At 40.0% G+C, this 72,089-nt stretch overlaps 1 protein-coding gene across 4 annotated transcripts; it reads right to left on the bottom strand.

Annotated features, from left to right (window-relative positions):
• Positions 1-10,890: 10,890 nt before the first annotated feature.
• trim44 (tripartite motif containing 44) lies at positions 10,891-56,740 on the bottom strand. Of its 4 annotated transcripts, none has more exons than XM_085357277.1 (6): positions 56,686-56,740; positions 55,284-55,933; positions 53,970-54,047; positions 47,241-47,537; positions 40,286-40,308; positions 10,891-12,199 (listed from the first exon to the last, which is right to left on the bottom strand). In XM_085357277.1, the coding sequence occupies exons 2-6, from the start codon at positions 55,926-55,928 to the stop codon at positions 12,115-12,117; spliced, it is 1,128 nt and encodes a 375-aa protein (XP_085213403.1). In that variant the 5' UTR covers positions 55,929-55,933; positions 56,686-56,740; the 3' UTR covers positions 10,891-12,114. The 4 variants fall into 4 exon arrangements, with proteins under 4 accessions (XP_085213403.1, XP_085213401.1, XP_085213402.1 ...); XM_085357275.1 differs by having other exon boundaries at positions 55,284-55,965; XM_085357276.1 differs by lacking the exon at positions 56,686-56,740 and adding an exon at positions 56,433-56,623 and having other exon boundaries at positions 55,284-55,965.
• Between the last annotated feature and the right edge of the window lie 15,349 nt (positions 56,741-72,089).

Below are 72,089 nucleotides of genomic sequence, written 5' to 3' on the forward strand. Positions count from 1 at the left end.
CGCTGCAGAAGAGAAGATTGTAGACCCAAGTAGAGTGAGTTACAATAGTCCAGTCTTGACATAATGAAAGCATGAATGAGTTTCTCCATATCTTTGTGTGGTATGTAGGGTTTAGCCTTAGAGATTAGGCGTAGTTGATGAAAGCTAGTTTTTACCACAGTAGAGACCTGTTTGTCAAGTTTGGTGATATAACGCCCTGAAGTGCATGTTCGAGGCCAACTGATCTCACAGGATACCAAAAAGCAGGAGCAGTAGAAAAGCTTGACACACGGTGGCTGACTCCAAGCAGGTTTTTCTGAAGAAATGAAAGACCATTACGAGTTGCATACCGGGCAGGAGCTTGGTGGATGGAAAAGTATGTAAATTTCAATGTACTATTCCACTCCAGAGCACAGCAGACTTTAAACCCAACAGCAGACTGTGAAATAGAGCAGATTGCTTCGTTCCTACCTGAAAATGGTTAGGATACTGAGTGATATGCTTGAACTTTGCTTTTACATTTTTCATTTCTGAGACACATGCTGGGCTTACATGATAAAAACACAATAGATTTATTACACTACAGCTTCCAAATATTCATTTTTTTAATGACATTGTTTAAAACCACTTTTAAAACTGCCAAAAAGAAAATGATTATTCTTGGCACCAGTTCATGCAACCTGTATGCCAAACTCAAGCAAAAGCCCATCATGTTATACTTCATTAATCACTATGATGAAATTTGTCTTCTGTGCTTTACTTTATCCACTGACCCAGCTGCTGTTTTTAATGGCACAGAACAGTTTTGCTGCTGAGTAATATAAGTCCAGGCAGACAGAAAGGCTTTCACATCTATTGATTCTCATTATTTAAAATTGTACAAATTGTTCAAGCATCAAGAGTTTTTTTTTTTTTTTTTTTTAAATTTTGTTGCAGATGGGTAATATTGTGGCCCAACTTGACAGCAACCCCAAAACCAAAATGAGGCCATCAGCTTCTATTTCAGTACATTTCAGGAATCTATAAATATTTTACAGCACCAAGCTCCCTTTTCTTGAAAAAAAAAATCATACTGCTTTCTTTAGATTAATTCATGAATAAATAGCCGACAGATTTGACATTATTCCCTCTGAATAGTCCTTTTTAGTTATTTAGGACACGATTTAGGCAGAATCATGAGTTTTTTTTCTCTTTTCTATGAACACTTGATAAATGGAGGCCACCAACACTAGCTAACAATCTGGCGAGGAAGCTATTTGTGCCAACAGGATGCATTTAATTCTGCCGCTCTCGTGCATGTGGCTCTACACATTATGCAAAGCGGTGGCATTTGATCTCAGTGTTTTAGAGGGAAGAGAAACAAATAAATTGAATGAGTAACACATTGCCACTACCGTAATCTAAAGGCCAACATGAAAGCTTTTCAAGCCTTTCTTTGGTCCAGCATGCAAAAAGAGTGTTTTTTTTGTTATTTTGTTCATGTTCAGTTTACTGGAGTATTGTACATTCTTACTTAAACCCTTACATTGGAAAATATTGTTTAATGTAACTATGTTATCATAACATAGTTACTAGTTATTAGACCAGGGATTTCAAACTCATTTTGAATAGTGGGCCACATACAGCCCACTTTGATCTTAAGTGGGCCGAACTACCCTCCAGGGTCAAATTGTAAGAAATAAATATGTAAAATTACAGAAAAAGTTATGTTAGCTCATTGCATATACTTTCCTGTAATTATGAAATGCGAAAATGCTGTTAACTGACAGAATTTGTCCTTTTTTTTGTGAAATTACTGTAAATAAAAAAAAAAAAGCATTTCTACAGCATATAGTAAAAAAACAAGCACTTTCTGTGATTTATTTGTTCTATTTCTTATTTACTTGTAGCTAATGGCAATGGGGGAGGTTGTAATAAATCACAGACGCTGTAAAAGTTATGAAAAAAAACCAAATCCAAATATTTATGCAATCCTTCCACATTTTGTAAAGTTGTGCAGTGAGCCAGATTGGAGTCTCTGGCAGGCAAATTATGGCCCCCGGGCCTTATGTTTGACCCCTGTGAGATCTTAAGTTAGAAGCATTATTTAAACTTTATTTAGGCCATCTCTCAGCAATGCAATTAAAATTAATGAGGAAATAAAAACAACATTAAACGAGCGACTTAGCCAAATCAGAGCGCATTTACATTCCTATTTAGAAATTCTGTAGCCAGGATCACATGTGACCCAGCTGCTGCGTGACCTTTTTAAATTCCCTGACAGTCATCGGTTGGCTGACATTCAAACAACCAGTCACAGCAGAACAGAAAAATGTTCAGGCTGATCCAGTCTTGCATTAACTAAATGAAAACGTATCACATGGTGAAAATGCCTTCCTTTTTTTGGGTTGTTTTGTACCCGGAGCAGCTGGAAAATGGACAACAAGCGCCCAGCCCAGTAAAACAGGAACAATCCGAATCCATTTTATTACTCTGGCCATTAAAAAAGGGAAAAGGCTTACCTGATTTAATGATTCTCAACAAAGTTCTCCTTTTGAACGTCTTCTGCACCACTTCCAGGGATGCTGCTCTTCTTCAGATCACACCTTGTTGCATGCAGCCAAATGTGGTGAGTCACAATTCTCTGCAAGTGCCCAACGAACCCCGGAATTGTGATTTGTGGCTGCATTTGCGGCTCAGAGGCCCAAAAATAGACATCCTTGCTTTATGTGAATCACAAAAACGTATACATACTTGATAAGCAACTAACATTCCTCAGTTAAAGCAAAACAGGTGCTGTCGAACGAATTAATTAATTGCAGAAAAGCTTCATTTTGTATGTAATTATAATAGAATGGAATAAAATAGCTCGAAACCTGAGACTGCAGTTTAGGGAAGGACTCAATGAGGAGTGGAGGTGGCTCCCAGGCCAGGCAGTTTCCTATGTACTAATAAGAGAGGAGAAAACTGAACAAAAGGGTTGGAAAGAGTACAAAAATTTGAATAAACAGTCCATAGTGGAGTGAGGCATATATAGTTTAGAACCAGAAAGGGTGTGTGTGAGGTGTAGTTCCACTCCTGAAATTCAGATAAATGATCTCCAGTTAAGCATATTTCAATATAAAGATGATTAGCTCTTGTACTTTGTCATTAAATAAAGCTTAGAGAATTCAAAGTGGCATTTCATGATCGGAATATAACAATCCCAAAACCACAGTAGAGGTCTAATGGACTCAAATTCTTGTATTGTCTTATACATACAGTAACTTCTGTTTGATAAAAAATGGTCAGATTTGATCTACAAAGTCTAATGTAATTAATTTCCAGTAATATAAGATTTGAACATTATTTCCCCTCTACTGCTGGGATATTAAAGGGTGCTGATGACTTTAAATCATTGATCAGTTTTTGCGAACCATCTGTTGACGCGTTAGCGCATCACTTCAGCTGCTCCAGCATACTCCATTCTGTATCGTCCAACAAACCCACAGGAGGACAGCGGTTCAGGTTTTATGGTAGACACTGTCCCTGATAAAACTGCTAACACCATCCATCTCATCAAACATGGAGGCGTGTATCTAATCTCCTAGCCTCAAGGCAGACCTGGAGGCCAGATGGCCGCACCCTTCCTTCCCCTCAGGCCAGGCTGGAGCAATTACTACTGCTGCTTCACACACAGACCTGTGTCACCAACGCAATTAACAAGCTCCGGAGGAGTCTGGGCAACCAGAGAGGGACAGACTGTGTACACAGCATGAATGATGAGAGGAACGAGAAAGGACGCATCAGGTTTGGTTGCCAGGTTTTAGTGAACATTTAATATGGGTTAGACTAGACTTGTAGCTGCTGCAAAGGTTTTTGTAATTTCTAGAAGTCTTGCATATGTAGATATGCTTGTTCTATGTTTTCATATTACAGCGTGTATACAGGGAGTGCAGAATTATTAGGCAAATGAGTATTTTGTCCACATCATCCTCTTCATGCATGTTGTCTTACTCCAAGCTGTATAGGCTCGAAAGCCTACTACCAATTAAGCATATTAGGTGATGTGCATCCCTGTAATGAGAAGGGGTGTGGTCTAATGACATCAACACCCTATGTCAGGTGTGCATAATTATTGGGCAACGTCCTTTCCTTTGGCAAAATGGGTCAAAAGAAGGACTTGACAGGCTCAGAAAAGTCAAGAATAGTGAGATATCTTGCAGAGGGATGCAGCAGTCTCAAAATTGCAAAGCTTCTGAAGCGTGATCATCGAACAATCAAGCGTTTCATTCAAAATAGTCAACAGGGTCGCAAGAAGCGTGTGGAAAAACCAAGGCGCAAAATAACTGCCCATGAACTGAGAAAAGTCAAGCGTGCAGCTGCCAAGATGCCACTTGCCACCAGTTTGGCCATATTTCAGAGCTGCAACATCACTGGAGTGCCCAAAAGCACAAGGTGTGCAATACTCAGAGACATGGCCAAGGTAAGAAAGGCTGAAAGACGACCACCACTGAACAAGACACACAAGCTGAAACGTCATGTCACGGTTCTGGGTCCGTCGGACCCAGTAGTTTGAGTTTTATTATGTTTTGGTTTTAGTTTGCATCAGGGATTGTTTTCTTGTTCTCTTGTAGTGTTGATTATGATGATGTTTATTATTTGAGTTTCATGTTTCTGTGGTGTTTAGGATTTGTTCTTCAGTTGTGTCTGCTTAGTATTTGTCTAGCTCCATGTGCCATTTTCTGTCTGTCTCTCTATGTCGAGTTTGTGTCTTAGTGTGATGGTTGCTTGTTCCTGTTTTATTGTGATGGTCTGCGTCTCATGTGAGTGTGTTCAGTTTTACCTTTGTCTCGTCTTGTTGATTATTCCCAGCTGTGTCCACCACCTGTGTGTAATTCCCCTGTGATTCTGTGTATTTAAGTCATGTCTGCCGTCATTGTAGTTGCTGGTCCGTCTGTGTATTCCACCCTGCGTCATCTGTGTGTTTCCCTGCTGTCAACCGCCAAGTGTTTCTGCTCATGTTCAGGTTCGTGTTCTGTAGTTAGTTTGTTCCCAGTCTAGTTAGTCATAGCTCCCTTTGCCGTTTGTATTTACTTTCATGCTCAATAAACCACCTTCACACCTTCACGACTGCCTGCGTTTGGATCCTCCATTGCCTCCACACGGCTCACCTCACTCGCCGTGACACGTCAAGACTGGGCTAAGAAAGACTGATTTTTCTAAGGTTTTATGGACTGATGAAATGAGAGTGAGTCTTGATGGGCCAGATGGATGAGCCCGTGGCTGGATTGGTAAAGGGCAGAGAGCTCCAGTCCGACTCAGACGCCAGCAAGGTGGAGGTGGAGTACTGGTTTGGGCTGGTATCATCAAAGATGAGCTTGTGGGGCCTTTTCGGGTTGAGGATGGAGTCAAGCTCAACTCCCAGTCCTACTGCCAGTTTCTGGAAGACACCTTCTTCAAGCAGTGGTACAGGAAGAAGTCTGCATCCTTCAAGAAAAACATGATTTTCATGCAGGACAATGCTCCATCACACGCGTCCAAGTACTCCACAGCGTGGCTGGCAAGAAAGGGTATAAAAGAAGAAAAACTAATGACATGGCCTCCTTGTTCACCTGATCTGAACCCCATTGAGAACCTGTGGTCCATCATCAAATGTGAGATTTACAAGGAGGGAAAACAGTACACCTCTCTGAACAGTGTCTGGGAGGCTGTGGTTGCTGCTGCACGCAATGTTGATGGTGAACAGATCAAAACACTGACAGAATCCATGGATGGCAGGCTTTTGAGTGTCCTTGCAAAGAAAGGTGGCTATATTGGTCGCTGATTTGTTTTTGTTTTTGAATGTCAGAAATGTATATTTGTGAATGTGGAGATGTTATATTGGTTTCACTGGTGAAAATAAATAATTGAAATGGGTATATATTTGTTTTTTGTTAAGTTGCCTAATAATTATGCACAGTAATAGTCACCTGCACAAATAGCTAAAACTAAAAACAAACTAAAAACTACTTCCAAAAACATTCAGCTTTGATATTAATGAGTTTTTTGGGTTCATTGAGAACATGGTTGTTGTTCAATAATAAAATTATTCCTCAAAAATACAACTTGCCTAATAATTCTGCACTCCCTGTATGTATTGTTTTCGCTTTTATGTAACTTCAGGGAGAGGCTTTGTGGAGTGAGCCTGCAAAAATGTAATATTACGCTTCTATCTCCTTTGCATTCTGCATTCATGCTTGTTGTGAAAATGATTCATCACAGCTGTGGCAGAGAGACTAAAATGTGTTACAGCCCCCAGAAGGAAAGGCAGTAGGTGTTATCTAGGTGAAATGTCATTTTATTCATGGGCACATTCCTTTATCCGCCAGAGGAAACCAGCCCATCACAATCATCATTTCTGTTACCTTGCAAGCCACCAGTTTTATGACTCCTAATTGCCTTCCTAATTTGAAACTTTCATTCCTTATTACATACCTGGGTATAAACCTTTTCTACTCTTTCATTCATTTACTCTTCCAGGTAGGAAACTTTGACAGGAAAATATTGCATAAAGGTGGGAGACTGAGGGCCCTAAAGGTGTCTTAGCTGAATCTGGGATGAAAGAGTGATGGAGACCGTCGAAAGGAGAGATGGATTCTCTGGCCTGTCTCGTCTCCACCCAGTCATTGTTCATGAGCTAGGTTTTCCAGACAGCTGTCTGTACCTGCCACCTGTGACAGATGCCTGCTGTCAGTCAGTCTGGGATGGTCCACGATCTGCATCACCTTCTCGCTCCAGTTGGATCTCATATGAGCCCCAAAAACCCCCAATGAATGTGAAAAGATTGATTAATTCCCTGTTACTATTTCCCAGAGGCACTTTATATGAAGCAGAGACAAGTTAGAGGTATTAGGTGCAGGTTGTGACATAAAATACTAACAACCAATGCAGACAAAGGTCATAAATAACCTTTAAAGCTGTTTTAAACTGTTTTTTTTAATCGATTCATTCCCACCACAATAAAAAAGATCATTTGTGTAAACCAGTGATTTGCAAACATTTTCTGGCATGACTCCACCACACAATTTTATCAAACACTAAAATCATTTACAAAATTCATAGAAGGTCAACACTATAGCATTTCAATATTAATTTGCCTTAGTTACTCTTAATGATTTTCGCCTGGTTGTTTGCACCAATTTGCACTTGCTCTGTGCCCCAGAGTCTGAAAAGCAATGGTGCAAAACGAGGAGGCCAAAATGTGTTTTATCAGAAAGACAATAGACTCTAGAAGTGTGTTCCTCATCTTCTACTTTCCTCACAGTCTTAGTTTTGTCCAGTGCTCTCAATGACACCAAATATATCAGAAAATTATTAAATGTATATATTTCAGAATCTGATTTAAAGAGGACATAATGTCTACTTTGTAAACAGATCATTCATAAAATGCTATGTGAAGGAACCATACTTTTACTGCAACAGACACACTATTGAAGTCAATTCTGTAAATGAAAGTAAAAATAAAAACTCACACAGCAATGCAAACAACAAAAATTGTGGAGTGTCTATGTCTATGCAATCTATCCATCTAGAGATGTAGTGTGGAAACCAAGGCGCAACTTTTACAGCTGAAAAGTGTTAAAGAGGCAAGAGGCAAAAACTGTAGTTCCTCTAGGTACCAACTGAGGATGGCTCCAAACAGGCGTCTGTCCCCACAAAGTCCTGCTTTATAGCATATTTACCTCCATGGATAGTTTCCCCTTTATAACGACTCTGACTGAGAGGTTTTTTAATAACTCACCAGCCTAGATAAACAGCACGTTTAGGTCTGTTAGGCCTCATCCACCACTTTGACCCAAACATACTTTTTGTGTGTGTTTGCAGTCAGTGCCCTTTGGAGCATTTTTAATTGATTATCTGACAAAAAATTGGTCTTGCTTTGTAGCACAGACCATCTGAGACATATGTGCTTCAATTTTGGTGAGTGTAATGCTGTAATTTTTATTAGCATTGATTAACCTGCCCATGTGTTGTACTGATACAGTTTATGAATAGTTAGCTTTCTACCCAAGCTAACTATTGTAGCATTAGCTGATAAAGTAGAGATTAGATTAGATTAGATGAAACTTTATTAATCCCTCAGGGGTGTTCCTCCGGGAAATTCAGTTTCCAGTAGCAAAGCACCGTAGTACTCTTATAGTACTCTTGAGAGCAACTGTCTGAACTCGGATGATAAAACATGCTTAGGATGGTTAGGATAAAGGAGGCAAAATACATCCTTAACATTCCTGACCACGTTTTGCCATCTGAGTTCAGGAAGTTGCTCTCAGGTTGCTGCTAACTTGAACCCCAGTGTAGAACAAATATAATAGGTTGTTTGGGTAAGCTGCAAACAAATAGTCCTTCTGTGGGATTAGTAAAGATATCTTAATGTGAAAGTCCACTCTTTAATTCATATTGAGATTGTAGAATACTATGTGTAGATACCACAGTAGCAAACCGGTGTTTGGAATCAGTACACATCCTTATCTGTCTGGCCACTGATTCTCATCGACTTAACCATTAGCTGCACTCTTCTGCATCTTCTGCTCTGTTGTGGTTCTCTTGCTGCATTGCCACACATCCTTTGCCTCTTTTATGGATGGTGAAACAGGCTCCTCCATGGTAACAAAGTACATTTAAGTCTTATAAATATGTTCACACAACTTTTATGATGTGCGCTTGCGAGTTTTGTGGATTTTCACACCTAAATTGGCTTTTATATGTGTGAATATGAGCATACTTTGGTGATATAAAAAATCTATTCAACAAAGAAGAAATATAGTTTAATCAAAGACAGAAATAATAGGCTAATTACTCAGATTGTAGACAATTATGCTTACCCATTTGCCTAAATGTGCAAAACAATTTGCAATTTTGCTACAGAATTAAAAATGTCCTGAAAACTTCAACTGTCAAAGTGGAAAAAAAAATAACCCTAATAACCTAATCAAATTTTTCCACTGCTCTTCATCTCCCTCTCTGTAGGGTGCAGATTGAAAACCCTTATAAGTCGACACAGGTGATGAAAATATTGGCTTTCAAGGTGACACTAGCTTTGATTTTCACCACCACGTCAGGTGTTATAGCAGTCATATCTGGTTGTAGCGAGAGTGCTTAAACCGAAAGCCAACTGATGAAAATGTAAAATAAAAAAATCTCAACTAGCAACCTCAGACCGATGCCTGTTTGCTTGTTTGTATTTGTGCAGGTGCGCATGTGTGTGCATGTGTGTGTCTGAAGAGACCAGAGGAAAAGATGAATAAGAGAGTGCATTTACTGTGAGAGAAGCAATACATTCTACTCAAAGATACATGCCAACTGGGCGAGGGTGGAGGTGTGGGTCTCTGCAAACGCACATCCTAACAAATACTTAAAAAAGCACACACATAAATAAACACACAGTGTGCACGTGCAAGATACATTTCAGCGCAGTGTGGAGCCTGTTATTAGAGAAATTTCCTATTTCTCTTGCCGCTATTGCACGCTAATAAACAGAATCATTAGGGCATGTTTTGGTGGGTTGGTGAGTGGCGGAGTTGCTCCATTACTGGGAAACCCACAGACTCTGACTGCCTTTTAAAATGACGGCAGAGAAACAGGCTCCATTAATGGCGGCAATCAAAGCTTCATCCCCACCACTAGCAAGCCTGTCACGTAGCTAATTCAATCTCACAACCCATGAAGCAATTAATTCATGTCAATACAAATACACAAACAGCTTTTTTTCTTCTTGCCCCATAAGAAAAGTGGAGGTCTTAAGACTGAGCTTCTGTTTATTTGCACACCTTTGTGACGGTGTGTGATCATGCTCGGTGAAGTGTACGAGGAAGAGCAGGTGTAATTGGGTGTGGAAAAAAAGAAACCTCGTGGTCTCCCAGCTAAATGAGATCCGACAATCGTTTCCTCTGCATTTTCTCCCCTGACAACGGGCACATTGTCCCCCTCCCCTCCCTTCTCAGGTTTGTCATTATTGCTCCATGACATAAGCAACGCACATGAAGGGATAATAAAACCAGCCTCCATTTGATAACACAGGAGCTTGTATCTGACTATGCCCACGCCTAACTAACTTAAATCAATTTAGCCGCAGACACTAAAACGCTCACAACAAAAGAGAATCTCTAAAGGGGTTTAAGTGCTCTGGGGCTTTGACAGGAGGCAGTGGCTTAGTAAATGTTGGAAGATCAAAAGTTAAACCAATTAGAGAATACCAAACTAGATGTTATCATCTAGATAGCAACCAGAGGCTAAATGAGTTTGTCAGAGTCAATGTCTCAGTGTTTTGTTTGAGTCAATATTTCAATTATGCTCTAAGAAAGCATTCTTGGCTTGATGAAGCAGCTCAGGGAGAAACTGGGTGTGAAGTGAAATGCGTCACACGGTGTGTCTGAAAAGTAATGTGAGAAAGGAACACGAGTGACGGAGAGACAAAGCCTTTCAGATTCAGGTTAGGAGTTGATCAAAGTGGGTTCTAGCTCATCTGAGACTATAGGCATGAAGCTAGTGTGCATTTAAATGCATTTGTGGAGAAGCAGAGACCCTAAAGAGCTCTCCTGCTCCATCACCCCCTCTTGTTTCCAAACCTCCCATTCCCAGCACTTTCTGAATGTGTTGCTTCTTTGAATTTTAATGGAAAAAGATTCTCCACTTCCTGATTTCCCTCTTTAGGGCATTTCATCTTGTTTCCTGTCTCTATCTATCAGAAAAAGGAAAAGTCTCACATGCCTGTAAGGTTTTCTGATAATGGTGACTTGGTTGACTGATGATCTTCATATGTTTCTAGAGTTTTGCAAGAGATAAAAACAATTGCTCTTAAAGTGGAGATATGAATGTCATTATCTGCATCCAATCTAAGAAACAAGCAGTTTATTTATAGATTTAAGACAAAAATAGACAAATAAAAACAAGTGAAAACATCAGATAGCCAGACTCCTGTGTGCTGTTATACTAGGAAAAAGAAAAAAAAGCGCTTTCAGTTTTTTAAATAGACTGTTGACAAACCAACATTTCCCTTGGGAAGGTATACGCTCAGTGCATCTTAGTGTAGTGCTACAGTGGTGAAGTCATGTTGTTGTCAAACTTGTCCCACATATTATGGGTGACACAGCTTTCAATTGTGGATTTAAGGCAACAGAATCAATCACATTAAAAACAAACTGCTGATACAGACAGACGCATGGCAGTACATCATAAATGAAAGGTATGGATGAGCAGGTCAAGGTAGGAGGTGCATACACTTGTCTGGAATGTAATCTGTCACTCGGTGCAGATTGGCCAGGAGTAATGAGCCTTTACATTACAGTACATAAAAGGTGATAACTCCTGGAGAGCTGTTTTGCGCAAAATGTGGTTCAATTTTCACCTAACAAAGAGTCAGCAACATTCACCGATCGATAGATGTCAAAATGTCCCCCCACCTTTGATAATAAATCTGACAAGCACATGAGGAAGTGGCACAAATCTACAAGCCTTCTGAGACAGGGTAGGGCAGAGGATGTGGGGAAAAGAGAAGGTGAAAGCAACAGGATGATATAAAGCACATATGACAGTTTCCTTTCCCCCCCCCTTTTATACAATCAACATAAAACACCCAGAACAATAAATTCTCTTGACAATCTAAGGCATTGTGGCATCTGAGAAATGCTCCCTTTTTATATCCGAGAGTGTCCAGAGGGTTTGTCAAGACAGCAGAGCCAAAATGATACTGCAAATAAATGAAGAGTGAAGTGCACCGTGTCAAAGAATTTCCTATTGCTGACATCAGTTTGGGCTTAACATATGCTTTGCTCGGCTGCCTACCCAGGCTACCGTCTAAGTCAGCCAGGCTCACCAGTAAGCCAAGGATCTGACTGGCTGTGAAAATTGAGCCTGATGGTAATTGATTGCACATAACTTGCGTGCTTCAATTAAAGAAAGTTAGTAGCTAGTGAGGAATTAGAAAAGTTTGAGTAGAAAAGATGTGGCTATCCATATTTGTCACAGTAGCTTTCTTCAAGGTCACTTTACTGCCAGCAGGCACTGAAAGGGGAGGGCGAGGTCCCAGGGAGATGGCTGACAGAGAGAGGGCCAGCCTGACAGCTCAAGCGAGCTGATGGCTGGCTGAAGCAGACAGTGAAGGACAGGTGGACGTAATAAGAGTCTGATCTTCTTGTATCAGGGGGCGTGGTCCATTGATGGTCCAGAATCATTGTCTTCAAAGTCCCGTGGGTTCATGGGCTCTGCTCGTGGCTCAGGCAGCCTAGATGACAGAAAAACACACATGTTATATCATATCCAGTCTTCCAGCTTTTCCTCTCTTTTATCTTTTTCCGCAAACATCTGAAAGCTGTCACACAAACAGCACCGTGCCACCCACACAGTTCAACACTCACGCATGTTATGGAAATATAATAAACCTTTTGTGAAATGTAATCAGCTTCAATCAAGCTACGCCTTAAGTAGAAATCATCCATTCTGTCGGTTTTATATCAGCAGCTCTGAGCTGACAGAGACAAAGTGATAGCTAAATTGCAGGGACCTGTTGTAATTTGAGCCTGGCTGATAGATTCAATTTCACTGGAGACAGTCTACACTAATCATATGCTCTAATTGGACAATGTCGAAAGGGTGACGGAGCACTGGTGATGCCAGATAAGCAACTCTCCTGTAACTTCTCTCCCACCCGATCTTTCTCATTATGATTTTCCATCTAAATCTACAGGCCAACATCCATTTTTAAAAGACTACATGTCAGCATCTTTTTCTAAACACACACACATACACACATTTATTCACAGTATGTGGAAGCTATTTAATTCACAGAGATTCAGTGCACTTTAGGGCTATGCCATTTAATCTCGCCGTTCAAATACATCAATTCAAAGCAATCGCTTTCTATGACCTTGGGCAGGTAGTTTGCATTTATATATGTGAATTTACACTCATCTATCAAAGCATGAATACGCAAAGAAGAGCTTAGTTCAAATAAACCTCTGACTTTCTACTTTGCAGGCCACAAACTACAGTAGAAGGACAAATAAACTATTATGGAGGTTTGATTGCCTGCATACTTAAAGATGTACATGAATGCCAGGCTTTTAATGCCTTTTCTTTATCACTCTCAATAGTATGTTGTATTGGTACAGTGCTGCTTTTTTCATATCTTTCAGTTTTTACATTTGGAGGTTTAATGACGAGCAAACAGCAACAGGTACATTTTAATCAATAATCTCTTCCACGCAAATGGTTACAAATGATAGTTAATAAAACAAATGAATATATTCCCAGACAAGCACTCGGTGCAGGAACTAATAATTGGAAAGCTTCTGCACATAGTATCAAAACAGTTATAATGCGAGTAACAGTTGTTTGTAGAACATATTAGTGTGATGTGGGTGCAACACAAGTCATTTTATAAAACATTCTCTCTGATGTCTTGAAATGTATGTAAGTTGATGTATAGGAGATGTGATGGAAAGATTTGTTATAATCAGACTGTTCAACAGTCTTGAGCTATTCTTTGTTATTCTTTATTCAATCATTAGACAATGAAAATGACTGAAAAAGTAGCCAATCTAGTGCTTATACCTGAATATTTTCAGTGGAAATCCTTTTATCTATGCACTAAACTCAAGCGATGAATCTATACATTACAGAAAGCTTAGCAAAGAATCGGTATTAAATTGTACCTTTAGGCACTGTGTCACTAGCAGCCTGTCACAACAACACATAACATGTTCCCATTTCTTTAGTTCAATGTACAAAAAGTACCAACAATAACACAGTTTGACAGCCAACAAGATGATTCCCGAAGAGCTATTAGCAGAAAACTTGTATCTCGACATGATGTTCTTAAATTTTTTTTAGGAAACTCACAAGTGGAGGAGAAAAAAAAGAGACGGGTCTAAAAAAGGTATCTACAGGAAATGAACAGTATCCAAAAGTCAGTCATTCAGGACCCTTCAGCTGATCCATCTACTGTTTAAAAAAGTCGCATCAGAGATGGTCTCAGCAGAAGGGTAGCTGTCAAGAAGACATTATTAAGGAAGAGAACCAGAAAGAAAAGAATGAAGTATGCCAAACTACAGAAGAACGGACTGAAAATCAGTGGCAGTATGTTTTATGGAGTGATGGAGGACGGAGGGCAGGTCGTCTACTAAACTGAAAGTTGGTGGTTCGACCTCTGGCTGCTCCAGGCTGTATGCCAAATACAAATATCCATGGGCAAGCTACTAACTCCAAGTTGGTATCTAACCCCATGTGTGTGAATATCATGGTTTGGGGCTGCATTTTAGCCAGGGATGTCTTGACAATGTTGATGGAATTATTATACAGAAAAGTACCATCAGATCTTGGGTTTCATTTTTCAGTGTGACAATGACCCCAAACACACGCTTAGTAAAAGCATGTCTGGATAGAAAAACATACAATGGAACACTAGCAGTCATGGATTGGTCTCCCCAGAGCTTGGATCTCACTGACTAATTTAATATATTATTGAAAGACTATTACATCACGTAGTAGTATTCTACCTGTGGGTAGCTACAGTTAGTACTCTATACAACACCCAGCCACAATCTTAAAACACAGAAAACTGAAATAAGCTATTTCAATAAGATATTGACCCAAATGCTATTTTCAGTTCTACTACTACATACTAACCACCGAAACACTGACGCAGTGAATACTAAAGATATTAACACTAAGATGTTTTGACAAGACACAATAACCAGTTTAAAAGTGTCAGGACGATGTAAGATATTACATCGTCCTGACACTTTTAAACTGAAACTTTTCATCTAAGAACAAAAAAGCAGCAAACTAATAAATATATTCTAGACCTTATTTTGTGAATGTTACCTCATTTTTTTGTTATAGATACATTTCCTTCGATCTCTGCTTCCCTGAAGCTTCCTTGCCACCTTTCTTCTTCCATCTTTGTTGTCCATGTCATTTATAGCACAATCTTTGAGGGGGAAAAAAAAATCCCAATTTTTGTTACCAGGAAGCAAAACCTTTCAGAGCACTGCTCCCTGAATATTCCTGTCTGACACACTTTTGTTGGCAGAAACAAAGAACTGATTTCTCTCCCTTTCTGCACCTCCTCGAGGAGCAGATCATCACAATAGAAACTCAAAACAGGGAAGCTGATCAAAGAACACCATGACATGCAAGAATACCTGGTAGTCCCTATGTGTATGACCTGTAATTAGAACCATATTAGCCTTCCAGATCTCAATGAGTTCACACCAGTTTAGTTATTGGTCAAACTGTAAAACAACACTATAAACCAAGAAGCTATAATAATCATGCAGAAACACACACACACCTTGGCATCCAGCGCCAACTTACTGACTGCCAAAAGTAATGATATTAGAGTCAACAAGACAAATAGCACAGGGTAAGTTTCTATTTAGTTGTACAATCTCACTTAAGCGTCAAAATAATTAATTATTCCACAGCTCCGTAAACTCAAATTCTTGGCAAAGTTACCTTTTGTGCTTTTATCCACTAGACCAACTTTACTGAGGATTCAAGCTGTCTACTGCATCACACAGGCTGTTCATTCATTGTCATCTGCATAGCACACAAAAGTCTATATTGAGCTGAGCCCTGAGCTCTCACAAAGCTCTGTCCTGTCTGAGATGGTGTTTGGGGTAAAACGTTGACAGACTTATTTGTGTAAGGCAATTTCATCTTGCATCTCCAGTCAACCAAAACAGTCACCCTGCTCCTCACACACACACAAAGAGAGGCACAAGTGAGGCCTACACTACGGAGGCAAATGAACTATTTATATTCAGATGGTCTTTGCTAAGCTTTAGGACACATGGATGTTATAACTTATTTATTCCACCCAGAGGAAAATGCCATTACTTGAGTGAGAGTGAGGCTGTGAATGGGACATGTAGTGGACAAAAAAAAAAAAAGACAGTAGAGCTTTCAACATACAGTGGATGGGAGATAAGTTCCCCATAACTCAAAGGCTTTGATTTGTTCTCTTTTTCTGTCTGTTCATCTTCCCTGGCCTAAGTAAAAGATCACTTAGCTGATTGTATATGTGCATGTCTTCTGACGACTTAGTTCTTTCCATCCATGACTTATTCATAAGCCTTAATGCAGTTGATGTTTTATTGATCACGACTGATCATTGCCTCCTTCTCTTTATGTGACCATGGCCAGCGGATAAGAGTAGAGCTGAAGGCTGAGAGGGCTGCTACAGAGCAGGCATGGTCTTCAGTGTAACGTGCTGGCTATGCTTCTGGGTGATGGATGGACAATAAGCATTGTGTGTGTGTGTGTGTGTGCGTGCGTGCGTGCGTGCGTGTGTGTGTGTGTGTGTGTGAGGGAGAAAGAGATACGGGTTTAGATAGGATTGATCGAGTAGGAAAAAGCTAATCTTACTAATGTTTCCTCTCTGAGTGACAAAGAAAAGTTTCACCAGTAGAACCAGAGTGACTCCATCGCTCACTAGAGAAAACCTCTGTCTCCCTGTAACAAAAACAGAGGGGGGGGGGGGGGGGGGGGGGGGGGGGCAAGCATGTGATGATCCCTATACTTTGACTTTTGTCTCTTTTAATCTTTTTTTTTTTGTTTTGGCCATAGCCTAGGGAGCTCTCTAGTAGATGGAGGAGGGAGGGGTCCTTGCCCTGATTAAGTTTGAATTCCCTGCTCTTGGCAGAGGAGCTGCGAGACTCCTAAGTCATCATCCGGAAAGAGTCCCATCCTGCTGTGGCAGCCTTGCCAGCTTGAGCCAGCCTCATTGCCATATGAATAATCATACTGCAGTAGCTTGGATATGCTGTGTGTGTGTGTGTGTGTGTGTGTGTGTGTGTGTGTGTGTGTGTAAATAGAGACAGAAAAGGGAGGAGCTGAAAAGCAAACTGCAGGTCGCTGATAGGGGAGTGAGGTTCTCCTTGATTAAGCAAAGAGGTTGAACAAGAGTAAGGCTATGTACATAGTCCTCATGACAATCATCCGGAGGGGGAAATAACTATTGCAATTTGCATTTCCAAACAGTGGTGATGCCATCTAAGCGTACCCCATCACATAAGATGGCTGAGCCCATTCCTCAAGCCCTGGGGGTCTATGAGGTTTGGTCTAATGAGAGAGGATCCTTAATGGTTATTGATAGAGCCCATGAGGACAGACTCTTACCCTTACTCTCCAGTCAAGCAGTGCACTCTGCTACTATTTAATGAAGTAAAATTCGCTGCTTCTGAAGGATGATTTAACACTAAAAACAGATTTCTGACAAGAGATGACGAGCGAAAGGAGAGCAGAACATTAAGGAAATAACGAAGGAAGATGGTGAAAAAAATGTAAATGGCAACGTATAATGTAAAAAAGTAAAGACAGACTCGAGTATTATGAGTAATCTACCATCTACGCACTATTGCTTGATCTAATAGTCCTAGAGAGGCTTACATCCTTCTCTCTCTTTTGCCATCAAGTCATCAACATCCATCTTCTCTCCGTGGATTTATGTTCTTTCCTTTCATCTGACAACCTTGTCTACGGATGAGTAATTTAGAAATGGCCCATGCACACACACCTTTCATTAAAAGCACCCCTGTGATCTTCCCAGCACTTTGCACTGTGATGATCCTGTTAGCTAGAATTTGAGATATGAATGTATTCTAATGAGGAGAAATGTAAGGGCAAGTCAGAGGAGGGAAAAGGAGTGACACGGAAAGGTGAAGGAAGACCATTCGGTCGAGCTTCGGAACGCTAAATATCAGAGAACAAAGAAAGGAGAGCCAGAGTGATGGAAGAAAAGCGATATTATCTTGATTTAAATGTGTGCTGCTGAGACAAGAGGAAGGAAGTGGTAATAAATAAGAGTGAAAGGTATGGATAACAGATTTTAAAGCGTTTCTTTTAAAGTTCCACTAGTCCACATTCTTCAGGTTATTTACTACACACGAAACGGCAACAGCTTTTGGCAGGCTATAATACAAGCTCAAAAGGCAGTGCATTTAAAAAAGGAATATAATAAGCACAGCAGACATGTTAAGGAAAAAAAAGAGTACCTGAAGATAAGCTAAAACTGTTTCAAGGTGAAAAAAAATCTGTTTAACCTAAGGAAATCCGAAGTGCTACATTCAACATAATGCATTCTTTGAGTGCAGTATCCAATATTTCTAAGTCAATAAATGATACCATACTTTATTAAAAATGTCTTTTTCTATTAAAAAATAAGATGTTCCATTGATGGCCATCACATCTATTCAAATAAGATACAGTGAAGGGTGTTAGAGCTTTTTCCTTTAATAAATTTAAGAGAACAGCGATGTATCGAGGGGCTTAAGAACACGGACAACAGTATCCATATAAATTACATCTGCATAGTCAAGCACTCATAGGAATGTTGCCAAGAACAAGGACACAAGCTATAGAAAGAAGCTTGCGTAGGGAAAAAGCATGCCCATAATTAAGTAAGTCTATTGATCTTAGTCCCCTAAAATTTGCTGGATTAATTTCGCAATCAGCAGAACAAAATAAGTGTGAGCATTTCTAAATGCCCTGACACAGTTGTTAAGGTCCTGGCGGCAATCCATTCAGGTGCTATTTTCCCCTATCCTTAACATCTGAGACATTTCTTGTAATATCCTTAAGGAACAACAACAAACTGTTTTGTTGGCTGTGTAATGAAATGTTTAGTTTGTCTCGAAGGTGTAAAATTAGAACATGATCACTTAAGATTAAGGCAAGCACCACTGACAGAAATTTATGTGGTTTATTCTTTAAGATTAAATCTAGATGCGTTGATGTTTCTTGATTTTTGGCATGTGGCTAATTAGGAGTTGAATTTAATTAATTCAATACACTAATTCTTTTTTTTAAGGAATTTCTTTTCCAGATAAATGCTTGTGAGAATGGCATCTATCTAGGAGCAGATGCATCCTAAAATGCCTTGAGGAGCAGACCTCCTGGGCTGGATGAATCAGTGAAGCCAGCGAAATTCAAATCCCTGATGCTGAGGAAAGGAAAGATCACTTGAAAGGTCACAGAGAAATTATCCATGCACTAAAAAAACAAAAACAAATAAAGAGGTGATTGCTGCACCTTGAGAGACCTGGCATCAAATCAAAGGCAGGCTTGCTGGTTTGAACAAGTCATGCTTACAAAATAAGTTTCTTCCCTGAACATACCAACATTACAGGCCCTATTATCTGCAGCCTTTCCTAAGCAGTTTTTTTAAATCTTCTGAACAACAAATGAAGCTCCCTCGCACACAGCCTGAAAAATTCAGGATTCTTTATTCAGCTCGGAGGCACTGGGTCATGAGTAAGACATGGTGTTCTGGTGGAAGTGAAAAGGCTGGCCCAGATAGCAGCACTAAACCTTTATATATAGGATACAGAGTAAGGGTGAAAAAAAAGGAGGATGTGGTGGGAGCATGAGATTAAGACGAAGAAGTCAGCTTGTTTGGAACTGTGCACTACAAAGCATGTCCGACTTCTACTAGGTGAAGATGGATTCAAGGACCCAAGAACAGATCCTCGAGACCCTCACCCAGAGGAGTTGCAGCTCAACTACGAGCAGTTCCCAAAAACCATAGTGCAACTGCAGAGGCAGTACAACTAAAAACACCTCTATATAGTGAAGAAGAAACAACTGCTAAGGGAAAGGAAATACTAGTATCAGATGCCCAGATCTCTCTGGTCTGATGGCAATGGCACAAGATGGAAATTCAAACTGGGGAAACAACCAAAACATCTCTGATGGTATGCCCAGTAATATCTAAATGATGTGTGTGTGTGTGTGTGTGTGTGTGTGTGTGTGTGTGTGTGTGTGTGTGTGTGTGTGTGTGTGTGTGCACGCAAATATAGATTCTACCGGCTAAAAGGCACAGTTGCATTTTCCCCTCACTCTTCTATCACTTTCTATGCCTTCATTGATTAGTTTCAAAGTGTGACTGCATCTGCTTGTTTTGACAACAAATGATTTTTCTATATTCTGACCTTCAGACAAAATCTGTCCAATTTGGCCAAATAGACTGAGGAGAAAAGCTAACTATTTTCTGCACTGAGAGCTCTAAAAATTCAGAACAACGCACCCCAACATCAGGCTATACAGGTCAGTAAAGTACTTACCTTTATCTACTGTTTAACAATTCATTTTATGTGCATATTTTTGGCCACCTTTTTATGTCTCCAATATTGTTCTTTCTGCAGTTTCGTTTTATTTGTAATTCAAAACACCTACAATATTACAAGGTTTTTGTCTGTTATGGCAGAAAAATAAAACCTCCGAGTGTGAGAACAGTAATCGAGAGGCTGCTGTTTGAGCAAAGGTGTGACATGCAGTTCAGGCATTAGAGGTGGATATCAGAATCGATGAGTCACAGCTGGAAATTCATCTGTTTTTAAACCACTGACTGATGCACTGCATTTCATATTCGAAAAAGCATAAATACACTTTGCAATTGTATTATTTGAGAGTCACTTTAACATAATGACACGCAAATAGGTGGCATGCTGGGTGGGTCTGGATGGTTTCATTTATTTTGGCATAAAATATTCCATTTTGCTTTATATTTCCTAATTCACTGAGGATTTAAGCACAACAACAACGAGACGGGTTCCCAGAGAAAAACATTAGTAGCCATATCGAAATCAGTAACACATTATGATACTCTACAAAAAAATTCATGATGTTAAGAGTCTTGCCTTGACACAAATAAAATAACCACAACTAGAGATGGCACGATACCACTTTTTTATGTCCGATACCGATACCGATATCATAAATTTGGATATCTGCCGATACCGATATGAATCCGATATAGTGTTTTTTAATCAACAAAACTGTTTTTTAAATATCTTGCTGCATTTTGCAAGTCTGCAAGTTCATACTCAAGTTTAAAACAACAACTACACTAAAGCTATTCTGTTATACCTGTATACAAAAAAAATATTTCATAGTTCAGCAATACTGATCAATCTAATAAACTTAAACCTACACCATCCTCACTATTCTGGTATTTTAAAGAGTACTTAGCGTAAATATTAAGCAACCTAACTAATAGGGTTCCAACTCCCAGCAACAACAAACATAAATAAATAAAAAATAGGGAACCACCCCTCACGCTCCACCTCATGATGCTTAATCGACGTAATCAACCTTAATTTGATGAAGTGTGAAAAAAATGCACAGAAATCAATTATTTTTCAAGAAATATTAAATAGATTCAACATCTTTCTTCAACAAAATTGCAGACTGCACAGATGGTACCTTCCCAAAGTAAAAAGTACTATAGCTTACTAGGGTATATATATTAGACTTAATAGTCACTATATACAGTAATTGACTTCTATTCATTTTACATCAAATTAAAACTTTGGGTGTCAGATAATTATTTATTAAAAGCTGGACATTTTAAATGAGAATAAGAAAGAAAAGTATGTCTTTGTGCCCCCTTTTCCCTGTTAATGCCCTATCGGCCCCCCTGGCTAAACTTTGCTAGATCCGCCCCTGCACAGTTACCAGCCGTCAGCTACATAGAAAAAGATCCTGGTGTAGAAAGTAATATTAAATAAATTCAAACAACAGCTGATCAAGCTTAAACGTGCTGCTGTTGTTCAGCCACTGGTTTCCTCTTTCTGGTGCAAAGTGGGCCAAAAACAAACAAGAGACACGGACTCGCGACAGAAAAGCCGATCAGCTGATCGTTAAGCAGTTTCACGATTGAAGTAGCAGCCGGAGAGCGAGAGGCAGTCGCTTGTTAAGCTTAACGCAGGAATGCTTTACATTCAGAGATGGACTTACACACTTGCTTTACTTCTCTCGGGATAACTTTGTCGGAGATGAAATGCCGGGTTGCTAGCGAAGCTCCACATGCTATCCAGACCACCGACAGGTCCCGCATGCCACAGCCGCTCTATCACGTGATGCATACTGCTCCGACTGCTAACGTTCTGAGGTGAGTTACGGCGTGTTGCAAGTTTTGTGAGATGCTTTCGTGATATTTAATGGATCGGATTACATTTTTTATTTTTCTCCGATATCCGATCCAGTAATTTAGGTCAGTATCGGACCGATACCGATACGTAATATCGGATCGGTCCATCTCTAACCACAACACTGTTATTCCTCCTTGAGATGGGAGATCATCTACAAGGCTGTTAAAACTCCCCGGGCAGTTTAATGAAAAATCCGTACATAGCGACCCCGCCTGCATGTGTGCACTAACCCTTGTCGAACAATGCTTGTAGAAATTTCGGCTTTGTTTACATCGTGATTTATTGAGCTGAAAAGATTCTTTACCCCAGGAAATATAACTGGTACCATCACAATATTTAGACTGCAGCAGACTGCAAAACTGTAAGAAAATACTGTTATACAATTATTTAATTTTTAAACGGCTCCAATCCAAGAAATGGATTCATAATCTTCTATCCAATCAGTTATGAATTAAGCACACAAACCTTTTTCTAATTAAATTTTATTTTGAGATAAAAGTCTTTAAATATTCATATTTAAACTCTGGTGATCACTGGAAGAGAGTGAAACAAACTTGTAGACCAAAGAGAAAACCGACTAATATGATGCAAACTGTGAAAAGACTGACTAATTGCTATAAACAATGACAGTCTGCCTCTTTCAGAGTCACTGGTCTATTCATACTGTTCGCTGGGACTGTCTGTCCCCAATAAACATTGCAGCACCCTGTGGTGTCTTCATGCTGCTCCAAAGACTTAATCAGTTCGCAAAGGAAGTCAAGAGACAAGGCACAATAACAGGCAATGAATCATGGTACAGGGGACAGGGAGCTAGGGGCTGTTTAAAATGACCCTCTGTGAGCACCACAGCTTATTCATCAGAACAAAACGGGAGCAGCGAGGATAAAATCCATCTCATCATCCACCAGATGTATCGCCTTAAGTAGAACCCGTTCAAACTCATGTTCATGCATGCGATTATTTTTTTAAATATACATCAGGAAGTGTGCTGCTTACTACTCCAACCAAGGAGTGCGTGCAAGCAACCGACTGCATGATGCATGTGTTGCCAAGGATGCTTTCTCCTGTGTAGAGAGTGCACGAAGCGAGACAGAAAAGGTGGGTGAAGCAGAATAAAATGGTGTGCTGACGCCTAGCCAATCAGAACAATCACACAGGTCTGTCTGTGCTGCAGCACGTATAAGAAGTTGGATGAACACCATTATCCCATAAACTAAATTCTTGATCATTTCGACACAGCTACCTGCTGTTAATCATACAGAGGAATTAATGCAGAGCCATTCAGATAAGAGCATTAAACCACTGTAGAGCCTCTATCTTACATTGGCTCACTTTGTAAGTTTGAAATTTCTGTGGCCACGGGGGCAATTGAGAAATTAATCGAGGAGAACTGCAGCAATCCAATCCCGTAGCCCACAAACATAAAACTGTTGATTAGTGTTAATGGTGAATTAAAACTGCTTCAACAAGAAGAGAAGCATCTTGTCACTTGCTAGGTAAATAGCTGTGTGCAGACAAGGGATACTTTCTTAAAAGCTCTTCTACACCATGGGGTTTTTAATCTGTCAACAATTACCTTGAATAGCACACCCCTATAGGCTTGTATGCTTCATCCATCGCTCCCTGCTTTTTCCTTTCAATTTTCTACAACCATTATACCCTTGGTCACAAATTAAATGGCAATGAATGGCATTAAAAAGATCCCTTAGAGGAGCGCAAAAGTAGATAACAGAATCACCGTAATGGTTCTCCAATGTCTAACAAAGGGAGCGGTATACGAGGACAACTGTACTGGATGTGGGTTGATCTTGAGGACATTATACTTTGCCATTTTCTACACTTCTACATTATTACAAATATGCCGGTATTCATTTTTATAACACCAAAAAACTAGGTTCCATTTCTAAACTGTAAGGGTACTTATCATAAATTGCTCACTGTGATCTAACCTACAGTCTTGTGATAAAATGCAAACACTGCTGTTTGCTGTTTCACTGTGAAAGAAACAATCCTGCAAGAGCACCACTGCACTGGCAGCATGGCTCTGGACTAACTGATGGGCGAGCCTAACAGTTGTGCAACTTCTGGAATCAACATGTATGCAAATTTTAAATGCAGACTTTGGTTTAAATCGAAATTCCAGTAGTACCTTTGAAGTTTGAATCTAAAGCTCACAAGAGTGAAAATAGGAGAGAAAAACACACTGAAGAGATAAACTTTTATCTGTTTCTCAAGAAGGCAGCATCACCTTACAGGTAATGAATAGTGACAGGTTACAATATACATACTCTCCTTTTTACTTAAAACTTCTTGCATTTCTTCTCCCTAGTGCTTCTGACTCCAGCATAGCTGTTATGTTTCCTGGTCCAATCTCTGTCCTTTATTATATCCTATGTCAGATTCCACCCTGTGTTCCTGACTGCAAAGGAACTACAGTAAGATTGAGCCAGGGTTTCTGAAGGGAGGTCTTGGTTGCCTCATTTATACAGTCTGTTATATGACCAGTGAGCTGGCTCTGTCCCAGAGGCAGACAGCCATTATGAAGACTGACTAGTCAAAGCAGCGCCCATACATTTGGCAGGCTGGCACGGCTGCCCTCTGTTGCCTCTTTTTAAACAACCCCATTCTTTAACAGCAGAATGTTGACGCCTCCTTAATAAGTGGAGAGCTCAGGTGCCCCAATGAGCTATCCTGGAATCTGGAGAGATTTTGAAAATTAAATCCTCTTTACACTAGATTTGCAGCAATCATAGTGGCTGCAATCTCTTCCTTCATATACGAAATGATGTCATGGACACAAATGGACAGAAAAAGCAATGGGGAAAAAAAAAATTGTGTGTCTATGAGACCAAGATACATGGCCAGAGTTGGAGAACAGACTGGCTATTAGGCAGAGCCTTCTGTCGCTTCAAAACTCCCCCTCCCCTGCATCCAAGCCCTCACTGTGAAGGACACCCAGACAGACAGCCCAGAAAACCTGGGCTTCAGACTGTCACAACGCTCATCTTGCCAGATAAAAGTCTCATATGCCTCATGCGGCCCTCCCCGCTTTTTTTTTCCTCCACTGAATGTTAAACACACTGTGGAATTAAAGGACTTCCTCAGAGTGCAGCAAGAAGATCTTCCGCTTGCAACAAACAAAAAGATTAACAGTTGTGATCTCTACCACATAACTGACTTTAAAGCTCAAATTTCAAATGCAAACCTGGTGCAACGATGCCTAAGATTAACATCGAGCTTTAAAGATGGTGCTTAACAAATTAAGACTAGCCTGGACACAATTCTTTTGTTTTTACTCCTGCAACACGGTTAGATGCAGAAATTCCACACAGTGAAATACAAAGTGTTGGGGCTTAAAGTCTCCCCAGTGTCCCCTGACTTATAAAAACTTTATGTGTACTAATGCATCCTGTAAAACATCAGTCATAAAATTCTGCCTTTTGAAGGTCACATGCTGTTATTGCATACTTCATCATCAGCAAACGGGAAGCAATTTCCTTTTTTATTTAACTTTATTTATTTATTTGTTTTTGAAAGCTAGACCTTTATCTGTAATCACAGGTGAATAAAAATGTTAATGTCTGCTTTACATGCACAACTCTCTATATGATAAACAACATTCATAAAAAAAACCCCTGCGTGTTAATTACCTACAAAAAAAGCAGTTATGAACAAATCGTTTGAAGGGGAAATGAGGATGGGCAAATGGGGCTGACTTCAGAAAAAGCTATAAATTTTTCATTCACATCCCTCCCCTCAGAGAATAATGCTGGATTAAGGTGATTTTGTAAAGTGCATGCTAAATCTCCCATTAGAATCCTGAGGTAGTTAAATCCAAAGCATCTCCTCATTCCTCTCTACCCAATACTATAAATCTACATGGTGACAGGGCTTGTCGTGAGGCTGCTGAATTAAACATGCCAACTGTCGCACACTCCTACTTCCTCTCACTGCCAGAATAACTGATCAGAGGGGTAAAGTGGGGACTGGAAGAGGCACAGTGCCTTGTGTGTGATGTGACATTGTTTCCTATGTCCAAATGTGGAAGGGAGATGTTTTCCAGAAGTGTGAGAGTATGGGTTACTGCACTTTCTGCGATGACAGTTCATACCTAGAGCCAGCGTTTGATAAGCCACTGATTCATAGCCCCTTGGCTGAGCCTGCTGCTGTTGCCCTGCTACATCTTCACCAAGCTGAAATCAGACCTGTAATTTCACCCGAAGAGTAACGCGATGTGATATGCATGTGTACATGTGTTTCTGATTAAAGTGGACATGGGTCAGACAGCACGAGGAAGGCTTCTGTGCGTGAAAGAAACCATCTCTTCACTCTGTGAAGAGATGGTTTCACAGAGTGAAGAGATGGTTTCCTCATTCTTTTCGTCTCTTCCCTAATTACCTCATCCATGTGAGTGTGTGTGTGTGTCTGAGTGTTGTTTGTGTGGCTTCTAGAATGAATAATGAATGTTTATACAGAGTGTGACACCTTTTGAGAGATTTTACTGTGTGTGCATGAGCACTGCATGCACAAAAGGGTGCATGGCCAAGTCTTATCAGATCCAATATGACAATCTGCTTTGTGGACAGAACCCTCAAACAGGGACTGTGTGTGTGTGTGTGTGTGTGTGTGTGTGTGTGTGTGTGTGTGTGTGTGTGTGTGTGTGTGTGTGCGCATGAGAGAATAAGAAAATAGATTACAAAGAGCCTATTTTTCCTATTTGTAAATGGGAAAAGTTTTTTGACAAGAACAAGACAGGAGAAGAGGAACTCTAATTGCCTAATCCATTTCCTGTACAGTATGTCAATTCTGCCTTCCCAAGGCCAAATCATTTTATTTTCTTGAGCAAACAAAACTCCCAAGCACTACTAGACTGAATATGCTACATGCCCAATCCACAAATTATTATCTGGCTGGTCAATTTCTCAGTCTCACTGACATTTCCAAAACCCTTATAGTCCAGAGGGGTATACTATAAAGTGAGATTAATGGCTTAGCGAGCCGTGTCGATCTTAAAGTTTTCTGAGATTTCTGTGTCACAAAAGTGGCTCTCTTTTTACCTGGCTAAATCACTGCAGTAACTTATACTGAACACATAACCTGTTCAGGTTATGTGTTCAGAGTTTTGATTTAAAATTGACTGGGAGTGACAGCTTTTACTGATTCTTTTATTTACAGCATAGATGGATCAATAAATGTTTAAAGTGTGTTATAGATTCTCTGCTGGGGAACAGATTTTATATGTCTAAGTTGTTAAGCAATGACTACCTAAAACCACAGTGCAAACTGTGCATCGCACTGTCATGGGAATGTTCGTGTTTGGTGATGCAGAAAATACATAAATGTTGTTATAATTGATTCTAATCTGCCGTTAAGCCACTTTTGCACTGCTGGAATTGCAGAACAGAATTCACACCAAGAATATCTGTTCAATCAATACAATCAATTTCACTGTCATTTTCCAACAAACTAAAGTGATTTTCACATCTCTTTTATAAGAGTATGGGAGAGCCACCTTTGATTTAATTCCATTTTATTTATATAGCACATATAGCACAAGACAACAACAGTTGCCTTTTATATTGTAAGGTGAAGCCCCTACAATAAATACAAAGAAAACAGAAAAAAAGAACAACAATCAGATGACCCTCTATGAGCAACCGCTTTGGCAACAGTGGAAAGGAAAAAAAAACCCAAAACTCCCTTTTAACACGAAGAAACCTGCAGCAGAACCAGGCTCAGGAAGGGGTGGCCCTGCCCTGACTGGTTGGGGGGTGAGTGGAGGAAAATAGAACAAAGTTGTGTTGTGGAAGAGACACAGAGATGGCTCTAGTAAAGGGATTGATTTTAAAGTTTCTGAGCTTCACGTTAGAAATACTCATCAGTACCCACAGCGCTTGCATTGTTAAAATAATTAACTTGAATTAAAATGTTTATTTTAACACTCTTTGTGCTTACTTGTAACAATCTTGCATTATTGTATTTATTTTTATGTTTCATGATTTGTAGTGATTTTTAATCCCTATTTTATCATCATTATCTGATAACATCTGTGGTTGTAGTAGGCGGGACTCGCAGGAACCATTTTGAGTGGAAGAGTCATAAGAGACTGAAGCTGGAGTTTTACATTTTGTCAAGCCAGCTAATGCAAAGAAAGCCTGGATGTACTGAATTTTGTATTTTTGTATTCTACCTTACAATAATTTTTATATTGTAAGGTAATAATACATAAAGAGAAAAACCCAACAATCATTTGAGCAAGTGCTTTGGCGACAGTAGGAAGGAAAAACTCCCTTTTAACAGGAAGAAACCTCCAGGCTCAGGGAGGGGCGGGGCCATCTGCTGTGACCAGTTGGGGTGATATTAATGTGTAGCCAATCGTCTGCCCATCAGCTGGGACTACTTTTTTCCCCCCTTTGTAAAATTCCCAGTCACTACAGAAATAAACATAATGATTTTAGTGATTCCAATAACTTTTATGTTGTCCACAGTAAAGTAATGCCATTTACTGTTCCCATATGGCAAATGCTAATTAATGAGGTAATCGCGCATCGTGTGACATGTTTATTAAATACACTGCAGTGAAAATTGGGACGTTCACACAAGCGCACTTAGTGTTTAGGTTATACCTAAGCCTTATTATTGATTTAGACTTGTGTAGTGAATCTCCAGGAGCCTATGACATACAGTAACTTGTGCAAGTGGCTGATGCTGTTGCCAGCATGTGTGGTGCATTATCTGTTAATTACTGTGTCTCAGACATAAAACACATAAAATGGTGGGACTTTGCTCCTTCCTCAATCCCCACCCTTTGTTGTGCTCCTTTTTTTCTTTATAGGTACTTCTTTGTACTTTCTCTCACTCTATTCTGGTAATTTCATTAATGTCCTTCCAGGAATTTGGCAACATCTGTGAGTCCTTATATTGAGGCTATCACAGTTGATGTGCGCTGTATAAATGTGACATGTATTTACATTTCTAGTGAGCTGCACATTAGAGCAGGGCGATATGACCAAAAATATTTATCACGATATACATTTGAAAATTTGCGATAATGATATAACTGACGATATAATTGACACTAGATAAAATACTTTACATCCCCCCATCAATGTATTTTCACTTAAACAAGCAGCTGTTTTTTTATGTGCATTAAAGTTATATAAAAATATAACAGTGGAAATGCAAATTCCTTGCTGACAGTTTAACCAAAAGGCATTTCCAGCTGAAATTGGCCGACATATCCTCAGCATAACCATGTATAATATCCACAAAACTTAAAAAGAGGTTATACACACACACAATACGGTAATATGTTGAAGCACAGTACGTATCACTCCGCGAGGCGCCTGCCTACGATATAGCCGTAATGCTCCGACAATCCATCAAGCGGTGCGGCTTTGTAGCTCAGCAAAGTCGCACTAAAACATTTGACAGATTTTCGAGCGCCGTGTACAACATAAAATTGTTTCGAGGTCAGTAAACACAACCAGAATTCATACATAAGGCACACGGGATTATAAGGGGCTCTGTCGATTTTCAGAAAAATTAAAGGATTGATTTTAAGTGTGCCGTATTTTACAAACAACATGGTAATAACAACGGCCCGCTAGCATGCTCTACCAAAAATAGTGCTTTGTTGTGTATCTGACGGACGAAAGCTAAACCAGTTCCACACCACTGAAGTTGCAGCATTTTTACAAACCAGTTCTGGTTCATCCGTTTCATTTAACGATCCGCTTTCGCTCTTCTCATTCTGCGTCGCCGCCATGTGCGTATGTAAACATAGGCACTGCGCATGTGCGTTTTACCCATATTCTATCGCGATATGTCATTTTCCTATCGTTGCCCAAAATTACACCAGTATTACCGTGAACGGTATGATATAGCCCAGACCTACTGCACATCATGTTATGGTGTAGGTTACAATGTAGGGTTTCAAATGTGCATGTGGTTATGACCTATGGTTTAACCGGCGGTCGGTGTACCTAATGCGTTTCTGTTTTTTTGCTAGTTGAAAATTTAAAATCCCTTTCAAGTTTGCCTTCTAGGTTCTAGGTTCTAGGTTCTTTATTATTTGTTTTATTATTACGTTCTACACTGGTCTCTCATTTATTGCGGGAGTTATGTTCCAAAAGTAACAAGCGATAGGTGAAATCCGCAAAGTAGCCAACTTCATTTTTTTTTTTACAATTATTATAGATGTTTTAAAGCTGTAAAACCCCTCACTACACACTTTATACACTTTTCTCACACTTGTAAATTTAAAAAGCTTTACGCATTCTGTATTGGACAGGAGACACGGCACGAGATTGACAGACAATGGTCTACAGCCAATCAGGATGCAGAACACGATGCGCTGTTAAAAAACAAACAAACTAAAAAAAACAGCATGCAAAATGGCACAAAAAAATAATTAAATCTGCGAAACAGTGAGGCCGCAAAAAGTGAACCGCGCTATAGCGAGGGACCACTGTACTGTAAAGCATGAGCTTAAAAAAAACCCCCTATAACATCTACCAGACAATAAAATATTCCTCAACAACAACAAAATCCAAAACAGAAGGTTATTTCTATACCACTGCGGCATGTTATGGACGAACAAGGAGAATATGCAGATGTTCATCGTTAATCACCTTCATTACTTCTTTGTTGTTTTTGCTTTCTCCTATTCAAATAATTACATGCATGCAGAGATACACACCAAGATTCACACTCTGCAGAATAGACAGACAATCACTCAAGTATCTAGTTTCATGGGAGAAAGTAAGCTGCCATTAACACAATTGGATTTCTTTCTTTTTTTTAAAAAATATTTCTGATACCAATTCCTCATGGTCTTTCCCCGAGTTTGTGTGGCATCTATGACAATGTGATTATCAGACAAAATAGCTAGATGTCTCGACGAGTAATTTAATGAGAGGATGCGGTGGGAGGGAGCAGGCTATGAAAAAGGGGAAAGCAGCATATAGAAACACTGTTCTGTACTCACCAGTGTATGAATGTGTGTGTGAATGGGTGGATGACAGGTTGTGTAAAGCGCTTTGGGGTCCTTAGGGACTAGAAAAGCGCTATACAAATACAGGCCATTTACCATTTTACCATTACTCCTAAATAATGAAGTACATAATAACACATCAACACACTTTATGACGTGACATAAAGATGACATGTCCTGGCTCAATTTACAGCCACAGCAACTGTAAAGGAAGGTGAGACCTGAAGAAACTGAAAGTGGTTCCTTAGTGTAAGTGACTCATTTTGATCTTCAGTACAGAGCTACAGTAGGTAGTGCAAGGTTATCAGGAAGGGTAGTTGGTGAAGCAGATACGACAAAATATGGTCCACTGGAAGAGATAAAAATGCTTTGTGCTACGAAGGTCAGTGAAGTTTACTGAACTAACCTACTGTTGCAGACTTGTGCAACAGAGCCTTCTGAAATATGATTTGCCATGCTTTCTTTCATTTTTCCCACCTTTTCCTTCTCTAGAACCAACCTGCTCAGTAGTCTTACAGTAATTCTGCCGTTTTCAACGCCCTCTTTTTCCTTTTTCCTCTTCAGTAGTCGCTCCACATCTTCCCTGATAGAGTGGAAATAGATCTCTACAGACTTCACCTTCTGCTCATCTCATCTCTGCCTGGTTACACACTACCACAGCTAAATTTCATTTGCACAATGTACCAATACAAACCGTATTTTACAATTGGCTTATAATACAGCTTTGGTCAATGCACGTGTTTTTCTATTAGACATATTAGACTGATGTTAACTTTCAAATTTCATAAAGATGCTCTGCAGAACAACACTAGCCTTTTTTAAACAAAAAACTTTTATTATTTTAGAAAAATTGCAAAGGTTCCCACACCATTTCTTTCTGTTAAATCCAATCTTTTATACTTCAAGGCAAAGTTTAACAGATATGAATATTTAAACAGTTCAGTGGTGCTCCTTAAATTGCTAAATATCTCTTTCTTACAGTTACCCAATGTTAGCAAATCAAAACTGACAACCGTTCCTTTTCTCAAACCAGTATGCTGATGAGGATCTTTTAAGAAAAGCAGATGCACACAGAGCAGTCAGAACAATATCAGATTACAAACACACCTTGGCACACACAGAACAAAGGGGAGAGTGGAAGATGGATGTATTTTACATACATGGATTAAGAATATTTTATTCATGGACACTTCAGGCTCAGTATCAACACAAACAGAGCAATAATCCGACATTAACCCTGGACAAATCCTAAGCACTTAATGCAGACTCTTTGCTCTCTGTGTGTTGTCTGTGAGCCCAGAGTGCTCTGTAGAGCACTCGTGTATATCTACACAGCAGATCAATACTAGAAGTACCCCTAAACACGCTGTGCTTCTGGTCCTTACAGGGCTATAGGCAGTGAAAAACTACAAATATCCAGCAGAAGTGCCCTAGAGTTGTGGTGAAATTCCTGAGGTAAGATCAGACTTATCTGGTGACTTATCAGGCCCATGGCAGTCAAGTCAAATATCAAAAGAAGGATTTTCTGTTGGAAAATACTTTCAGCGCTGTCATGTCTGTTTTCGCAAAAATACATTCCTACCTGTCTGGACTATTTCGCTTTTTTGACAGGTGGTGTACAGTCATGATTCTTGCGACTCTAACAGATGATTCAATTAGACAGTTTCTATTTCCCTACTTGATCCGGAACCACCATATTGTAATGTGTGTCCACAGGCAAAAGCAAACTACATGGGCATCATCAGAGGTGTTTTTCCTCTAGGTATATCAACTAATTTTATATAAAAGAAAAATGATTCAGGAAAAACAAAGAGTCATTAGCTCCCATAACAGACTAACCTGTAACAGATGTACACACATGCACACATACACCTCTCTCCCTTTGCTTCCCAAAAACTGTTGGATGTGAGTCATGCTATGCTGACAGTATTCATGTGCCCACACACTCAAACACAAATGAATGACATCTTAAAAATTGGAGGAAAATTGTGCCTGTGGCATGAATTATGCATGCTTATAGTCTCTTATCATCTAAATGCATGTCTATCCATTTGTCAGGAAGGTTTGTGTGTGCTTTGCATTCATTGGGGGCCTCAGATCCACCCCTGTGGAATGGTGATGGCCTAAAGACAGACTGAAAGAGGACAAGAAGGCAGAGAGAAAGCAAGGCAGATGCAGAGAAAGAGCAAGAGGGAGAAGGGATCTGGTGAAACCATAAAAAAAAAAAAGAGCAGAGCCTTACCCCTCACACACACACACACACAACCACACATGCAGAAAAAACAGATACAGATGCATCTAGCTAAAACATTTTTAATTATTAAATGAGGGCATGTTGATATGCGCACACAAACACACATGGCATAAAACCAGTAGGCGCTCCTTTTATAGAAAGCAATGTAAATTTTTCATTAGAGGAAATGCAGCTCTCTCTCTCTCTCCCCGTGCCTTCATCTCTGGGTTCTGTCCTGTGTCCTCCGGCCATGCTCCCCTGACACCTTCTTGCTTCACTCAACTCATCTATTTGACCCAGCGAAGGGCAAGCAGCCCAGACAGATAAGCTGTGTCCCAAAGTACCCGCTTTGCTTCCACATCAACCTCTTTTCTTGATTTGTGTGTTCATGTGAATGCATGCCATGATTTTGGGTGGTCTGCAGCCTTCACATAGTGAGGCAGTGTGATTTCTCCCCCCCCCCCATCTCTCTCACACTTCTGTCAGCAAACACAAACTGTCTAATTGAATCATCTGTTAGAGTCGCAAGAATCATGACTGCACACCACCTGTCAAAAAAGCGAAATAGTCCAGACAGGTAGGAATGTATTTTTGCGAAAACAGACATGACAGCGCTGAAAGTATTTTCCAACAGAAAATCCTTCTTTTGATATTTGACTTGACTGCCATGGGCCTGATAAGTCACCGTGCAATGACAGATGATGTAGTGTTTTAAGAACACTCAAACACAGAAAAAAGGAGTATAAAACAGGAAAATAATACAAATCCACAACAACAACAATGATAATAATAAGGAGAAGAATAGAAATAAACTCTGAAAATGGTGACCACATGTCTCTTTTAGTATTTTAGTGTTTCCTTTGTCAAACAAAATATAAATTTTTGCTCATGAAACTGTCCAAAATACCAGGAAACTGGACAGATTTCTGCCAAATCAAATAACAGACATACTGTGTTTACTGTATACAGTTATGTTTACTGCTGTGCCTTGTCATTCCTATAGACTGTATATATATATAAAAAAGCTCCTGGGCTTAAAGCTAACCCAGCAACAGTAAACTTGCAATAAACTTGAATTCTTTTTAATAGCCACCAGGGGGCAACTACCTTTAATGCAAAGAAATCAAATTGTACAGAAATCCAAGGAAAAATGATCTTGTATCTCTCTTGACAGTTTTCGATTAGTTAACTAATATATTCTTAAAAAATAAATGACTTTGCAAATTATCTTTCCAAATGAAATCAAAAAGACCAATAATTTTTAGGTTAACGTTTTCTTAACTTCTTCCTTTTTATTTTTGGCCAGAGTTTACAACCATGCATGCATGTCTGTCGGTATGGCTGATTCTGTGTCTGTCTGCTTTAATAAGTACACTTAATATTGACTTTATTTGAACTGCAAAGCAATTTGTATTGTTTTTGTGCTTTGTTTTCAAAAGTGGAATATAAATACAGTCATCATCATCATTATTATCATTATTATTATTATTATTATTATTATTATTATTATGATGGCAAATTCTGACCCTACATCTGAATGTTGCAGTAGAGAATGGTCACTTCAGTCACAGACACACCCTCATCTCACAGTCTATTTATATCTACCATTAAGGAGCAAGACGCTGCCGCAGTATTCTCCTAAACAACAGTTTCCTGTTTTGCAACATCTCCCTCTGTATATTTGTATGTCTCTCAGCTTCTGTACTGGAATATAAGTATAATGGTTGTAAAAATCAACACGATCGTATGCTCGTATTTTCAGTCCAGCTGTGACGGCTGTGGTGCAACGTGCCAGGTTACAAAAACCGAGAGGTCCATGACTGACCGGTGCAACAAACAATGTGCTGCCAAAATCGCTGTGAGACACCGACGACACAATGAGGATAATGGCCCCCATAAGAGTCCCACACACCAGTAAAAAAAATAAAAAAATAATCCCCACCGTGCTCTGGCCATTTAAATCTTTTAAGTTCTCATATATTTTTCTGAGCTCATTTATATCTAGTGTGATGTTATTATAAACAGAGACTATCTAAAATTACAAAACAAATAAAATGTACAGAAATGACTAAATAAAGAATGGAACATTGGAAAGTACATTACTGATACATTAGAGTAAATTCATGGTAGCTATTCAGTGCGATGGTTGTGTTTATGTAAGACAAAAGCAAAAAGATTACTGAAGGAACCAGAGAGAGAATCTTTACTTTCAGCTGTGTGTGTTATGCGAAATGCATTAAAAAAGTAAGTGAAGCAAGGCAAAGCAAAGGGACTTCTGAGATACAGAGAGACGTGACTGATTAAGGCAACGAATGGGGGGAATTTTACACTGGAATTAGAAGTGCTGTGCTCTCCTGCTAGTTTTACCTTTTTTGTGTAATTGCACCATGAGAATCATAAGCTCACAGGCCTTGATCAGTTTTAAAAAAAATTTTTTTCTTTGCCTATACTGACCTGAGAAACAAACCCAATTATCAGCAGCTATGACAGAGCAATATGATGTAGTTAAAGACAACTATAGCCTCCAGTGTCCTAATCCTATTTCCTTATTTGTGTGTATTTCTTCTTTTTGTCCATTATTGATGGATTCTGCTGCTTTTCAGTGCCCTTTATCCTTGGATCTGACTTTCTTCCCATGCAAATGCAACTTTATGTATTAATTACTTTTGTTTCAAAGTCTTAAATATACCTCTATACATAACAAAATTATTATTACCAAAGATCTAAGTACATGTTTAGTAGGAATGATATTTTCACACATAATATAGACACAGAATTTAATTACATTTGATTAAGTGACACATTAACACATAGATGATTTTAAGCGTTGGTTATTTCCACTGGTTCATTAATATCCATTGTAATAATACAAAGTTCAAATGTTTAAAGTTCACACTTAAAACACTTTTGTTATTAAGATATGATTTCAATGTATTTGTTTGAATAGGGTACAATTCTTTTCGTGGCTTGAAAAGCTTTTAAACCTATTATATAGACACAATTGTAAGTCAACACTGATGCATGATTTTTCCCAAAATACCTCTCTTAAAGCCATCTCATATTCTGTATTTGTACTGTAGTATATGGCCAGGATGACAGGCTAAATCAGAGGTACAGCTCACTGTGGGAAGCAAAGAAAACAGAAACCTGCCTTCTCTGAAAGGACCTAACTTAAAGATGGGCCAGCTTTCAAAAATACTTAGAGTTACAACTGTCACACTAGAAAGTGTGAAGCAGAATTTTACAGAAATGCTTGGGTAAGTTTTTTATTAAAGAAATGTAGCAAAAACACACCTGACAGAGTAAATATAGGCATTAGGCCTAGTGTTGGGACCAGTTACTATCCCGAACCTATTTTAGCAAGTTATGTATAGAGGTGTGTTCATTAGATATTCACATCTCTGACACAACTAAGTTAAAACTAAAGCCAAACAGGGCAAACATCCATCAGCCAAATCTATCACAAGTATGTGCAGGCGACAGTCATATTAAGGCTGACTTCTGCCCTTGCTTAGAGGCTTGATAATGTGACAGAGCAGAATGAAATAATCCCATGAACGGTGCCCCACTAACTTCTTTTTGGCAAGCGGAGCTCCAAAAACCCACTCACTCAAAAACACATTCAGTCCTACAAGCCAAAAGGCAGTTAAATCTGTTTACGCGTTTGCTAAAAATAGGCCTCCAAAAAGTCTAACAGAAAGGCAAATGCAAATGCGTAGAATTCCTTAGTGTAAAATCTTTTTCTGTCAATGTCTTATTTTATTTTATTCCATTTCTCTCTTAAGCAATACCTCAGGAGACAACTTAAAAGTGCCTTTCAGGAACCGAAAATCTACTAGTAAATCCATTTCTCCCCATCTTTTCCTTGACTGTGGATGCGTGTTTGTGTGTTCAGACAGCATGCAACACACGTCTATGATCACTGGCAAGTAGACATAGTTGCAAGAAAGTTTCTGAACTCTTTGGAATCTTCACTGATTAATCATAAATGGAACTCAAAACTGAACACTAAGAAACTGACTAAACTAATAACACACCACTATACTTTTCATGTCTTTATTGGACTCAGTCCAGTGCAAGCTGGAAAAAGTTCAGTGCTAATAGCTTCTTCAACAGCTACTTGCTGAGCTGGGAGAGAGTGGACTGTAGAGATGCACTACCTACAAATGAAGTAATAGAAAAACTGGCTACTGGTAAAGACTACTCTCTAAAAATGACTAGTTGTTTTGAACCTCAATTGCAGTAATATAGACGAAGCATTACAGAAAAAAACCCACCACAAAACACCCTGTAAGACATGGATTTTTATCAATCCACAGAGAAACAAAATCAACAAATGATGGAAATACTGAACAGCTGCAGCTCTCATGAAAGAAATGGGGTAGGCAAGGGTAACGACAAAAAGCACCTACAGTAATCTCTACAAAATCGAAAACACTGTAATTTTGTGCATTCATTCTGCTTCAACCATTTTGTGTTGCAAGAATGGTGGAAATGCAGACAGCACAAGTGAATATACTTTCACTTTCCCTATGCTCTCCCACTTTTCATGAAAATCTGCAACAGGCAAGACAAACGACTGCTGAAAAGATACGGTTCTTTGCAGAAGTAATCAATGCAGAAATTCTGCTAATTGCCCAGGGTTTGCAAACTTTTTCTTCCAGTTTGTACATAGATAAGCTATGAAAGGGAGGTAAATGCCTATTAGCTTTAATTTAATAAATACTTGTAAAATTAAATTTATAAAACAGATACATTAAATGTCAAAGGCTGCAAGCATGAGATATTTCCACCTTTAAGCATTTATCTATGAGCACATGCAGCATATAAAACCACCAAAATTATTCATGAAGAGAGTCTAAGAGATAAATTAGATAAATGACAACAAATAATGTTCCCATTCGCAAATCTGAATTCATACAAACATTACACTCAAAAAGCTTTGTATCCTTTAAATCCACACCAGACAAACACATATACAAACATATGTAAAAACTTAAAAGTCAGGAACAAGGGCTGGAATGGAGGCGCTCAGACTAAAGCTAAAGAATAAGAGTGAAATTTGCAATGCATCATATTAGAGCCAGCAGAGAAATGGTTGGGAGAAGGAGGAGGGAGCGAAGCAAGATTTATATTCAGAGGAGGACAAATCTTGGCAGGCATGGAGTACCTATGTTAAGCGGCTTGGGGAGAGGCAGGGGTTTGTATTGATGAGCAAGACCAGGAAAGATGTGTGTGGGTGCAGGATTGTGGTCCTACGGGAATGCTCTGTCTACGGCAGCGATATGGGGCTCACACAGCGGATTAGTGTTTCTGCTCCATAATCAATTTGCTGTCTGGATCCCATTGCACATAACCCTAAACATCCTTTCCATGCTTGATCCTCTAAAATCTATTTTCTCTTTCTCTTTATTTCCTCCCTACACCTATTCCACTTCATCTCTTTTTCCTGCTTACCTTTTTGTTTGCTTCACCTTCAAGTTGTAAGATGAGTAAGCCCCCCCCCCCCCAAAAAAAAACACCCCAAAACAAACAAACACAGTCCTACATCAAGCTCTTTCAAACACACCTTTCTGTTTTTTTCCTTTCATTTCTCTCCAACTTGGTGCCATTTTTCACCAGCCATGATAAATTCTGCACACACTGCGTTTTAGTGTAATATGTCGGAGTAATTATATCAGGGGGTGTGTGTGTGTGTGTGTGTGTGTGTGTGTGTGTGTGTGTGCGCGCGCACAGAGATGTAGAGGTTAACCTTGACCAAAGGCAAACTATTAGCTTCATTTCACCCTCGAGTCCAAGCTTGCCGCCATCTGGTCTAGAACTTCAGGGTCATAATAGCGGCTGACCAATCAATAACACACTGCATGTTGGCACCATGCACCAGCCCTGGCCAATGTGTTCATTTCTTATTAAAAAGAACATTACACTCCAGGGAGAAAATAAAGTACATTTCCCACAATCAGGCAGCACAAATGTCAGCGGTACAAAGTTTAATTAAAAATTAAAGTTCTATTTGCTGGAAACAAGGATATTGTCCATCAAAAGTGTATTATACGACACATGACTATTTCTATATTTATATTCAGCCTTTATGTTAAATAAATACAGAAATGATTTTTCTTTAAAGACAGATCAACTGGCATTTGCTGTAACTGTCTGAATCTGTGTATTGTGTGTATTTGTGTATCTGTCTGTGTCTGTAGAGGGGAGGAGTGCTTTTGAGATGAAAGCCCACAGAGACAGCTAAGCAGGAAGGCAGAGACAACAGATGGTGTTAGGAGTGCTCCTGTTCTGGTGGAAGAAGGTGGAGAGGTTTTCATGTCAACAGGTCAATAAGTGTGAGACTATCCATTTCAGATTGTCTGACACACACAGACAGAATGGTGAAAGAGAAAGTATAGACAAACCACCACGCAAATTGACACATAGTAGCTGAGAAAGAAATCTCCCTTCTACACGTCTGTAGGCACACCTTACCCGCTTTGAGACATTAGAGATGTAAATACAATGATGTATAAGATAGTGAGACTTGATCCTGCTGATGATGCAGCAATCCTGTCAGAAATGCATGCAAGCCGATACGCCCTAAAATTATCACTGATAATATTGTATTCAAGGATTAACTATGGATCCAGACATTAGTTAGGAACCATGTTAAAGATTGTGTGTTTGTTTGTTTTTTTAAAGACACTTCTGGGCTTTTTGAAATGGCTCAGATGAGGGAATGCATGCACATATGCACACACACATGCACACACGCATCTTGCCAGCAGCTGTTCTGAGCACTTTTATTGGACCAGGCAGACTGTCACCTCTTCTGATTCCAGGGGGACACTCAGAAGAGGACTACTAATTGCCTTGCTGGGGCACAGATGTGACTTGCATGTGACTGAATAGGTTTGGAGGCATGGAATGGCTTGATGTGTATGAGTTTGGGTGATGTTTGAGGGAGGAAATGACAGGTTGTTAGAGGGAAGGTAAAAAAAAAAGAAAAAAAAAGTTGTAAGGTGTGTGACTGTATGTGAGATGAATGCTAGTTAGAGTCATAGTGGATGATGTTGGAGAAGGAGGAGGTACAGAGGGGTCTTCAGTCACAGTTAAACTATTCTGCTATAAAAAGCTGAACATGAATCATACGGGCAGTCTTACCTTGGCCTGGCCTCAATGTTGTGCTGAAAATAATAAATGGAGGGAAAGGGGGAGAAAGAAAAGAGTGAGACAGGGAGAAAGAAAAACATATTTAAAAACAAAACATTTGACATCTTTTTGCATGCATTTTGAGTAACAAAAAAATAACTCAATTTAAATCAGTGCAGTCCACAGATGGTGTGGCTTAAAATCTGACCCATTAATTTTTAGTTTCATTTTGCACTTGTGCTCATGTATATTCATGAGCTTTTAAAGGAACAAACTGGAACAAAGCTGCAAACATTAGTCATGTGCAGGCCGTTCTATTTAATTTTGATTGGAGCTTAAAAGATTTCTCAATGTCACACTGCCGGCGTGGAACACTCATATCATCATTGCAAGAAAAATCCCTTTTTTATGTGAATAACAACAAAGTAAATGAAATCTCATCCAATCCTAGAAGATGCAAATTCATTATTTCCTGAAGCAAATCTGTCACATTTAAATTACTGCTGGACTGTAGACATGAAATCTTTACAGTCAGAATTTAACATGTTTATACATGTGCTTATATTGAACACTCCTGTTTATAAATTGATGAAGGTATAGACTTAAACAATGACACTCCTACCTCCTTGAAATGTTCTTGACTTGGCTAGATGTTTTATAACCCCCCCCCCACCAAAACCATTTTTGTTGTCCTCTGTGATGTTTCATGCATTTTGGTGTTGCTTAACTGGCCAATATTCCTTTTGTTTAATAACGCACCAGATCGCTGACTTGGCCACTCCTAAAGGTTTTGCTTTCTCTCTGATAGGTTTATTTAGATTTTTCAGCCTAATGATCAACATCTCTTCGGACCTCATATGGAAAGCTCCAGTAAACAGCTGCAACTTCAGAACTTGGAATCAACTCTAGATCTTTTATCCCCTTAATTTGTCATGCAATACTGAGGGAACAAGCCTGGAACTGACTGCAAGTCAATTAATTTCTAGCCTCTGAAAATAAGGGACTGTGTATAAAAATGGCTGTAATTCCTAAACAGCTAATACAAAACTTGTTTTTTGTATCAATCCTTGAAATTAAAGTTGAAATGTTGCAATTTAATCGAATCTTGGTTGTCTGATTTAAAATCTACTGCGGTGATATACAAAATGATAAATTGCCTCTGTAGATGGCAGATGCTTATGAATCACTGGTAATCTTGTTTTGTCTGTGCCGTTAAAGCAAATATGGCTTTTTAATGAGGTAAATCGCATTTTAATAGAAACTTCCATTTCATTTTTTTATGAAATGGAAGTTTTATTTAAAAAGGCCTAATAGGGTTATGCATACTGGCTGTTAAAGGTAAAATATATCATATTCATGTCCGTTTCACATTTCACCTTATCATGCAAGTCTTTTTTTCATTGCAGGCCAACTGTCTATTAATAACACATAATGCATTTCTTTGTTTTGACTAGATCAGTTTATGAGTACAAACAAGGCTTGTGTTACACTGCTGTGTTCATCATTTTTATTTTGTCCAATTAAGAGTTTTTAATGGAACAAAATTAAAAGAAATGTGCAGTTTGAAAGAAGATCTCAGCTATAGGACTATGGTTACCTTTTCAATAGAAACAAAAATATCCCTCAAGGTCTGAATGAGCCCAGATTCAACATTTCCTACATTATTCACATGGCCTGGGGCAACTTAGTTATTATGTGCACACATAAAAACTGGTCTCTCAAAGCTGGAAAGAAACCACAGTCAGAGAATTTAAAACGAAAATATCCTAAAAGAATGACCTGTTTTTCAAATAACAACTTAATTGTATTTGAAGCTTTAAGCATCAACTGAAAAGTGTAAAAAATGATCTGAAGCAAAAAAAAAATATTTCATTTGACACCCCATTTGTACAGTCATATATAATAGATATAGAAAAAATGAAGTGAAAAAAAGAAAACTTATTGTTAAAATATTATTTCTTATCATTTTCAAATGGTTTAAACCAAAATCCTGCTAACATGTATAAAATATAAAAACCGAACAAAGCAGACTTGGGTCAGAACTAAGTGAGGATAATGAGGCTTCTTAGCTTTCTGTTCATGCTGCATCTTCTTTATAGCTTAGTGAGGCTCTGTGTCTGTTTTTCGAAGATATATTTCTGAGAACTTCGAAATCCAATTCAGTACTTATACGCTAAGCATTTCACATAAACTCTGTCTACACAGTATTAACCGTGTTTAGTCTACAGTCATGCACCTGTTGTGTACCATCTTCTACAGTCCTGTCGTTTTAGTGTGCATGTTCAGTTACAGTGTTTGCTGTGCTCTCTGTGTATCTGTATGGATATTTTAGCTGACACATATCGCCCTTTTAGCTGTAAGACTCCTGCCCAGGGGCATGTGTGTTTTTTTAATTACTCTATCATCAGTAATTGTTTAAGTAAACACAAATTTAATGATGATATAAATGAGTACCTACAGCCACTTTTTAATGAAAAGATGGAAATTGAGCAATGTGATAACAAACAGACTGTAACTTTTAATATTTTTGTCTAACTCCTTCCAATTGTTTAATTTTCATCCAAAGAATGTTAAAAGGATAAGTGCAAGATATATTTTACATCCTAGCTTATATATCTCACAGACTTGCAGTTACATGGCCACAGTATTTGGCCTTGATATGCATACAAAGCAGCAATTGTCTGAAAAAGTAAATCCTTCTTTTCTTGTAAAAAGTTTAACTCAGAGCACCAATTCCAAAAGGGCTGGAGGGTGAACTGTAGCTCCCGGGCTAGCAGGATTAGATTGAGCTTTACAAGAAGAGAAATAAACAGTAATCCAAAAAAGCAAACAGGGACCGCATACAGCATGTGAAAACTTTTCAGATCCCTTTCTAATTTTCCAAATCTTGTTAAAATGGATTCAACACATTTTCTTCCATATAAGTCTGGATGTAATTCTCCACAATGTCAAACCAAAGGAAGGCTATGGAAATATATTGTTAATTCATCACGGGAAATCCTTACAGAAGCACAATCAGTAGCACGGCCCTTCACCAATAAGATTTTTATAGAGGGATGGAGTGCTATAAAGCATCTGAAATGAACCATTTGGCCACATTTCCCAACCACATGAAACCAGGCACTGAGCCTCACTTCATTAGTATAATCCACACAATTGAAAACTGTGGTTGCAGCATCATGGTGTGGAAACTAGTCCCAAAAAAGGAAGAAAATAATGGATCCAAAGCACAACATCTAACAAACTACCTAAGGCACCAAGTAAACACAAGTGTGGTTTTCGGTAAATTCTATGAAATTCATAGTGTGACCCAACCAGATTCTGACCAGCAACCAACATACCATTTATCATCAGCCATCATAGACGGACCTTAAATGGTTGTGTACTAAGGCTCCCATCCAGCCTAGATAAAACTTTAAAAAGACTGATCCCAAATTTGCCTAAACATCCAGTGCTATCAATAATTGGTGGAGTCATCATAAATGTTAGTTTCATCCATGACAACATGAAAGGTTGTTACCCAACACACTGCAGGAGGACTACATGAAACATGCAACAGTTACAAGCGCTGTGGGAACACCAAAATGTTGTAGATAAACAAGTGAGTGATAGCGTCAGTGTATATTCGCTTGAGTACACAGCAAGATACGTAATAAGTGAGCAGCTACTTAACTTCTCTTTCTGTACTGACACGAATCTCCAGTGAACGAATAATGCTGCTTTTTAGTTACTCCATTAATAACTAACACATGACAACAAACAGCTTACCCATCGACATTCATTTAGGGCCATAAAGCAATCTACACATCAGCTACCGCTATTACTACAACCTACTTAGTTGTGCACAGAACCTCCAGAGAACACTCAAGCCTCCTCTCTTAACTGCAGTGACTGCAATATAGAGAGTGACAAATGGACCAATGCGATATTTTAATTTGGGGCCATGAGCAGTAAAAGCCTTCTCTTCAATTTTCAAATGAGACACGCAGTGAAGCGCCACAGAGTTTGATGCACATGTGAGGAGATGGGTTGCAACCCTTTACTGTGCAAGAGTTCACATACATGCAAACCTCTATAATATACAGTGGGGCAAAAAAGTATTTAGTCAGCCACCGATTGTGCAAGTTCCCCCACCTAAAATGATGACAGAGGTCAGTAATTTGCACCAGAGGTACACTTCAACTGTGAGAGACAGAATGTGAAAAAAAAATCCATGAATCCACATGGTAGGATTTGTAAAGAATTTATTCGTAAATCAGGGTGGAAAATAAGTATTTGGTCAATAACAAAAATACAACTCAATACTTTGTAACATAACCTTTGTTGGCAATAACAGAGGTCAAACGTTTACTATAGGTCTTTACCAGGTTTGCACACACAGTAGCTGGTATTTTGGCCCATTCCTCCATGCTGATCTTCTCGAGAGCAGTGATGTTTTGGGGCTGTCGCCGAGCAACACGGACTTTCAACTCCCGCCACAGATTTTCTATGGGGTTGAGGTCTGGAGACTGGCTAGGCCACTCCAGGACTTTCAAATGCTTCTTACGGAGCCACTCCTTTGTTGCCCGGGCGGTGTGTTTTGGATCATTGTCATGTTGGAAGACCCAGCCTCGTTTCATCTTCAAAGTTCTCACTGATGGAAGGAGGTTTTGGCTCAAAATCTCACGATACATGGCCCCATTCATTCTGTCCTTAACACGGATCAGTCGTCCTGTCCCCTTGGCAGAAAAACAGCCCCATAGCATGATGTTTCCACCCCCATGCTTCACAGTAGGTATGGTGTTCTTGGGATGCAACTCAGTATTCTTCTTCCTCCAAACACGACAAGTTGAGTTTATACCAAAAAGTTCTACTTTGGTTTCATCTGACCACATGACATTCTCCCAATCCTCTGCTGTATCATCCATGTGCTCTCTGGCAAACTTCAGACGGGCCTGGACATGCACTGGCTTCAGCAGCGGAACACGTCTGGCACTGCGGGATTTGATTCCCTGCCGTTGTAGTGTGTTACTGATGGTGACCTTTGTTACTTTGGTCCGTGCTCTCTGCAGGTCATTCACCAGGTCCCCCCCGTGTGGTTCTGGGATCTTTGCTCACCGTTCTCATGATCATTTTGACCCCACGGGATGAGATCTTGCGTGGAGCCCCAGATCGAGGGAGATTATCAGTGGTCTTGTATGTCTTCCATTTTCTGATGATTGCTCCTACAGTTGGTTTTTTCACACCAAGCTGCTTGCCTATTGTAGATTCACTCTTCCCAGTCTGGTGCAGGTCTACAATACTTTTCCTGGTGTCCTTCGAAAGCTCTCTGGTCTTGGCCATGGCGGAGTTTGGAGTCTGACTGTTTGAGGCTGTGGACAGGTGTCTTTTATACAGATGATGAGTTCAAACAGGTGCCATTCATACAGGTAACGAGTGGGGGGCAGAAAAGCTTCTTACAGAAGACGTTACAGGTCTGTGAGAGCCAGAGATTTTCCTTGTTTGAGGTGACCAAATACTTATTTTCCACCCTGATTTACGAATAAATTCTTTACAAATCCTACCATGTGGATTCATGGATTTTTTTTTCACATTCTGTCTCTCACAGTTGAAGTGTACCTCTGGTGCAAATTACTGACCTCTGTCATCATTTTAAGTGGGGGAACTTGCACAATCGGTGGCTGACTAAATACTTTTTTGCCCCACTGTATAGTGTAGTTGCACACATGTGCAGGTGTGTGCAGTTCTTTGGCACAAGGTGTAAACTTTCACCAAGGGGCCAAGATGTAAAAAGACTAAATGTGTTTATAACTGCCAATACTATAGCAAAAGGGTATTTGGCCTTACATTGCAGCCAAAAGCTTAGGCTTTATCTGCATCTATCTACATGCATCACATTAACAGAGGAGAGAACATTCTGAAAACATAATTTCAATATATATAAGTATAATGTATAATGAATAAATACTGTAGATCCAGTGTCTCTTTTCACTTGGAACAAAGCTGTGTATGATGGCACCTGTTCTCCTTATAAATGTTGCTGTTTGCAGAAGGTTTCTTAAGTACTTGGAAGAAAATCCTTTCAAGTGGACGACCTGGAATCAAGCACCCATGGCTGACAGCATTCATCTTTAAACAAAGACCTCATGCGCAAGACCATTTTCAGGCCTAACCACAAGCAAATAAACACAGCTTTATGTAACGCTGATAACTGTTCTGTGTTGCGGTTCTTGTTCTCTATTCATCCTACCTTAAAACTACCTATAACCTTTTTTAGATAAGAGCAATAGCACTGCTTTTACAAGCATGTTCTCATGTTACACGAGTTAATCATTCTTTCAAAATCTTCTCAACAGACCTTGTGCTGTGATGTTGCTAATTAGGGTGCCAAGTTCAATCAAACATGTAAGTAAGACACTGTCTTTTCATTAAATTTCTTGAGCACTTGGTTAATGTTCTAAGACTGGTATGTTAATGACATTTTTAGGTCTAGTTAGTAAACAAGCTTGTTTAAATATGCAAGTGGAAAGGCTCCAGTGTACTGGGTACGGTATAGTTTCTGTGGCTGCGAGCCTGCTGGCATGCTTCAATTCACGACATACATTTTGACGGTAAGTTTAACGCTCTAGGTAGATGTTAGTGTCTGAGACTGTGTGGACTCGTCTGGTGACTTTGGATTACAATGCATCAAGATGGGATGTGTCCCACAGGCAGATTTCATTATAGTAAAACAGGAATGACTGCTTTTATATAGTCTCTGCAACACTATAGTTCCTGCTTAACTGGTCAAACAAATAGGTAGCGTAAAAGTCTAAGAACATAAAGAAAATAGCTATAAAAATAATTTAATTAATTAATTAACAAAAATCAGATTTTGTTTAAAAAGGCACCAACTTAGAGGAAACAATTATATTCCCCACTGCATTTAAAAGGTTTAAGAAGGTAAACATCCCTCATAAAAAGAAAATGTTATGAATGCTACTCTTACCAGCACTCTGTGAGCTGCTCCAGGCCCTGCTAAAAGGGCCTCTACTGCCACTACAGGAGCTATTGCCTGCGCCTCAGCCTGCTCCAGCAGGCATAGCTGGTGTGTTATGTTGGCCATTTCTTCCTGAAGCTTTTCAGTCTCAACAGTGATCTCTGCGATTTTCTCAGCAGCAGATGCTGTGAGGAATGCTTCTTTAAGGTCTACCAGGTGAAGGGTCCTCTTCTCTTCCAGTAGCACCAATTTGCGGAGCTCCTCAAACTGACTGTTCACATACTCCTCAAGTTCCTCAGTAGACATCTAAGATATGTAGAAAGAGTTCAAAGAGACAAAGAAGGAAACAATGAGAAAGAATGAATAAACAGGGCAAATTTAACTCACCACAAAACAGAGATATACAGCCGCCACAAATTAACCAGAATAAACCACAATGAGCTACTCAAAATCTGAATGCGGGGGGAAAAGCAATTAAAAGCAATGCATGTGAGGGTCAGATAGGGACTTTATACATTTAAATGTGAACATTATTCCAGCAAGCCTACAGGTCTCTGTCATGCATTAACTAATTGATAGCATATATTAGATTCCCCAAAGGCAAACTCCATGCATCCCATCTGCAGATAGAGATCTCAGAGGCTCCTTCTACCACAGCAAGCCATCTGTTTGGCTTTCAAGGCAGCAGAACTGCTCACTGAGATACCTTTTTAATTCCTTTGCCCATTCCCCAACGAGCCTCTCTTTAGCTATGACTCATTACGTTAAAACACCTCAATAAACAAACTCGTTCCTGCAGTTCTTCTGTCTAGACAAAACTCCACCTCCAATGAAGATACTGTCATGAGGTAAAATAACCCAAAATCCCTTGTCATGATCTCTGCTCCTGAATATAATTGCTTCAATCTATGAACATCAGCTGCTCTGTCTCCCGTTTTCCCTTGAGCAGAACTTCACTCTCTTCCTTTCCATCCATTTAATCTTGTTTCCCCTCAGTCTCCCTCTCTCCAGTGAAGCAAAGAATCATCAGTCTTTACTAAGGTTGGCAGAGCCATGGCCCCTGGGGCCCAAAGTTTTATCGTGTATTTGCCATTTCTGCACAAGCAATCAGATTCTCCAAATTGCCCATTAAACCAAGCGCAAGAAGTAACACTTTTAATTTACTTTCTTTGTGTGAGGAGAGAAAAACATGCACATTGCTCATTCTCTTATCTTCACCAAAATCAATGCCATGAATGTATTTCTCTCAGATAAAGAACAAAAAACTACAACTGGGTTAGACTAGTAACAAAGTTTCATTCATTGTCAAGACCTACTTGTATCAAAGCCCCCCATTGTAGACTACTGGAGAGAAAGGACCAGCATTGACTACATGACTCTCTCCGAGTTCATTTATTCTAAAATGCCAAAACAACTGTGTGCTCTGTGGAATGTAAATAAAAAGAAAATGCAATAGTTTTCAAAGAATTTAAAGTTTATAGAAAATAGTACCAAGGAAACACACCAATGCTGAAACTGAGAAGCTGTATTACTTTTTATTTAAAAAAAAAAAAAAAAACACTGAAGTTAATTCTAACAAGGCAAAATATTTAATATGTCAGGAAAGATGCAACAGAGTAAAGTTGAGACAGTGAGTGCCTCAGGACTAAATAGGCAGGGGTTCACAACTATGTGAGCAAAAACATGGACAGATGAAAGTTTTTCACTGTAGAATTTCGATTTTAAACATTCTAATAATCTGAGAAAATGCCTGTACACAAAAGGACTGTACACAGTCTTTTTTGCCACAGTGAGGAACCATAAAGAACAAACCTTCCCATAGCCAACGCTATGGTATGAATACACGGAATTAGGCGTCCTCTCTCTCAACCATCTCTGTTGGTTCTCTGTGAGGCCCCATGGCCTTTGAGGCAGATGGAGGCTGTGATCCTGGATCAGTTCTTTGTTTGTTGAGAAGCAAGAGCTCTCTGCCATTGGACCTTTCACTCAGCAATGAAGCTTCTCTGAGAATTTGTCCCGATTGGAAAGTAAGAAGGAAGAAGCACTCATGCGTGCTAATCTTCATTTCCAATGCTGCAAACTAAAGCCACAAAATGAGGCCTCAGGAGGGACAACAGTCCACTGCTTACTGGGAACTAGTTGGAGTAAAGATACAGCGTGAGCATTCATTTGTTTCTTAAGTGCCATTTTGAACCCTCGATATTAGAAAAAAATCCAAATCAAACAAACAAATAAATACATGAAAAAAGGAGAGGGACTGATTGTAAAATTGCAACCTACATGAATAACCCTCAATTCTGAAACAAAATTACCAAGATTTACAAAGTTAGAGGGAGAGAAAAAAAAGCTGTTTTTCCATAGACTTCCAAAGATCCGAAGTCTTTTTGGAACTACAGCTATCACCATCTGGTGGCCTATAAATAGAATGTAAGTTGAAAACACTTTCGCATTAGCTGATTTTTGTGACCCATAAGCTACGTCCATGTTTTACACCATTAGTGACTGAATTATAAAAGCAGCAGCTGTGTTAATAACAAAGGAGTTTTTCATCTTAACATTTTAAACCACAATGAAACTTCAGTAAATTCGTCATAAAAAAAATAAAAATAAAAATAAAATGCCGTTTTAATGTGTAGTTAACTCCAAATGTTTCAAAAGACTGCTACGGTCTATCAGCACAATGATCAAAACATCTAAAATTAACCGACTGATACAAAGGTTCAAACTTTCCCTGTTTTTAACGGATGAAAAATAATCATCTCATTTTTTTTTGTAATGGTAAATGGCCTGTATTTATATAGCGCTTTACTAGTCCCTAAGGACCCCAAAGCGCTTTACATATCCAGTCATCCACCCATTCACGCACACTGGTGATGGCAAGCTACATTGTAGCCACAGCCACCCTGGGGCGCACTGACAGAGGCGAGGCTGCCGGACACTGGCGCCACCGGGCCCTCTGACCACCACCAGTAGGCAACGGGTGAAGTGTCTTGCCCAAGGACACAACGACCGAGACTGTCCAAGCCGGGGCTCGAACCGGCAACCTTCCGATTACAAGGCGAACTCCCAACTCTTGAGCCACGTTCGCCCTTGGAGTGGTAAAAAGGTTTGTGCTTTAGGGATTTATTTTAAGCGACAGAGTTCAGATAGATATGTTTCTCTGTTGTTCCAAATCACAGCAGACTCTACTGCCTATTCACAGCTCTGTTTGGTGTGATGCTTTTTTAAAAAGGCCTAAAAAGCATTAATAGAACATTAGGACTAAATGGATTTGAACTGTCCTTGCCCTTAGCAACAGTGGCCTTGTTCCAAGTGAACACTACTCTCCCTCGCTCTCCTTTATCTCTCCCAGAAACTAGATTTTCCAATTTAGCCTCTAACACAACAAAGCAAGGGACAGATTTGAATAAAAACAGCTCTGCTATAGTCATATAAAACAATAAGAAAAAAGGGAAGTGGCGGAAGTTATAAAATGGTTTTACAATAGCATAGTTTCAATTTCCAACACCTTTTTATTTGTTTTCGACTAAAGGAATGTCAGCCAAGAAACTTTCTGGGGAATGATACATGATAAATTCAATTAAAATGGCAAAATAAAATGGGAGTGACAGCTCTAAAGAGCAAAAGGAGGTAGGAAGAGAAAGAATAGGACAAGGTAGAGAGGGGTGAATAAACCTAACACTACCAAGTCTGCCAAGTCTTTTCATGTCTCTCCTGTCTATTCCTCAACCTCAGCTTCCTAAGACACCTTTAATGTGTCTGCTGCTCTTGTAGATTTTATGAGGCAGGGAAAATGGATGTAGCCACTGCACACACATACACAGTTGTGACTGGGCTGATACTGCTGTGCTGCTAATGGACTCTTCTCTTTGTAGCTGAGAGGCTCTGTGGACTGCATGTGCCCTAGACGGCATCCTGGTTGGCAGAAACAAGTAAAAAGTAAATAAAACATGAGACGAGGTAAATATGCTGACTACGTACTGCTGTGGTTTGAAACCCCAACATGCCTCACCTGCACTCTTACTATAGTTAACTTCAGGTGACTGGCTGACTGACAGACGGCCATCTTTACTCCTCAAATTATGTTACGCCTCTGGCCCTCTATTAATATGTATGCAGCTTTATCACTGTTTTCCCCCCTTATATTCTAGTCCCCTGTGGAGAATTACAATATGAGCTCAGAGATTAAAATCCCCAAGCCTGTGGCAAAGTACATAAGCAGATTAGAATTAATAAGCAAATGCAAGCCAAGGGTTAAATCTTTCATCCACCTCTCACCTACACACAGACAGCCACTCAGACCCTCTTTCTCTCTGAAGTGTTTTAAGATGTCAATACCATGCAATTTAAACTCCTCCAGCTCCTCTTTTTCTTTACCCTCTATTTTATACGTGCACACACACACACACACACACACACACACAACTTTTCTCAGCACAGGTAGTCATTCTGACTTGCCTGTCATGCATGATAAGCGACGCTGACATTTGAGAGAGCCGAGAGGACATGCCGACATACCACATAATAGTCTCTAACACAGTGCCCTGTGAGCAAGCAGGTAAGAGGTTTTCAGTAAGCACACTGCAAATCCACAGTGAAACAACCCCAGACTAAATGTTCAGGAAGTCCTTGGGGTGGCACTGATATTTTACTATGATAATACACATGAACTTGGGTGGGGTGTTGGCTGCCAGAAAACGTGTTCTCTCTCACAGGCCACTCTAATTAACCGGTTACACTACGCCACTGTGCTTGGGTCACATCTCTGCATGTATTCAACAATGCTCTCGTGTGCCACGGCTCACCGATGGGTTCTGACACAGTTATAAAAGCAGAGCATACAGCAGAACAAGGGCTGCAGAGGTGGTTGAGAGAGAGAACAGGTACTGCAGCTTTAAATGGTAAATAGCCGAGACCGCGGACGCACATTCCCAATCCTGCCTTTGTTTGTCACACCTCTCAGTGCACAACTCCTAGGCATATGTGGTCAGGTTTTATTTTCAGTGGCAGAACATGCCCCCGCTATAGCATCTGTAATGGAAATACAGCAACTGCTTTCAAGGTTGACTTGTCATGAAAATTCAGTTTGAATAGCTTTTGTTTAGGCTGACATTAAGAAAAAGGTTACCATGTTTGTTTTTGGAGGGCAACCTGGAAAAGATTTGATGAAAATGGTAAAGTAAGGTTACAGCTGTGTCATGATGATTGAGACAATCTGAGAAGAAGAAACAAATCTATGTCACATATCCCGCCTCCCAATGCTTACACCAGCAGGTGCCTTTGCAGACGGCACTACCGACAGTAAGATGCTGGTACACAAAGCCAGCCCTGCATAGAATTTGAGTGGATTTAACAAGTAAACAAAAGTAGTGAAATAGCACAACAGTCCTGTAAAGATACGATCTTCATTATTATATTGGATAATTCGTCCCCCTTATTGCCTTAATTATGAATTATAAAATAATAAAAATTCATTGCAATGCAACATTGTATTTTACACCATATGCATATTCTGAGTCGAAGACTGAACACTTGATTTTTTTTTTTGTCAGCTTACCCAGTTCAAAAAGGGTTTAACAACAGCTACGGGGCATTCAGTATTCAGCACTCTTTATTTTTTTTACATGACAATGCCTAGATCACAGTCACTTTGAAAAATACAACCTCTGACTTGGCACAGAAGTGCTGAGTCAAAAAAGTGAAATCAACCGAAGTCTAAAAACGTCATGACTCAGTAATCACACAATGAAGCCACGCTTCAAGCTGACTTCTATCTGCAGAAACCTAACACAATAGGGAATATCTGTGGTCTGTGCATGGAGCAGCACAATGAATATACACAATGCTGAATCCCTTTACGACATAATCTACTTCTATTTTAGACTGCCGTTTCTGATACTACACTGTCTATATCATATTTATAACTGCACACAAAAAGATGTAACAGACTAATATCTTTTTGTCTTTTTCCTTGTTAGGGCTTCAAATAATGTTCGATCGTAGCTACAGAACCTACAAAATCAAACAAGTTGTTGCTACAGATATAACCTAGTTGATTTTTTTTAAAAAAAATCGCTATTCATCTTTTTTTTTTCTTTTAAAAGAAGCCATGACAAAGAAATAATGCATACAAGGACTTCATATCAGTGACATCCCAACTGTGCCAGCATAAATATGCATTTGCATTTAAAATATAGAAATGCCCAGTGCCTGCAGCTTCAGTTTGTTAGGATGACTGACACTGCTTGCCCTAAATACGTCCATGGATATGACTTAAAATCGACCATCGTTTTCTTGACTGTGGAGTCACTCCCAAGTAAGTAAAAAACCTTCAAGCAACTGGTTATTTGTATAACTACACTGTTGTTTGATCTCTAACTCAAACCTCTTATATCTATGTTCTGTAACACTTGGACACTTAATGTTAAATACACTGATTGTTCAGCTGTCTCTTAAATGTAAGCTTCAAAAATAATCTGCATATTCAAACTCAAAACACATGGCACAATCTCACTAAAATCCAAATTAATATACAAATGGTGCCCTGTCACCCCTTGCATGGAATTTAAAACCACCTTTTATCACCACAAATATATTCAAACTTCATTTAAATAGGTGCCGGTATGAGCTCATTAATTAAGAACAGATGCGTGCACCTTTTTTGGGAGAGGTTTTCTAAAAATGGTTCTTTGCTGTATAACAAGTGTTAGGCTTCTGTACACAGGAGTTAGCACTCACCTCAGGGTTGGTCCACTTGGTCTTGATCTTCTCAGCCATCTGTTGTGTACAGCCCAGCAGGTCATAACCCTGCCTGCTCTGCAGATACAACAGACAAACAAGCGGTAAACACAGCACAGTAGGCCACTATAAAAACAGCACAAACACAGATATTCTTTTTGTGCAAGTCAAACAAGACATGCAGCAGGCTAATTATTTGTTTACCTTAATCTTGCACTCATTCAAAAGAGTACCATTGAGTTTACATTTTAGTTTATAACTCTACACAAGGACAGTGCCAAAAAAACCTCATCTGGTAGTATGACAACATTTTGAGGAGACTACAGACTACAATATTCCATATTTTGATATGCAATATACAAGGTGTTAAAGTTTCTCCACAAGAGCACATTAACACAGGAAGCAGGATTAAAGCTAAGGGGTGTTTAGACTAAACACTGTGGCCTTGGGCTGTATGTCTGACCCTCTTTGTCTGTAATCAATCCATATGTGTCTGTAAATGTAAGTCAGTTAAGTGTGTTACTCTACTTTTGTTTGTACCACCAAAGACAACACTGCAGTTCTAGACAGTTAAGTTTCACTGACTTTGCATGACCATTTTAAAATAAGGCTTCTGCTCAGACTTTCTAAATCAGTTTATTTCACCGCTCACAAACAAAAACCTCTTATGCTCATAACATTAATTCAAAACTAAGCCCTTGTTTCTGATCATATCACCTTGTCCTCTGTGCAATAGCACAGCCCAAATGTGATCAGTGTGCTGAACATCTGACCTGAAATGAAACTATAATAATCAGAAACACCAAGCTCTGCATAAATGAACCCAGATTTGATGGACCTTTTTTCCCCCCATAAATCCAACAGATTAACATGACTTACTAGACCAAATGCAGTGCTTCACTAAACAACTTGTGACTCAGTGGCTCTATTTAAAATGCCTGAAGAGAAAAGGCCATCTGGGAAAATGAAGTAAGGGTGAAGCCATAATTGGCACCAAACCAAAAGGGACATCGGGGTGTATTTTTAATGTTTCATTTCTCTTTCACAGCTTTCACAAGAATCAAAGTGTCTGTAAGAATTAATTTATTGATGAAGAACTGTGGGTTATCATGGGACATATATTTAAAATAGAGCACATAGCCCTCTCAAATTAACTTGAAGACAATGATTGGCACACTACCTAATACAAAATTAGAAATGCAAACTAGACATGTGACACTGTATGTTTCATAGCAGATATTGTTGGGGGGCATGCCATAAAGATTAGGTACACTATATATATATATATAAACCTTACATAAGTGTGCATCTCACCTTCTGCCAAACGTAGGCTTCATGCAGAGTTATGATCTCATGTTCCTTGTGCTCACCTTGCACAGCACACACCACACAGATGATCTTTTCATCAGGTTTACAGTAGAGGGAGCCCTCCTGGCCATGCTCCTTGCAACGCAATCTCTCTACTGTCACGGTGTTTCTCTTCCCATTGTCTTCAGCAGCCCCAGCCTCTGGCCCTGCTTCTGCACCCTCAGCTCCCTCGCCGAGCTCTGCTTCCACAGGTGGAGAGTTATGGGCTCCTTCTCCTTCCTCAAGATCAACCCTCTCATTCCCATTAACTACTGCCACTCCAAGAGGTGCCATCCCACGATTTGCACCCATTTCAGCTGCCATCTCTCCCACAGCTTCATCCTCAGCTGCGCCTCCAACTCTGGAGTCCCTGTTTGTGCCAAGACCATTAGCCTGGGTGCCTTCGGGGTTATAGGGCAATAGCACATGATGCGTGCTACTGGCGTGTCTGTCTGCATGGATGGGGCAGAAGGCAAAACTGCAGATGGGGCACACTTGTGTCGCTGGCTGGGCCTCATCAGGCTCGCACGCATCACATGAACCGTCCATCTGCGGCAACTCTTCTTGTTTCAGTTCATTAGAACCTGTCTCAGGTTCTCCGTTGTGCTCCATGGTGGCTGAAAAAATTCAAGGTATCAGATAGCAAAGTCTGACAGGAGAGAAACAGTGAGAAGAAGACGGGTTATAAATACCTGTGACCTTCTGTAAACACATCTCATCTTTGCACAAGGGAAAGTCCAAGATTCTCAGGACTAATCCCCTCTGATTTAATATTCCCGAAACAGATGTCAGGCATCTAGACGAAATGCCATCGAGTGCCACATTACAGCACATCTGCAGTCACTGAACTGCCTTTGTGTGCAAACACACTCACATTGTTTACTGACTCACAAACAGAAAGTGCTGAGTGTGTATTCCTGTGCCCTCAGCATGACCAAACACTCCCCTGCTCTCCTTCCTTCACCTTCCTGGTTATGTCGTCAAGCCTTGACCTTTTCATATCTTGTTCTTTTTTGTCTTTATGTGCACTCACCACCACCCCCTTTCAGACCACTCTGCAGGAGTGAAGCTGAACAGAATGAAAAGAGCACAGATGCATGCCTGGCTGGTACACACTTTTTTGTCTCCTTTCTCTTTCTCCTCGAAGCCTTCCTCTCTTGGGCTCTGTTTGTGTACTCTCTCCACTGCTGACACAAACAACCGACAGAAAAAGTGTTGTAATGGAGAGAAAACTCCCCCTCTTTCGCTCTTCCACCGCCCCTCTCTGCCAGTTCTCTGTCTCTTACTCACATTCACACAGTGCCTCCTCACACAAATACACAGACATTTTCTCCCTCATCCTGCAGGGCAGTCTGCAGAGTGTACTTACTCGTCTGTCTTCCTCTTCCCTCGTGTTTTCTCTCCAGGGCTTGTTCTGAGTTAATGTGGAGTCTGTGAAGAATTAGCTTGACGGCTAACTTCCTTAGCGCAGCCGTCGTACTTTGAATTCTGCTGCTGAGCTGTCGACTTATCTACTTTTACTTTACAGCACAAAGGGAGCTCCTGCTCTAAACCGACAACGTTTACTTCCTTATTTTTGTCAGCTGCTGTCTTCTTTTTTTCTACTTCCTGCTAGCAGTCTCCTGTGTGTTTGGGAACGGTAGAGACACACAGAGGCGGGAGAGAGAAAACTCGTTTGACGAGTAAAACCAAGACAGAGAAGCCTCGCATTTTTTGTGTTTGGGTTAACATTTTTCCGTGTTTTATTTATTCATATAAATATTTTATCTATTTATTTTTACATTACAAATGCACCAAAAGCCAATGACCTTGTCATGTAGCTAATATATCACCGGTCAAGAGGTTAGATGAGATGAGGTCTTCAGGGAAATACTGTTTTGTGGTGAAATCTTTGCACAGCATACATCTTTAAGGGGTTTCAAAACAAGATCTACGTGGACTTTCACAAAGAGTCAAAATATACACATGCGCTGAAATGTATGCATACGTTAATGTAAATATTTTAATAAGTGGTTGTGATGACTTCACAAAGCCATGGCTCATTAACTTCTTGGTAGAGATCATAATTGACAACAACTGGCAGTTTCTGTTTGCCAGCATCAAAAGGATTTGTTTAACAGCGCTCACTGGACTGAAGTGAACTCAGAACAATGGGGAAGTCAAAGGAACTCACGGAAGATCTGAGAGGGAGATTTGCACAAGTTGGGAAGTTATCTTGGAGCCTTCATCAGTTCAAACAATTGTATGTACCGGTAAGTACAACTTATTTGGGTGTGTCACCACTGCCAAGGGCTGGGAGAAGACAGAGACTGCCACCTTTAAATGAGAAGTTGGTTAGGATGTTCAGGAACAGCTCAGCAACCACCAATACTCAAGTCTGCCGTGAACTGGAAACTGCAAGAACCCCAACATCAATGTCCACATTGAAGAGAGTTTTACATTGCTGCACAGGCTGACAATAAATCTCTTGGACGTCCCAACATAAAATGTATTGAAAATTTGTGGACTATACTTAAAAGCAAGGTCTGTGCCAGGAACCCAACCAATTCATATGAACTCAAACTTAAAAGCCCCAAATTCTGGGTTACGTGTAATGCATGCATTGCTGTAATCCCATTATATTTTTCAGTAATGTAATGTGTTACTGTACTAAATTTAATCATCACACTGTCATTACTTGCATTACATAGATTCAGTTACCTGAACGTAGGATGAATGGAAAGGGAAAGAGAAATCACAAACATGCTGTTTTCTTCCTACGCTCTACAAACAGCTGATGTTAGTTTGTGTTCAAGGAGAAATGGTGGGATGTGTACAACTTTAGAGGAGTAGCGATGTTCACATGTTTATTCATTTCTTTTTTGCATTAAATGACAAGCATGATGGTATAGGTACACTCCATCTATGATAGAAGCAACCATATTATACTGCTAACACAACTTTGACTCTTTTAGGCATCTCCACATGCTAACTTAAAGCTGCACAAAAATCTTCTAGTTCACAAGAAAGTTCAGCCGTTAAATCAGTTAAACACATAAATAAATGTATCTAAAATTAACTCGGTGCAGTAGGTTTAAAATGACAAATATTTACCAAAATATAGTGTTGTTGTATTGTAAGTATTGTAAGATAAGAAAGCCTATGCACACATTTGCATGTAAGTCATTTTTCCAACAAGTAAAAAACATTTTTAAGGTGTTAATTAAAACTGAGCATTTTTATAGCAGTAGCCTTGAAATTATGAATTGAATGCAAAAAAAAAACCCTGAAAGCAACCTTATATTTTTATGTGTTTAGTTGGCTCCTATTGTAATCCTTTGCAGTGGCTCAAAATAGGGTGTGACGATGAGAAGACATTGCTAGTTAATTTTGTAGTTAACAGAAAGAATGGATGCCTTCCCTGTTCATCTAAAGGGCAGCAAAGGAAGGGTTCTTTACAGCTGATGCATACATTTGTAAAAAAAAAAAAAAAAATTACAAAAAAGTGTGTGGAAGCTATAAACTCCAATGTATTCATTACACAATACAGGAAAAGGTTCAGCTGGAAGAGTAGACAAATTGAGAATTTTAGCATGGGTGTTAATGGGGAGTTTCTAATTATAATGTCTGCTTTACCCTTCTGTTCATGTCCTTACCATCCATAAAACTGCACTGAGAGACAATGGAACCGGATTAGAGGTCTGGAGAGAGACACAGCGAGATGATGCAAAACAAGCTGTTCTCTGTAGAGAGAGCTAAAAAGGCTATTGAGCTGGGTTTCACACAAGCAATATTTGGCAAATAATTGTTGACTGTTAGTCCGATTTGAATGGCATGTCACAAATAGCCATAAACCGTGTTCCAAAAAAGCCTTCTGCATCCACTCAGTATGGATCCTGCTGCTGTTTTTGCCAAAGTTTGTGAGCTGCTTTGTCGAGGAGAGCTCTTGTCCCATATATCTTGTTACCAGAAAAGATTTCGTCTCAATGAAAATATATTTAACTGGCAAAATCATATTTGCCTTGGCATCTTGACATAAGGATTGAAAGTGAAGCTGTGTTTCAGAGGCCATTTAATCATAATCGGGATTAGATTTGTCGAAGGCTTGTAACTGTTAGCACAGACGTCACAGCAAAATCACATTCAGCTTTGTATGAATGTGTATATGACTGAGCCTCGCTGCATCGTCAGTGGGAAGTTTAATGGCGTCATTACTGTCTTGCAGCACAGCAAAAGACAGCATCATCTTGCATTCTGCATAAAACTGAGAACAATTAAAGGGCTCATTGACTTGCAATTCATTAGAATAAGCACTCAATATAACTACAATATGGGTCTGTGGTAGAGAGATCTGTTCTTTTTTTCTCTACCCAGGAACTGTAGTGAAACAAAATGTGACACGCGATAGGAGCTAAAATTATTTACCTAAAATGGGCTTGTGCAGCTCAGAAAAGCCTGCACATGGATGCTGGAAACACAAGGCACATTGAGCTCTCAGAAATGCCAGCCAAGAGTGAAGGAAGGAGCTTTGGCAGACAAGCAGAGCAGACAGAAAACACTTACCTAATTCCTCAGTTTTAACATTGTTTTATTGGCACGAGGTCAGCCTTGGGTCTTAAGATTAAATGTCCTTCAGTGCAACAGCACTGGTCTGTCAGAGGAGGAACTCTTAAAATGAGTTAGCGCCCCTCAACAGCACCCCCTCCCCCATGGCCCCCCTCTTATTCGCTAATATTTCATTCTGTCACCCTGCTCCTCATTTGCCCTCTGGATCATTCCCTAGATGCTCCTGACTTTGCCACAACTCTTTCCACCTGTCATAGGTGGAAAACATGAAAGAGAGTCAATAAGCTGTTTTGTGAGGTTGTCTGTACATCCCTGTAGTCTGTCTTATTAAGAAGGACAGCTAAATGTTCATGAATAAAACCTCTAACCCCTTCGACGCTGATCTGGAACACAGACTGCTGTGAAAAGAGACGTATTGGAGTTTTATTTTCATTCGAGTAGAGTTTTTCAGCTAAATTAGTATTTCGGCTTTATGAGATATGCCCCATTGGAGGAACTCTTTAATGTTTATTTTCTGTGTGTGCATCTGCGTGTTTGTGTGTGCGCGTGAGTGCAGGGCAAAGGAGCGACACCTGTCACGACTGATCGGAGGCAGCGAGGAGCGAGATTATGGTGAGGGAAGATGAAAATAAGCACAATTTGTGCAAGTAGAGCGCATATATGTGTGAAGGACTGAGATAACGGGCGGCATTTTTCAAAAGTGTTGTCATCCTAAATATTGTGCAGTCAAGAGCTCACAGCATTCGCCATGAATACAAAATGCCCTCAATTCCAACATTCAACTTGTCGATGTGCTTCAGTTTAAAGGAAAACTACATTATCTTAATATGGTACTTTAAACACCACATTCTCTAAAGCCAGTGAAAATACACGGCATTCACGCAGCATTATCTAAAACAGACTGCGCTGAATACATCAGCCCTACAAGAAAACATTTAAGCAGGCTTCAGTGTTTAGTTTTGTAGAGGTTGTTTTATAGAGGTGTTTATTTGCCTTTAGAATTAATTTTGAGGTTTTATTGGACGTGTTACATTGATTTTTGTCCCCCCCCCCTTTTCCTTTTTAGACAGAGGGTAGAGATATTTTGTCTACTTTCACTAACATTTCATTTCAAGAGGAAGGAGAAAAATATATTTTGAAGGCTCCCTCCTGAAAGTGGAAATATTTTAGTTAGTGAGGAAGAGCGCCAGCATTTCCTCCAGCTGGATGCAAGTACTTTACCTAAAATAGTTACAATTACAAGACTGCGGCCTCACATTAATACATCATTTATTCAATAATCGCATGGGACTCCTGCCTCGTATTTGCTGTTCAAGCCTGTTTCCTGTCTTGGACGAGATTACTGGGTGCAGATGGACAGAATGAGAGCAATGGGTTATATCAAGTATAATTGGGAGTCTTTGGATTATTATACATTAGCAATAAAACAACACTACTTGATTATTCCCCTGTAATGCATTAGTAGTGCTTAACTTCTTAAAGAAGAATATGGCTTTTTCATGAAAAAAATCACAGAGCCTTATTAAATAATCTAAGGAAATTATTTTACACTTAAGTCAGCAACTGCTCTCATTCTTTTTTTCCTTGCCTTTTTATGCAATGTACACACAAAGCAATTGAACTAGCAAAGCACTGTCAGTGCCTGGCTCTTATCAGCCTCTTACACACGCTCTGTGACTAAAGTTACTGTCTTACACCAATAGAAGCGGCGCAGTCATGCGCAACCAGGTCTGCTTTTGCTCTGGACGGTGATGGTAATAATGTTGTACAGACTCAAACATCCAGCTCAGCTAATATGATGACACTGAATTCTCAATGCACAGTTTAGTGTATCTGTGCTTACACTCATTCCTAAAGCAATTTGAAATGTATCATACATCACTAGTCCTTTATTTGCTATGTGTGGGAGAACATTTCAGAAAGTATAGAGGGATTTAGTTTTTCTTAATTTGTTTTGTTTCTATAGCAGCTTGAGTGTCAGCTGGGACCTCTAAAGAGCTCAGCAACCCCATGCACCTGCACCTGATCAGCCTCTTTTAATTAGAGTGACATAAGAATGACTCATGAAGGTTACATGGTATAGGGTATATATATAAAACAACATTTATACTTGATGAAGTCTGTTTTTGTACTTTTCTTTCATTGTCTTTCAAGAGAGTAATGAGTAATGCACGCTTTTGTATTTGTTTAATCCAAGTTGAATTAATATAATAAATGTGAAAAAAAAAATAGAAAGAGGAAAAATAAATTATACTCTTGAAGAACAGAGAAAAAAAGAGGCAGTAATCATTGTAATTAACTGGGTAATTTAGGTGGTGCATGTTTATGCCAAATGGTCTTGATTAAGTATTTTACATAGTTTTTTTTTTTTTTTTGGTATTTGACTAATTTAACTTTTCGTGATGGTCACACGTGAAATATTAGATGTCTTTGTCTTTTCAAATAAATCAACAGATACAGTTGTGTTCTGGTTGTTTAGAAAAAATAAAAGTTTTCTCAGACTCAAAATAAAAAACTCTGAATAAAATATGTCAGCAGCTGGTCCACTCTTGTGTGTCGGCTGCATTCCCAAAGCACTGGGCCCTTGTATTTTTTCATTTGGTCAGCATAATTGTTCCACTGCAAGAGTTTGACCTTACAATACTATACATTTATTTTATGTTGCAGAAACATCTAGGACCTCATCTTTAATGTTTATGTTATCAGACGATTCCCCTGTATACATGCATAGAAACAGCTGCAACGCTTATGGCTGAATGGTATATCAGTACATCAGTATTTATTACGGAACTATTTGATGACAAGCAATAGTGCTGAAGTTCTCTGGGCTCCAGAGAAAAAGAAACTTCCAAGAGAAACTTAATCTGCAAGGCTGAAAAGGTGATTTGTGTAGAGACTCATATCTTAGGAGGAGACCATCCTTGAAGTTATTATTGGATTCATGCCCAAAAGAGGGATTTTGGTAATGGACTGTGAGAACAGAAATGCATGTATTAAGAAAGGGTTTTTTTGTCAAGAAATCACAAGTGTGAACATACAGTGGAGGAGGCCTGGCATAGAAGACAGAGCCTGGTGACAAATTAAAGGAAAAAAAACAAACCAAATCATCCTTGTGAGGTACCAGAATGGCTTCAATGGACATTGGATCTACACATCTCTGAAACTCAGTTCTTCAAAAAGATAAATGGCACTTTACTAGTCCCTAAGGACCCCAAAGCGCTTTACATATCCAGTCATCCACCCATTCACGCACACATTCACACACTGGTGATGGCAGCTACATTGTAGCCACAGCCACCCTGGGGCGCACTGACAGAGGCGAGGCTGCCGGACACTGGCGCCACCGGGCCCTCTGACCACCACCAGTAGGCAACGGGTGAAGTGTCTTGCCCAAGGACACAATGACCAAGACTGTCCAAGCCGGGGCTTGAACCAGCAACCTTCCAATTACAAGGCAAACTCCCAACTCTTGAGCCACGATCGCCCAACTTGTGATGTTTTGAAGATGTTAGTACAGAGCTGCATTTTCCAAAGGTGTAGCTTGGCTGGGATCTGGCTCAGGCAAAAACCAAAGTGTCATTAATCACAGCCTCCCCTTTGCCCTACAGATAGGAGCATTACCCCATCAGGGTAAAAGGGTTTCACAACCAGGAAAAGGTGATCACAACAGCTTTGCAGTGACGTGCATGAATCGTCATGTGCATGAGAGCACAAATAAATTGTCATATTTCATTTATATCTTAGTTTGAACTCATTTATGTTCTTGAAGGAAAATTCTGAGGGTTATTTTCCATGTGTCATAATGTTTGATTTGGCCTTTTCCACAAGCTGCCTCAAAAATAGCAGAAAACACAGATGCTCAGTAATGTTTACTTTGTGGAAGCAGTCAGACCTCCGCCGTGAAGCAACAACAAGGAAAAAAATTTCTATCACATGAAATGTTGCTACATTTTCTTATTTAGATGGTTCCCTACTATGTGTTAGAATTATCTGTACTTAATAGAAGAGTCTGCGGTTAATAAAGTAGACCTACCTATCTGTGCTTACACTCATTCTGTCTCTTTGCTCAGACCAAAATGTAAGAAAACAGTGTGTCATACACAACGGGTGCTTCGTCTGAGGTTGTTATGTCTTGGCTTTACTCACAACATGCTCATTTTTGTGCTACATCTGTGCTTCATCAATAGCAAACAAGTGTGTGCTTGCCACTGAGTCACACTCTGCAAAGTAGAGCACACGCCACTTGCATCTTTTCCACTTTGATTACTTTCCAAACTCTAGAACTTAGAAAGAAGTTGTGTGAATACAAATATGGTTGCAAAGTGATGTTAACATCTGATTAAGTAGCTTGCATGCAAGAATATTCAAGTGCATAATCATAGAGTGCTAAGATTAATGACCTTTTTCAATAGTCAAGCGTGCTTGGCCGCAGCTGGATTAGTGTCTGCCATGACATCATAGCTGAGGACACAGAACAGATCGTTGGCGCTACATAACAATGACATTCAGTGTTTTTCCCTCAGCAGGCCCCTAAATGTGGGCGCCAATTGACAATGCTCCTCTGTGCCCCCTGAAGTATGGCATCCTGGCATCGTTGTGGCCCTGGAAGGCTCTTGGGATGAATATTCGTGCCAAATGCATTCAAACCTTCCAAATCCCTAGATGGTATCCTCTGGGACTCATGCTTGATTGTCTGGGATTCAGCTTACAAAAATGCTGAAAGAAAAACTGCTTTAAGGTAAGTGTGTTTCGTGAGATAGACAAAGCAAGTGAGGAAAAGAAAGAAACACCTTTGAATAGTTAAAAAGTGCCATCTTGCAACAAGCAAAGGTAAGTCTACTCTGAAATGCATAATTTTGTAGATAAATTGGGCTGATAATGACTGAAATGGTTTTTACACACTTCTTGCTTGGAGAAGGAAACAGGAAATGTATTTCCCAAAGAAACCTCACCAAAAATAAATAAATCTTTAAAGCACATCCCATTATTTTTTGTACCCTCTGATCAAATTCTAGCATTGCTCCCCACGTACAGTAACACTACACCTGCCAGTCAAAAGGTGGCAACATAAACCTTATTATTTCTTTCTCTGACAGAGAGGAAAATTGGGGAGTGAGACTGCATTTGGCTCAATCACTGAGGTAATTACAGATTTAAAGACGAAAAGAGATTCACTCAAACAACTGTGCCTGAGGCCAGTGAAACGAAGAAGCGGTTTTTGTGTGTGTAATATGTGTGTATGAGTGTGTGTGCTGCTGCTGCTGTGAGTGACAGAATGGTGGGAAAGAATAAGAAAGATATGGGAAAGAAAAGCGAGAGAAGGAAGGGGAAACAGTTTAAGAGGGAGGGCAGAAGCAGAGAATAGTTTTAGCAAAAGGGCGGGATGATGTGAAGAGGGGACAGAAAAGCAGTGAGTGAAAGGATGAAGATTGAATTTCGTCTTCATAGGCGAGAACACTGTCTGCGAGCAAACAAAAGGATGAAAAGATGACCCGCCGTTGTTCTCAGACTGACAGTTGGATAGTCCCCCATCTTCCTGATGTCAGCTCCTCCCTTTAACTCTCTTTGTTACTGCAAATGTCCTATTGCCACTGTGCAATATGAACTCCTGTGCTGAGTCAGCAAACAGTTGTGGAAGACTACCTGTCACAGACCGTGGAGAGGGTCCAGGAAAATGGCGCAGGGGAGGGAAAGAGGAAGGAAGGGGGAAAAAAAGACGCAAGGAAGGAAGAATGGATGAATCATTTTAGAAATGGAACTCTTTTTTTTTTTTTTTTTTTTTTTTTTTTTTTTTTTGGCCTGTCCCGTTTGGCTCTTTTGCCATCAGAATTGTTGTCTAAAGGCAAAGAAAGATGCCCAACGGATTTACTTTACCAAACTGACCATCCCAGCCTTGCCGTAATGGTCCATTTGATTCACCTTTTATTGTTTATTTTATTTTCACTTACTGAATACGGGACAGACTTGACTGGGGGAAAGAAGGGGAGAAAGAAAGAGGGAAAGAGAAACAGCTGAGAAGAGGGACGGGGGAGAAGGGCAAAAGACAAAAACCAACAGAACGGGCAGAGAAAAAAAAAATGCATATATCAATCACCTGGATCACCTGCTGAGAAAGAAAAAAGAAAGCAAGCAGAAGAGAACAAGAGTAATAGAATAAACAACATCACAATGATATATGGGAATATGACAGTAAATACTAAATGTTAAACATTATTGTGCAGCACATAAGATCAACAGAACACAGTGTGCTTTGAGGTAGGAGCCAAAAAGGGTGTAGTTTGTGGGTGTGATCACCCGTGTGTACACCTGTGAGCATGGACGCGCTTGTTTTTTGTTTTTTTAAAAGGTTCCTTCATGTAATAATCTGCTAGAGGGTGTGGGGGGGCCACAGCCCCGTCCTCCAGGGCGTGAAGCAGGTGTGGAGGAGATCAAAACTCCAGACATCCAGAGGCCCCCAGAACACAAGAGACCAAGGAAGACCAACAGAGGGGCAGCTGCGCCACTGTCCCGGAAAGAGCTGAGGAGAGTCCCAGATGAGGGCTCACTCAGCAGCCGCGGAGCAGAAGCCAGGGGGAGTTGCAGTGACGCGCCCGTGAGCTCTGCCGGCAGCCAGCTGCGCCTGAGTGACCGAGCCCCAGGCCGAGAGGCCGGGGGCACCCCACCTCCGAAGTGGCCCGAGCGAGCCCCAGGCTCCAGGCCCCGATAAGCGGCCGCCAAGGAGTGAGCCGGTGTGTACCTGGACGCCCATCCCCGGACACAAAGAACCACCAACGCACCGATGTCTGAGGGGGTCCGCCACTGGCAGGGGAAGTGGTGGTAGGGGGAGATAGGCCTCCAAACCTTGGAGGGCCTGAGATGTCCCCAGAGAGGTGGCGCCTGACACCCAACCTGACATATAGACACAGACATACAGGCACACACAGATACAAACATCCATTCCCACCCTCATGCTCTCATATGCACTTACTCCACACTCAACCAACGTGGAGACAGACATAAAGAGACGTTGTACACACAATCACACTCCCCAAGCGTACTCTACAAACCGGGTCTAGGTGCCCCCGCCCCTGGAGGGGGGAACTGCAACCAGACCCAGGTGGTGTTTCCCTTTTCCCTACGGTGGGGGGAGGCAGACCGCCCCGACTCCGCAGCAGCAGGAAGGTTCCACACTCCAGACCGCAGTCGGACGGCCAACTCCTCCTCCTAGTCCTAGCCCCCCTGCTCCAGCAGGTCGCAGAGAATGGGGGTGAGAGAAGACTCCAAACCTCCCTCCACCCGCTCATTGTAATGTTGATGCATGTGTGTTCTAAGGTGCATTTAAAACCCAGGAGGGCTTGGAGCTACCTGCCAGAGAGCAGCAGGTAAGCGCATGGTCCCTCCTGCTAGCCCTCAATGTCTACGTGTATTTAAAATTGAGAGGTGGGCAACGATGCCAGGGGTGGGGTGTACACCCTGATGGTACTTTGGACTCCGTGTAGAAATGGAACTCTAAAGACAGTTAAGCCGCTTAATAATTTGGCTGACGCTGCAGATGTGTGCGTGCGCATGTGTGCTCGCTTGTGCTGTCTGTTTGTCCTTTGAGGGAATACAACTTAAGTCACAGTAAAAGCAGATTATGAGATTAAGTGGTGTGCTGCTGGGAAATAAATAAATAATAATAAAAAAAGATGTATGTGAATGAATATAGCAAGTAGCCTACAATAGCACTACAAGAAATTTCTTCTTAATTGATTTTTTGTGTGTGATGCGTTGATGTAAAAGGAGGAACGTAGGAGTAAAGTATGACTGACATTGGAAGAGGCTATGCATTAATGTCATATTCACACATTATGTTCTGACAAAGAGAGAGCCGTGCAGGTTAACTTCACTTTATAAAAGCTTTACTGAGAACAGGGACATAAACTGATAAATCAAAGCATCGATGACGACTTTTGAAATGAAGTAACCTGCAGAGATTTTGCTTTTATCTCCTGTGCTTACAGAGTTGCGTGTCTTGCTTAAAATTTCCTCGCGAATATACCACATAATCCCATGGGATTATTTTTTATTTTAACTGTTTTTTTTTTAAGGAACATGTGTAGCACGGCATCAGAGGAATCTTTAAACCATGTTAAATATGAAATCGAGGCTTTGATGTGAACCACTGCAGGGCCACTGCTTTTTTCATGCTTCCTCTGTGTTTATCTCTCTTTGCCCCCCTCTCTCATTTCCTCCCTGTGTTTAGAAATAGGATCTTATAGCCTGAAAGTGGGACTGCTTCGTAACACTCAACACATGGCAGCAGATGTGTAGCAATATGTGAGGAGAGTGTGAGGGCAAAGGGAATATAAGACAGAAGGAGGGTGAGACATAGAAGATGTAAGAAAGTAACGGAAAAAGGAGAGAGGGGGAGGGAATTGACAGACAGAGATATAGAGGAGGAAGAAAGATGAGAGGAAGAGGGGAGGGAAGAGAAATGGTGGGGAGTTTACAGGCTCTCAAACACTTTGCACTCCCAGCACAGCAGATGCCACATTCTGTCTGGCACAGTGATCTGTGGGCCTGCTCTATTTATACCCTCTCCGTGTCACTTCAGGGCCAGCATCACACTCACAATGTGCACACATCTAGTATGAGGCTTTTGCAGATCCCCTTACTGACTCAGATGAGGCAGGTAAGAGAGGCTCCCAGCATGGGGTAGAGATGAAAAATGATTTGAGAGCATGTGCAGAGACAAAAGTGGAGCAGGATATATGATGTGGCTCTATAGGAATGAATACTGGGTGTGTAGAAGTGTCTGAAATTCACATGTGTGAGAGAGGATAAAGAGCCTGTTTTTAATTTCTTATAATACCTGATTAGTTTTAGTTGGCAGGCAGGACCATGAGAAAAAGGAGATTGAACAAACAGTGGTCTGATTAAGCAGCGGGAGGATTGGAGCCTTTTGAGTCACCCTGGTTACTGGGAATAACAGCCACAATTTACTGCAGCTTTTCTACCTTAACAATGGATAGAACTGGAATGCTCAAAGAAGAAAAATTGAAAAGCAAAGTCAGAGGGAATGAGAAAAAGAAGCAACAATGTGAGCCTTTAAAGTTGAAACAATAAATATACTTGGAAATGCTTTCTTCCATAAAAAGTGAAAAGTGGCTTTGAAGAAATACATAAGATGGGAAAATTGTACATGAATCATCACACAGCTTCATTTTCATCCTGGGTGGTGCTTTCATGCGGGTGGAGAGAAAACTTGATAATGGCACAGCTTTAATTTAAAAAGCTGCACGCTGTGGACAAAAGCAGGGCGTCTTTACTCATATTTTATGTATAATCTCATCTATGAAGCTTTGTTGCATTGTTAAGAGACAGCACCCCTGCATATTAAATGGCATTTGTTTGTAATCAGTCAACCCAAATGTTACGGAAGCAAAGCAGGGTTCATTACACATCTGCTCAGAGAAACGACAGTATTCCACACATCCATCAACTTCACTCATGTGGGCCCCTGCGATGTAACACTAGCTGGATGGGAACGACAGCGTGCTCACGCGCAAATACAAACACACCCATTAGTCTGTGACCTATCGTATTATATCAAAGGCACACAAGCAAACTCTAATAGCGCAGAACAAGGTGGCTTTTAAGTGCAAGATATTATATGCAGGTGCACTAAAAAAAGATTTGAAGCAATCTTTGAAGGGTGACGTTTGATATGAAAAATAACAGGCTAAATCAGAGCTCTGTGTGCCTATCGATGTGTGGGGATGAGAAAGGTGGACTTCAAAAGGTGCAAACTGACATCTCTCTTCATACAGGAATCAAAAAAATTAAATGAAAGCTATCTGAACAGATAACAATGTGTAAACTAGGGACTGAACACTCCGGCTGTCTGACGTTCAGAGGGAGAGAGTGCTCATACATGTGCACCACTGAGCACCGCGGAGTAAAACAACAAACGCTTCCTCCTCTTTGAAGTGGACCCTGTCACCCTCCCAGCAGCAAGTCTGCCTCCCCCTCCAATGTCCATCAGCAAGCCATAAATCCAGGCTCTCATCTGCCGGTGTGCCTCTGAAGTTCTGGAATGCCCATATAGGATTTGAGCCCGAGTGAGTTATGGGAACACCTGGGAGGGGTAAAGGGGAGCAGGAAGGGGTGGGGGAGTGGGGGTGGGGTTCATGCATGCTTACCTATGAGGGGCAACGTGTTGACAGCCAACAAAGCTAATGCATTAGTTCTGGCGGATCTTAGGTGTTATATGTAAAGCAATATGCCTTTGAAGACCGGATTAAGCATGGAAAACAGCCTGCTGAAAGCATGCACATTTGTACCCATGCACACAGCTACTGTTTTTACAAGATGACAACAACGGCGTGTGATACAGGCTTCCATGTCCAGTGGCAACCTTTTACGGAAAGAAGTTGCAGGGAAATAAATGATGACAGTGGGGTGTTTTGGAAAAGGCTGGGGGTTATAAAAACGAAACGTGGCCGGGGTCGTGGGACCTGGCCTAACTCTGTTGTTCTTGTGCTGGAAGCTGAGTTACCCATGTGTCTACCAGCAGAGACGCTACAGTGCCCTCCATTTGTGTCAATGTGAGCAGCAATTTGTTTTAATCTATGTACCAGATGTGTTGCCTTTAGGTCTCCCTTGGTATACTATAATATGTGACCAAATACAATTTGAATTTGTTTGTCTAGAACCACTGCTGATCTTTTGCATTACTGAGGAATCTGTGTTTATTTTTTTAGCCAGGATTTCTCCACCATTACCTACCTTTCCCCCCTCTGGTAGAGAAAAAAAATGCTTATTCAATTTAATTTTATTCCTGTCAAATTTTCATTCTCTATGGGCAATTTAGAATGATGATGATGATAAACATGTATGAAATCATCTCATTTCAAGTATCCAAAAAAAGGCTCATCTCTGTGATCTTTAGTTTCGGCAGTTGTTATTGCCAGCAAAGTAAGCTAACGTTAATTCATAAATTCCCTGACAATGCTAGCTCATTTTAAAATGTGAAAAAGTGAGAACATTTGTTGTACTTTCAACAGCATGCTGAAGATTTAGACTACAGTTACAAATCCCTCTCTGGCCAAAAATCAATGGAAAAGACATGAAAATAGGAACATTCTTGTTATTCAACACAGAACTAATTAGCCCTGGGGCAGTACTGCGAAACAAGTTCAACATACCCAAATTATCAAAGAACAAATTTGTGCATATTTCTCATGAGAATAGCAGACAGAAACTCCAATCCACCCATTTATTTGATTGTCCAGCTTTGGGTCTCAGTACACCCTGAGCATGTTGCACGTTCCTCAAAGAGCATACACCCATCCTCACCCACGTATGCAGCCATTTTAGAGTAACAATTAGCCTAGCATGCATGCCTTTAGACCAAGAAGTTTCAAAAAATTGGTGCCCAAGGCACACCAAAGGGCAAGCCAAAATTTCAAGGCACATCTGCATATCAGTGGATAACAGCTTCTGTATGATCTGAAATACAATCAGTTCTTCTCATTTATCAAATAATGACAGTATAGTAAATATGAAATCAAATAATCATACTGCCCAGCAGGACTCCTGTAGTGTTAATTATTTGTGCTTTGCTCCTCATAAAGTGATCTTTCTTACTGCTTTGCAAATGTTGCCCTTCTTGCTCTGCCTAAGCCCCTTTAAGGTCTGCTAATGTAAACTGCATGTAAATTTAGTTAATTACAATTTGTGCAACTCTAATAGAGTAATACATTTCAACTGACGCAAATTTCCAAGGCACAAAGGGGCATGCCCTAAAGCACCCTATACAACCTGTGGGTTTAATTTGAACCAGGAACCTTTTTGTAGTGAATCAGCAGTGCTACCAACTGGACCACCATGCTGCTCCCTAAGCAAACAAGAGTTTAAATTCTTAATGTCAGCTAAAAGCTGAAGCCAGCTCAAGCCAGAAAGGATAGAAAGAAATATCAAACTGGGCAAATGCGCAAGTGAATTAATCAGAATCACTGGCCTGCCATAAAGGCATGTGCATGATTCATTAGTTTTTTGTTTCTTGGCTCCACTTTAAATCTTATAATGTGCTTTAACGAGTCTCTGATTTAGGGTTATATTTATATGAGAAGGATTATAGAACACTAAAACAGCAGCTTCCTCCCCTGAGAATCTATGTCACTTATACAGATGCTTGTCAGGGAAAGCCAAAGTCAGTCTCTAAGAGCTCTTGTCTTTTAAGAGATCTTCGCATTATTAATGCAC

The sequence above is a fragment of the Diplotaxodon limnothrissa genome, linkage group LG7 (assembly GCF_057381915.1).
Source record: "Diplotaxodon limnothrissa isolate DT_005_m linkage group LG7, D_limnothrissa_male_GT1.1, whole genome shotgun sequence".
NCBI lineage: Eukaryota > Metazoa > Chordata > Actinopteri > Cichliformes > Cichlidae > Diplotaxodon > Diplotaxodon limnothrissa.

Excerpts from the sequence above, each read along its gene's own strand:
- trim44 (XM_085357277.1), bottom strand. The coding sequence starts at position 55,928 with ATGGAGCACAACGGAGAACCTGAGACAGGTTCTAATGAACTGAAACAA. Across the intron at positions 54,048-55,283 it reads AAGCCTACGTTTGGCAGAAG|AGCAGGCAGGGTTATGACCT; the intron begins GTGAGATGCACA and ends TTGTATCTGCAG. Across the intron at positions 47,538-53,969 it reads CCAAGTGGACCAACCCTGAG|ATGTCTACTGAGGAACTTGA; the intron begins GTGAGTGCTAAC and ends TACATATCTTAG.